The sequence below is a fragment of the Dendropsophus ebraccatus genome, chromosome 3 (genome assembly GCF_027789765.1).
Source record: "Dendropsophus ebraccatus isolate aDenEbr1 chromosome 3, aDenEbr1.pat, whole genome shotgun sequence".
Taxonomy (NCBI): domain Eukaryota; kingdom Metazoa; phylum Chordata; class Amphibia; order Anura; family Hylidae; genus Dendropsophus; species Dendropsophus ebraccatus.
Genome location: NC_091456.1, coordinates 63,200,384 through 63,261,331, shown reverse-complemented (window position 1 = coordinate 63,261,331; position 60,948 = coordinate 63,200,384). Strand labels below are relative to the sequence as shown.

Below are 60,948 nucleotides of genomic sequence, written 5' to 3'. Positions count from 1 at the left end.
CATAGAAATGGTGCAGCTCTGGTGAAGTCCTGGAGACGAAAGTGAGGCCAGATTAAAGTGGGGGTTATCCAGCGCTACAAAAACCTGGACACTCTCCCCCCCCCCCCTCTTGTCTCCAGTTCAGGTGTGGTTTGCAATTAAGCTCCATTTACCTCAATGGAACTGAGTCCCAAACCCCACCCAAACTAGAGACAAGAGAGGGGGAAAAGTTGCCATGTTTATGTAGCGCTGGATAACCACTTTAAGTCGTTAGAAGAGCGTAAGGCACGGGTAGGGCGGTAGACAGAGATGAGTGAGGAGATGTAGGGAGGTGCAGCACTGTGGAGAGCCTTGTGAGTGAGCAGGAGGAGTTTATAGGATACAGTGTATCCTGTGTTTAATAGGGAGCCAATGTAGTGACTGGCACAGGAGGGAGGCATCTGTATAGCGGCTGGACAGGGAGATTAGCCTGGCCGCTGCATGAAGAATGGACTGGAGAGGGGAGAGTTTAGAGGAAGGAAGACCGGCCGATTAGTAGGGAATTGCAGTAGTCTAGACGGGAATGAATCAGAGCGACAATGAGTGTTTTAGCAGATTAGACAGTAATGGTGCGTTTACACAGACAGATTTATCTGACAGATCTTTGAAGCCAAAACCAGGAACAGACTATAAACAGGGATCAGGTCATAAAGGAAAGACTGGGATCTATCCTCTTTTCAAATCCATTCCTGGCTTTGGCTTCCAAAATCTGTCGATAATCTTTCTAAGTAAACGCACCCTAAGAAAGGGACAGATAACCCCAACATAACCCCAAGGCAGTGGGCTTGTTGCACCACAGACAGATGAAGATGTCGGGTGAAGGGCGGTTAACAGAGCAGAGACTATTCATAAAGAAGAGGGAGGAGGAAGGAGTTGTGGTGAATAGAGTTGATAAAACCTCGAGAAATCCTAAGTTCGATCGAACTCAAACATTCACGAACCTGCCGCATTTGATTGCTGTAGCCTTACCAGTCCGTGGGGAAGGAGGAGACTGCCCAAGTACTGCCTGGAATTCTGGGTTTGTGAATGTTTGAGTTCGATCGAACCTAGGATTTCCCGAGGTTCAATCAACCAGGGTGGTGAGGCATGCCAGAGTGTGGCACAACCACTGAGACAACTCTTTTATTATTTATTACAGTAGAAGAACTGAGATGTGTATAATCCACTCCTCTGACAAATTACCAAAAGGCACCATGCTCACTAGGGGACTGCCAACTACAGCACATTGCCAGCACCTCAGGTAGGGCTCAATTGCTGACAGATTCCCTTTAATGGTGCGTTTACACAGGCAGATTTATCTCACCAATTTTGGAAGCCAAAGTCAGGAATGGACTTGAAAAGACAGGGAATCTCAGTCTTTCCTTTATGACCTGCACCCTGTTTATAGTCTGTTCCTGGCTTTGGCTTCAAAAATCTGTCAGATAAATCTGTGTAAACACACCATAAGCTATTACAGCATTACATTCTAAACCATCAGGCATTTGCAAACAGTTCTTTGTCTTCTGAAATTATGACACCCAACGATACCAGAAAAGGTTGTCTCTACTCCCCATTAATATTTATTTTATCCATAGACCCTTTTGCTCATATGTGCAAACCACCACTTTATACTCTATTATAAACTATATGGAATCTTTGTTTCCCTAAAAAGTTTAGCCACTAGCGTTCAGAGAACTTGCGTTTTTGTATGTTACGATTTTTACGGATTTTTCACAATAAATACCGGATTTTATTGGACTGCTGGAATATGTTTCGGTTATCTACATCAGCAGGTTAGGTAATCCTATTGGTGCATTTACACAGAGATCTGGCAGATCTTTGAAGCCAAAGCCCAGAACAGACTAAACAGAAACAGGTCATAAAGGAAAGCCTGAGATTTCTCTTTTCAAATCCATTCCAGGCTTTGGCGTGTAAATGCACTCTATGCTGCTCATATATCCTTATAGGGGACATTATAGCAGGTGTGGAGAGTCTCCAGCCCCCATGATCCTTTTGTGTGGCCCTCAGCCACACCTGCACTGGATTGCTGCCAGCTAGGTTGTCCCCTTGCAACAGTCAAACAGGCAATCCGAGATAAACTAAATGTAAGCAGTGAAAATAAAGTACAGCTATAAATATAAACTGGGTATTATTATAACATTAGAGATTAACGAATCTACAGGAGAGAAGCGAACCACTTCGTTCCTATCTGTATTCCGCTCATCAGTCTGCGGTCTTTGAAGTCTGCTCCACTCCACCTCAGTGCTGGGGGGGGGGGGGAATAGATCCAGTCCTGGAAAGCTTCTCCCCAGTTTCCCAGGACTGGATCCATCTTTTCCCAGCACCTGGGGAAGAGTGACAGGGAGCGGAGCACACTTTATAGCCCCACTTCGTTCCTATGGTAGATTCGCTTATCTGTAGTTTACATGCTTCATCTTTTGAAGCTGATAAGGTGAATTTTACCCTTTCATCCACCTTATTCCCAAGTGACTATGCCTGTCCAAATTGAATAGAGCTGAGTGCTAGCGATGAGTAGATAACACCAGACGCAGATAGTTGGTATAACCTCTCTCTCAGCCGAGATTTGAGTATATACTACTCTTTATTTAGTTTCACATTGATTATATGTTCCTTCATTATAGGCAGAGTTTCAAGTCACAAAGAGTATACATGTAATACTGTGATTGGTTATTCCATAAATGGTTAGCTATATCCTGTCTGGCGCAGTGAGCTGGTTAGTGGTTATTTATTGGACATCTTCTTTTGTGAGTTCAGGGTGGTGTCCTCTCGGGGGGGCTGCCAACATTCCAGCATGTCTCGTAGACCAGTCTTGTCCAGATAGAAGCGGTTCCAAAGCTGAAGGCATTTCAAGGAATACAATGTTTTTCCAAAAGTATTAACCCTTCATGGTCACCTTCACAGGCCCCCCTAAAAACATTGTAATATAACTATCCCTAAAGGTTCCCTAAGGACCTATGAATACCCGAGGCCTCTGAGCGGGAAGGGAGTATAGGAGACTTCACCAGTTTGAGACAAGTTCCTCCTAATGAGTAACCCTCCTTTGTACCTGGACTTCTTAGTACCCTCAGATATTCTTACTAGTTGTCCCTATGCCCTTAATTTGAGTCTTGGTAGTGCACCGTAGTCTTCAAGGGGGGCAAGTGCTCTTTGTTCATTGGCTTTTTTGGAATCGTCTGAGACTGGAACTCGGCATACATAGTTGGAGTTACTACTTTAACATCCGGATGTTCCTTGAAGGAGCTTCCAAGTGTTATCAGGCTGATGAATATGCTCTTGGCAGTAAAATAGTTCCCCACTTCTGACAGACACATAGGAGGAGATTTATGAAACAAGTGTAAAGTAGAATTGTCCTTTTACACACAGATTATCTGACAGATATTTGAAAGCCAGGCATGGATTTGAAAAGGAATCAGTCTTTCCTTTATAACCTGTTCTGTTTATAATCTGTTCCTGGTTTTGGCTTCAAATATGTTGGATGCCCCTACCAACCAATAGTATTCCACCTTTTATTTTTTTAAACAATCTAAGGAATGAAAAGTGGAATCTGATTGGTGTAAAGTAGAATCATCCTAGTTGCCCCTAGCAACCAGTTTGATAAATCTCCCCCATAGTGCCTTTAATATGGTGATCTGATGTGCAGTTTATAGAATCAAAGTTTTATTAATGTTAACAAGACTGTCTGGTGCACCGACACAGCTGCTTGCCCACCTTCTCACTGCCCTCTGCAGGCCTCCCCTATGCAGTATTCATTAGGGGCACAGCTAGAACAGTGTCCAGCAGCCGTACCATTGCACTGAGGTGTAAAGCACCGTCCCTGATGCACCAGACTACCTCATTAACTTAAATGCCCTTTCATTAAATCTGCACGCCAGAGTGCCATCTTAGGAGCTCTGTGTGCCCCTGGGTAAGGTCTCTAAAAAGGATCTATCAGCCGGTCAGAATGCCCCAACCTGCTGCTGTAAATATCTAAAATCTTTTTTTAGGCTGAAACTGCTTGGTATTCATGCAAGTGCCTCTGTACCAAACAACTTCTTAGAGGCATTGAAAATGCAGAGACAAAGTCCCCTTTAAAAAGCATGAAGTACCAGACATGCAAATTCGATATAGAACAATTACCAGCTAAAAGCAGTTACCATATTCCATGAGGATACCTTATACAATCATAATAGAGCACCAAGATACAGTACCTGGGGATCTTACCATACCTTCAAACTTCATCATACTATATGTATTCTGCCATAGGACCAATGCTACATTATACCTGACATATGTAGTCCACAAATTAAATGAATACGAGATAAAAGAGCCCAATCAGCTATTACACGTATGAACTTACATTGTGTATATAAATACATGTAGAATGTAATAGAACTTAGTACTACTCAGGTAGCATACTCCTACATTGTAGATGCACCATAAGGTTCTGTGTCCTTCCACTTAGGGTATCAGGTAAACCCACATGGTGCTCTGCTTCATGTAGACGATAGCAAACATTCAGAGTATATATAAAAAAAAAGCAGCACTCAAGTCTTTCTGGTATTTTTTATGCAAGTGACAAACCCCAATAGTCAGCAGGTTAAGGAGCAACAGCAGGTGTATTTCACTAGATAGACGGCTGTTTTGTGCATCTTGTGCACATCAATGGGCTGAGCAACACATCAGCATGCAGTGCTGTTACAATATATAACATAACAGCACTGCGTAATGACGCATTGTGCGCTAAACAGCAGTCACGACTAGATTTAAGGAGAAATCTCATTCCTGGCTATGGTTTGGGGGGGGACCCCAAAAACAATCTGTTAGATGCGTTTAAAAAAGGACCCTAACGTACCTCTCCACACTGTCCAGCGTCCTTCTGTCAGTTTCCCACTGACTGGAGCCGCCTCTAAAGCGACAGGCTGCTCAGCCAATTACTGACCAAGAATGGGACAACACCATGGCCAGTGATTGGCTGAACAGTCTACCACTTCAGTGACTGGTGTAGAGGCTTCAGAGGCTCTGGTCAGCTAGAAACAGGGAGGACACCAGGGAGAGGCAAGTTAAACTGTTTGCAACACATACTTTTTATAGAAAATAGTCAACGATGTCTGTGCAGCCCTTGGGGCACAATAATCAAGCCATATAAAAGGCTCTGTAAGTGCCTACCGATCTGCTAGTGCTGTCTAATATGGCCCTTAGTCTCTCTTTTAGAGTTTCAGAAATGCTTGTACATGTAATGTTGAATTTCACATGATGCAGTTTAGACCTAGTTTACAAAAGTATTATATACTTCAACCAGCTGCAGACCACATGCTTCCTATTACAGAGTGATGCATGGCTGATGGACTTACTTGCTGAAAGACATCAGCAATAATTTGCTCCTCAGCTATAGTGGTCTTTATTACACTGGGCAATATATGCCCCAATCTACCCGATTGGGCACATAATCACCCCATGTAATAGGACCCTTACTAATCCCCATGTGCCTGGTTGTTTGATAACCTGTCACCCTTGGTTATGTGCAGTGTAATGAAGTTTAGCTGATGTAGCTGCGCCAAGATTGGCATATGTTTGGCACAAAAGAATATAATACAATATAGCTAGTGTAGTTGGCAAGCTGAAGATGAGTTACAAACTGTCAAATCTACACCAGTTAGGCAGAAGTGCCACCAGGAGTCTAAGGGAAATGCTTCCAGCAAAGGCCGAAGCCAGGTTATCTCCCAATAGAAACAGAGCTGTGACAGGAAAGTCAGTTGGTGTGGAGTTTGAGTCAGACATCTACTTATATAGTCAGCAAATAGGACTTAAAACGCTCAAGAAAGGAAAACCCATGAGGCCTAGACTTGAGGTTGGTTAACAAAGGCATAGGAGGAGTCCCCGCCTAAGCATCCATTTTACCACCCAGGGAGAAGGTCATCAAAAGACTATCACTGGATTTAGCTGCACGAAATACACTGTAATAAAGTATGAATAAACCTGAAGCTGGGTTCACACACAGTATATATTTCAGCCAGTATTGTGGCCCTCATATTGCTACCTCAACCAGGAGTGGATTAAAAACACAAAGGCTATGTTCACACAATGATGAAATTGAGTGGATGGCCGTCATTTAACGGCAAATATTTGCTGTCCTTTTAAAATAATGCTGCTCTTTTATTTAAATAAATGGCAGTTATATGGTGTCCATCCAATTTCAACATTGTGTTAACATATCCTATCTGCAACCTCAACCAGGATCGTTTTGAAAACCATGTGAGGACCACAATACTGACTGAAATATACTGTGTGTGAACCCAGCCTAAGGGTACATTCACACAGGGCAACTCGCAAGCAATGGAAGTCTCGCTGCAAGACCGCTGCGAGTATGTATGCACCTGCCAGGATCACCTTGTAGCGGATCTCGCAGAGATATTTCCACTGCGAGTTGCCCTGTGTGAAGGTACCCTTAAGCTGGAAAACAGACAGGCACTTTACCATCTGTCACTTTATTCCTTAGGACGTAAATCCGAAAAAAAAAAAAAGTTCAATTAGGTCAGTGTCGGATGTATATATCACTATGCCTTGGTTTTCTATGCCTTGGTTTATAGTAAGTATTACATTTTCTGTGCTGTGATTTGGAAAAGATTTTGCCCGATAGTGACGAGAGCTGTGATTTTACTCATGTTTTCTTGTTGAATCTGCGACAGGGTCCTGAATAAAGCCTCTTACTCAGATGTAAACCGAGCCTTACTTTGCAGAATGGATTTCATAACTTAATGTACATGGGGAGCTGAAGGACATTCACATGGCTTACTGATCAATTTGTTACACTTGTCCCATCATAAAGAAATCCAATTAACTTGTCTTTATTTAGCATGAGGGCATGAGTAGACATTCACTGCAGCCTTTTCTGGTCATAGACGTCAGTAGTTAGCCTGAGCCATTCTGTAATGCCACAGTCACAAGTGATACAATTCCACACAAGTATATAGTAAATCATTTTTTCATTTAATTTTCAAAAGAATCTCCAGTAGTTCTGATAGGGAATTCACCCCCTGTATACCTCTACAAAAAAAGGTCACAGTCAATACACATTTACAGCTGCATTCACACATACAAAATTGTTTTAGGTTAAGAAGTTATTTGGCAATTTCGTATGAATAACCCGTTTTGTTTTTAGTCTATTGCCATTGCCCCAACCAGTCGGAAAAAACAAAAGCCAGTAGTGTACAGAAAAATATTTACAAATCAAAAAGATTTCAAGGTGCTTCAGAATAGTGTTTGTGTTCTTCAAGATATGTACAACTGCCTATACAAGTATGTACAGGTGAATTCACTATATATAGCACAGGGTTCATTGCTGGGATATGGCTTTTATGGAAAGTGCTTTATACAGTACTTGGCCTGTGTGGGAGTGAAGGATTGCGAACACTGAAAATAAATAAGGGATGAGGGGGCTATGGATGAAATGGTAACCTCTTCAAAAGCTGAACAAGCTTATTAAGAAATATATACAAAAAGGTTTCCATTGCAGGGTCCATTCGTAACAGCTGTTTCACACATACAAAATAGTCACTTCCATAACAAACAGGGCAGGACGCGTTCAGCTTCTGGACTGGCTACCATCTGGAACCAAAATATCCTGTTGAAGCAGTGTAGACTGAAGGAGGATGGTGAATGCCAACCATGTATAGCCGGGCTCATGACATGTCGTCTTCTGTATTTACAACAGATATCTGGAGAGGGGAAACAGTGTATAAAGTGACATTTAAAAAGCACACATTTTCCTACAAAATGTTATGATAAAAGTGCATACCAGTCCTGTTAGGGGAACTCCAGGTAAAAGGAAAAAAAAAAAAACAAAAAAAACTAGCTGTCGAAGCATATAGCATTGCTTACCTGCCTAATGCAGTATTGAAGCTACCAAAAATCCATTTGTTTTGGGTTTTTTGTTCTGTATTATGTGGCTGTACTTCCTGGTTGAGCAGTTGTACACAGTACTACAGGTTCCAGAATGCATTTCTTTCCCACAGCTGTTCATCAGTCCCCCACCCAAATCTGTTGCAGAACATCTAGGCTGTGTTCACACATTGCAGTTTCATTGTTACTGAATTATCTGAATTATTTGCAGTACTTTATCATTTAGTTTTGGTCCCACCTACACAGCACACTGTTTTCTCTACCTGTAGTACAACAGCACACTGCTACTACCTGTAACAGCACACTGTAGTCTCTACCTGTAACAGATATTGGAATAAAGCAAAGAACTTTTTAAATAAATTTTTCTTTATCTCCACAGACATATGATGAAGCATCTTTTGTCTTTGACCTTGAGCCCCACAATAAGGACTTTATATCCTATGTAAGATAATATTGGATACTGTTTATGCCTATTTGTCCAGGTGGGATTGGCAGTGCCGACTGAGCTGTTTAGCATCATTTAATTGTGTTACTACATTTTTGTAAAGATGCTGCAGCACTGCAATGAGATACCAACATGTGTGAACATAGCCCTAATTTCACTGCAAACTTTTGCATCAGTGAAGTTGCAGCAGCTGCTCCTGTCACTCCTGTCTGCTCAGATTTAGGGCCCTATTCCACAGTAACTAATCGGCCCCATTTGGCCAGATTCAGCCGATTGTCGTTCGGTGAAATGAAGAGAATGATCAGCCGATGATAGTGTATTCGGCTGATCGTTCATTTAGGGCCAGACCTAAAATAATCGTTCCCCCACCGTGCATCGCTGGGGTTGAATAGCTGTGCGCGGCAGGCGACTGACGATTTGACAAGCAGCAGCTGCCTACATTACTTGTCCAGGCTTCTTCTCCGCGCTGTCTTCATCCCCGGGTCCCGCGCGCTCTATCAGCCAATCACAGGCCGGGACCGCTGCAGCCTGTGATTGGCTGAGCGTGGCCTGTCAGCTGACAGGCCATTGTGAAGATAGAGCGCACGGGACCGAGGGATGAAGACCACGCCGAGAAGACCTGTAGGTAATGTATGATGCTGCAAGGACATCGGTAATGAGCCGTGGAATAGGCCCAGTAAACAAGCTGCGATCTAGCAGATCGCCGCTCGTTTACATCGTTGATCGGGCCCTCCTCAGCCCATGGAATAGGACCCTTAGACTAGAGGCTTGTCAGATTGTGAATCACTCAGGGGATCCAGCCGCACCTCCTGTGACATCACGCCCTGGCCTGTGTCTGTATCAGCCTGCGCTCAGCAAGCACACACAATGTAAGACAGGCATGGAATCTGTCTTGTGTTATGGAGGTATTGTAACCCAATATTAACTTTTGGTGCAGACTGGAAAAGGTCCAATGGTTGCTACAATTCAGACTTCCAGTATATGCTCAATCAGTAAAGGCAGGCAAGACAACTTATTTTAACTGGAAGAATGCCTGGGGTGGAGACTACTGGCCAAGTCACAGCCACTCAGCAGTTTACAGTAATTTAAAGTTCAAACCAAAGAATAAAGCATGGGGGTGGTAATAGGAGTTTATCCTGGATTTTGTCCAAGAGACAGCACCATGCCTGGTATTGCTGGTACTTAAATGAGAGATTCTTAACACTGTACCCCCCATGAGCAGAGAACAAAGGAGTATGTTATAATAGGGTGAACAATGCAGTCTAAATTTACAGAGGCAGACATCTAGAATTTCTGCCATTTATAGCCTCTCTGGTTTATGTGCAATAGCCATCTATTTGTTGTACAGGGACTTTCTTCTCTCAGAACTACATTCTAGCTCCTGCACCACATGGGGAAAGAGCTTTTCAGTTTTTTCACATTAACTAAAATCCTGTTTACATAAGGGCCTTAAGAGGACAAGTACCTAAGAAATCAAAGTGCTCATTTCTTAAGGCAGGGTCTCAAAGGGCAGGTTTATCAGGAATTTGAGCTTTCCCCAAGACCCCTAAGCAATTAGACCCACAGTGGCTTAAAAAGCAGTCACTGAAACCTCCGATACCATAAAGTTCTGTAGATTACCACATCACGTTAAAAGGTGGTCTTGTTTAGAAGACGCTCTGCCATAGTCCACTCGGAATTACTATAGGGAAGGTCCTCAGTAAGAACTGACCAGCGATAGTTGTGCAAGTAATTTCTTTAAAACCTAATCCCTGAAATGCTGTGGATTGGAGCTCCATGATAGCACAGGGGAGAGGCAGGCAAACACGATTCTTTATAACCTACCCAAGGGGGCACACCACCCAAACAGTACAAACTTGTTAGAAGTTAAGCTGATTAGCTGAGAACCCTTTTAACTAATGAAAACACAAGAGGTACAAAGCACTTACTGCTGGATATGTGTGTCCGACATTGGCACTGTGCCTTCCGATATCTATCGTGATGTCCTCTTCTGTGGTTTTTAAGTACACAGGGTTATCAAAATTCATGCTTTTCATGTTCTTCCGCTGCCAGTTCCGCCACATAAGGTAAGCTCCTGTTGCTGCCATTACTAGTAACACTACAGAAAGATACAAAAATAGTGTTTATTCTATACTCATCCCAAATTTAAGAGTAACAAGGACATTTCTATAAAAAAAAGGTATACTCCAAATGCTTAGTTTAATGCTCCACAGTGATACTTACAGATTGGAAGAATTGCCCAGGCCGCAGATGCACCCTTGGTGGCATTTCCCTCATATAAAGTGGTATTGCTATTGACGTCTACAATTAGGATACAGAAATATTGTAAGCGATACAAGTGTAAGAAGCACTTAATATATTGCAAAGCCCACCATCCATGTGCATGGGGTAAAGGAGAGACACAGCCGCTGACAAAACATATTTGGCTGATGGCTACTGAAAGTGTATGGGCACCTTTAGTTTTAATACACTAAAAGATTAGGCGATGTTTGACTTTCACAAAGTACAAATGCTGATAACATTTAAAGAACAAATTACTTGGAAAATGTCAGGCTATTGTGCAAAGTTACTTTGCATAGAACACAACATGTACATATACAGATGAAGACAAATTCCACAAAATGCCCCCCCCCCCCCACCACATAATGAAAATGAGACTTGAATTGAAACATGAGAACTGTGGGTCCTCCAACTGACAGCTCTACAGTCATTTAACAGTATTTTTCCATTACCGCATTACATATGAGAATTTGAAGAAAATTAAAGCTGCTGCTTGGGGTAAAGGTTGATGGACTAAGATAAGATTTGTTATAGAACAGCAGGCTTGAGAATTTGGAGGGAAGTTAGTGTACTAGTTACAAGACTTGTCCACTGCCTAGGAATGGACTATAGAACTAACACGTGGCAGATATATGTACCCAAACCATGCCTATAAACTTTATACTAAGCACTTACCCCCTGGAAGTGCTTTATGAGGATGTAATCCTGTAGGGATTGTAGTATAGTCTTCTTTACGGCCTTAAACAGATGAAAAATTTAATTTTTGTTTATAAAGCGCCATATCTGTTAGTTATCTGGGATAAACAAACCTCACAAGTAATAAAATAGAGGCTGCGGCCATATATCATATCAGTGCTAGTAAAATGGTATGGTACAACATGATGCCAATAGAACTTTAGTACTACAGCTAAATGCAGCCAGCCATAATGTACACTATATGACACCAACAGAACCAAGGACATGGTTTTCCCCCACAGTTTCGATAGACCTGATGCCAGACTGCAAGACACATTGAAAGACTTTGACAATGAATATATGTACACCAACATGAATGGGGTTTGAACACCAAAGCCGTTAAAGGAGTTATCCAGGTTTAAAAAAACATGGCTGCTTTCTTCCAGCAACAGCACTAGTCCTGCCCTCAGTTTGGGCACGTTTTGCAGTCAGGTTTTATTGAAGTTATTGTAGACAACCATCACCGCACAAACTGGGGACAGGGTGGTGTTTTTAGAAGCCGCTGTGCCTTTTCTAACCCTAGATAACCCCAAGTAATTTGGTTCTTAAAATTAGGTACACTTTAAAAAAAACACGTGGACCCACAAGAACATGACTACATGACTGTACAAGCTTTAATGCAGAAAAGTTTCAACTCTGGAAAACTGAGGCTTTATATCTCTATGAAATTCTTTACATCTTACAAATAAGGTTGTGTACACAAAAGTTACACTACAAAAATATCAAGACCAATGTTCAAAGTCTAGGATTTAAATTATGCCTTTAATCCGCAGTGAGCGGCGTTTGGAAAATCCCATTCACCAATACTGTAGTTTGCTGTGGATTCTGCAATATGTGAAGCCACTTATGCAGCCCTGAATACAGACTTAAGACACTCATTTTTTGAAACTAGACGTAATAGCACTAAGTCATTATAAAGACATAAGCTTCAAAACTGTAACTTTCAGATAATGTAGTGCACTTAACTGGCAGATTGAGTTTTCATAAGTTGACAAGCAACATGACTACTAGAGATGAGTGAACCCATGCCCTCTGCATTTGATTACTGGTGGCTGAAGTTGGATGGAGCGCTAAGGCTGCCTGGAACACATGGCTACAACCATAGTCTGTATCCATGTTTTCCAGAACTCCCTAGGGCAGCAGCCAACAGTAATCAAATGCAGAGCATGCTTTAGGTTAGCTCATCTCTAATGACTACCCATTACTGCTCTAAGGGTTGTAAAAGAGGGGTTCTACCATTTAAATAGCAACTTCTTAGGGTAAAAACTACATTGAGATCAGTTTGGTCAAAATTGAGTACAGTTTACTTCCACGGATGTGCTCCCGACATTCTGCACCCACAGCAGCCTCCGTGATAGCTGATAACCTACATGACATGTTCCTCCGACTGTAGAGCAGGGGCACCTGGGTGGCCCATAGCAGTGGTGCTGAACTCTACTGGAGTATAGGGTTTTGTTTTTCACACCACTAGCAGGCAGTCTTTTGAAAGAGTCAAGAACCCTTTTAAAACTGACCGCGTTTGCATAACGTACAATATTTTACCTTTTCTACAACTCCGGTCATCATACAGTTGAAAGCCATCAGGGCACATACAGGTATATTTTGGAGATCGATCATTTATCTGTGGCGCAGGCAAACACAGATACTCACATCCGCCATTATCAAGTCTCTCGTTACACCAATTTTTTCCTGTTAGCAAAAAGGACCTTAAATTACTATTCTACAAGATGAATTCAATATTACCATGCTTAAACTTTAATACAAAATTAACCAGGAATGGGAAGGAGCATATTACCAGGAGGCTGGATGAGTTCATGATAGACAATGATATCTTGAGCATCATTTAGGTTATTAACCAAGGTTTCCAATTCCTGTCCAGTAAACTTGTTGGCACCATAAATTGCTTTATTTTCACCATCTATCCAATAGACCTTATCCTAAATAAAAACAGATACAGGTATATATAGACACAGCTGATAAGTTTTATTTGTTGTATTGCCAAGTGGGTTCTCACCTCAAATATAGTAAGTGCTAGAGGATGGGCTAAAAACTCATAAGATTTCAGGATGATCCGTCGATCTTGTCCACTAAGGTCCACACTACAGAGTTGATGCAACTTCAAGTCAAGCCAGTAGAGACGACTTTTTACCAAATCTTAAAAAAAAAAAAAAAAAAGCCACCAAGTCAGATGAGCGTATATATATATATATATATATATATATATATATATATATATATATAAAAATATATATATATATATAAAAATATAATATAATGTGTTTTAACATTAGTAACACTTACCCAGCACAATGCCACTTGGTCGCTGGATGTCAGTGGTCACCAATTGTTGTCTGTCTATTCCATTCATTCCAGCCCTCTCAATTTTTGCCGGCTCTCCCCAGTCTGACCAATAAACAAACCTTAGAAAGGTAAAAATAAAATTTAAGTGGCACAAGTTATACAAGCCAAGTTGCCACAAATTGCACCAGAATTTTGGTATATTTCTAATAGTAGTTTGCTCCTGTGCTAAAGAACACTGTATGAAGGAGCTCTAGGGGTACTTCCACACGTGAAATTTCAGCCATTAACAATGGTGAAATCTCCAGCAAATTAAGGATGTGTAAACATAACCTTGGATAACCCTTCTAAGACCACCACCCATCTTTTGGCTAGAAACTAACTACTCCACCCCTTATTGAGGAGTGACATTCAGTCCACTATACATAATGCATAGAATTGAATGTTCGAGAAACCACGAAGACCACTTTAGTGCAATTTTGTCCTTGTTCCCCCATTTCCCCTTCTAATAGGGATAGGTTTGGAGCAATCCCTTTTGGTCAAACCCTAAACCACTTGTGGGGGGGTGAAATGTATTTAATAAGTGTTATTGTACCTACCCAGAAATTGGATCAACAGCAATAGAGGATGGATCCTTTAAGTCAGAGTTGAACAAAATCTTCTGTTTAGACCCATCAAAGTTTGAAACAGATATAGTCTTTGATCCAGTATCTGACCAATAAATATTCTTGTAGACCCAGTCAACAGCAATAGCAGCAGGACTATTGAGCCCATCTATAACTGTCATATGCCGTCCTATACTATCACGGCTATCCACTGACACGCTAAAAACAAAAAACACAAAAACTGATTTTGGAACAAAAGTGCAACAAAACACTTTAGTCTATATTTGCCACTACAGTCATTCAAAACTGTGGTCTAGAGCAGTGTTTCTCAAACTGAGGCAGGCCTCACCAGTAAGGCGCCCCCTAGATGTTGGTGAGGCCCAGCTGGGGAGGCAGTTTTCATAAAAGTGACTGATCTGCACAGTCCTTTTGCTGTTTGCAAAAATCTCTATTTTAGCAACATTAATTTATTTTGTACTTTCTTTAATAGTATATAGAGCTTTGGAGATGGTTGAAAGGTAGCCCTAGCATTATTTTCAGCTTTTAAATAGACTTTCACCACAGATGGTGAGGCCCAGCCACCCTCTTGGTCAGTCTGGTGAGGCCCAGGCATTGCCTTGGTCTGTTGGGTGAGGCTCCAGTAGAAAAAGTTTGAGAAGCACTGGTCTAGAGCATTGGAGTCTGCCTAGGAACAGTTGAACATTTTCTGCAATCACCACTCACGTGCTAGTGACTATCAAGTTTTACGGAGGTATCCCATCTCAGGATACTTTTTCTTTTTTAATTTAGAATAGTGCATGGTCAGTGCACCATTCATTTTTTGAGGCTGTTGAACATTCAAGAGTTAAATGTCCCCACAAAAAGTGGACTGCTTGCTGTATACCATTTATTTTGGGGCTATTGGCCCCTTGATTTTTGGATTGGTGGGGGGGGGGTCCTAACCATGGAACTGCGGATCAGGGACTACTTGAGTTGGGAACACTTTTAAAGACCACCAATATTTCAAAGGATGGTCATTTGACTGCTAAAACAGGATTACCAGATAGAATCTGTATGCAGTTTATACTACTGGTGACTGAACAATAGGAGGGACAACCCAATTCTTACCCTAAAATATTTAAATTGTGAGCTCAGGCAAATTTCATTTTCACTGTTACCCTCTATGAGGGGAAAATCTGAACATATTTCATCCATTCCAACTTACTGTGAGGGTTTTAATAGTTAAACAGAAGTCTGGGAAGGCAACTTATTACAATAGTATTTCTGCTAAAATGGTTGCCTTTACAGGTCAATATATACATATACACATATTACACACACACACACACACACACACTTGTGATAACCATTTAAATATTCCATTGTAATTAGCCCAGCCCAATTGGCCTGATATGGTTCCCTGGAGCAATGTATAAAGCTCCTGCAGCAGCCGCGGCACATACCGACCCGGCTGCAGCAGGAGCTTTATACCGGGAAAAAATGACCTATTCCCCTGGCTCATTACAGACACAGGTGGGGAAGTAGTTATCTGGGCCGCTCCCTGCCCATGTCTAGTCACAGCGCTCTGCCTGTCAGCACGCTTGGTGGAATAATTGACAGGCAGAGAGGCCAGTAACAAACCTCTGCCTGTCATTCATCCTCTCAGAGCGTGTTGGTAGGCAGAGTGCTGTGACTAGACACGAGCAGGGAGCCGTCCAGAAGACTACTCCCCCGCCCGTGTCTGTAACGAGCCAGGGGAATAAGGTATAAAGCTCCTGCTGCCGGTATGTGCCACGTCTGCTGCAGGAGTTTTAGACATTGCTCCGGGAACCATATCAGCCCAATTGGGCTGATTTGGTTCCCTTTAAGTCCCCATCAAAGTAGAGACATACCGAAATATTGATTTTTGAATGGTGTCAGCCCAGAAGAGATTCTGTCCAGAGATATCAGCATCAAGTGCTACTGGGTTCCGCAACTGCTCTACTATGTGGATGTACTCCTTCCTCTCAAGTCCAAGTTTACGGATATCCCTATGATTTGTGAAAATGAGGCAAGGTTCTCTTCCTACAGGGGAAAATATATTTTAAGCATAAAATGTAGAAAAACAAGCAACACATTTTTCTAGACACATGGAGAAAGTCAAAGGAATCCCAAAAAAACCCACAACTTAAATCACCAAATACCCACTGCAACATACTAATGGCAGTCTTCTAGGACTCACCTACTGCCTTGCAGACACCGGTTGAAAGATCCATTTGATAACCTTTGCTGCATTCACACTTATAACCTCCTTTTAGATTGACACATATCTGACTGCAAATCCCAGGATTTTGACACTCATCAATATCTGGAGAAAAATGAAATTGATCAAGAAATGAATTTACATTGCATCAAACTGATTGCTGGTGTGTCTAACAGAAATACCTTATATAGGAAGACTCCATCTGGTTAAACATTAAAGTCCCTCCATTTCTAGTGAACATCTAAAGACTAGAGATGAGCGAACCTCGAGCATGCGTGAGTCCATCCGAACCCGAACTTTAGGCATTTGATTAGCGGTGGCTGCTGAAGTTGGATAAAGCCTTAAGGCTATGTGGAAAACATGGATATAGTCATTGGCTGTATACATGTTTTCCAGACAACCTCAGCTTTATCCAAGTTCAGCAGCCCCAGCTAATCAAATGCCGATCGTTCAGGTTCGGATAGACTCTAACCCGGTTTGCACATGTGGGAAAACAGACTGCATATGGGTTATTAAAACAGTCCAAAACCAGAGTGCTGTATTTTCAAGCTATTTTTTTTGTAGTTCTTTGTTAGAACACCAGAGTTATTTTCTCACCGAGTTTTAAGCATCCACTTGAGGAACAATCTGGATGCACGTGTCAAACCCATAGTCTTGGCCACCATTAGCATATTTTTGCTGTGGCAGCATTTAGCTATTGTGGTATCTTACCATGGGTGTTCTTTCATGTGCACCTGTCACAAAAGCTCTTTACTCCAGGTTAAGTGGTGATGTTTTTTTCAGTTTTACCACAAGAGGTCAGTGTTTTATATGTATGCTCACATGGTACAGCTGAAGCTACAAAAGGGTTATTGTTTTGAGTACCATGTGCTTTTGTTGACCTATGGGAGATGCTCTTTTTCTTGCACACATTCCTTTCCACCACTCACAGGGTAGACAACATCCCCTGTAGGAAGTTACTTGGTGGGAGGAGGTGTAGCGTTAGTTCTACTTAGATTCTCGTGGGAGAAGGATGCACAGAGCAAAAGTCCCTGCTATAGCCAAGCCAGGGCCAGACTGCCAGGACCCTGGCAGTTCAGCCTACACAGTGTTCAGTGAGTTGGTGAAGACTTGTGTATGCAGAAGCAACCAGAGACTCAGTTCTTTTAGTCTATCTACTATATGTATTATGCAGTGCTAGACACTACCAAGGGAGAAGAGTCGGGGGAAGGGAAACCAGTGCAAGTAAACCGGGAAACCTCGGACACTTAGCTTCACCCAGGTAACCAAGGCTGGGGCTTGTATCACCCCAGTAGGATGAGCAGATTAACACTGTAGGGCAGAAGGTGGTCAAACTAGTCTGCACACTGGTACAAGTATTTCTCTCTCTCTAGTATTCTCCCAAAGTTACCATCTTCTACTCATTCAAGCATCTCCATAGCACAGCCAAAGTTTAGGCACTTTAAAGTGACACTCACCTTTTTGCATTCTGACATCTCTATACAGGTGTAAAGGGTAATTTAAGCGTTTTTCATACCTTATTTTATATCATACGTCATTGTGCTTGTTCAAGTAAAAAGTCATCTTTTATCAACTGCAGATTGTGTTTAGTGTGCGGGGCCTCGCGGCATTAGCACCACTTAGCCCCGCCCACACCACCACAGTTGGCCCCGCCCCCTCACCGGCCATTGGAACAATGGTGCAGTTGTGGGTGGGGCTAAGTGGCGCTAATGCCACAAAGCCACGCCCACTTAATACAATCTGCAGTTGATAAAAGGAGACTTTACTTGAACACACACCATGACATGATATAAAATAAGGTATGAAAAATGCTAAATTTACCCTTTACACCTGTGTAGAGATGTCAGAATGCACAAAGGGGGTGACAGTGTCACTTTAAGCCTGTACAAAGGTTTATCTATTTGCTGCCGAAGTGTTCTGTATTATCCAGAGACTGTACAGTAAAAAAATTCTCTTCATCACTGGGACTCCTGGGTCATCCTTTGCTCCGCACCAGCACCTAAACACTAACCGTATACCTTGGGTTAATTTTTCCATTTCTGTAGGTGGCGGTACTGATAGTCCAGGTGGGTCGATTGCCACTCAGGACTACCGTGACAAGAGCCCAAGGGACCCATCACAGCCCGGTAGGTCACATTGGTGGTGGATGCTGCTGAATCTACCACTTTAGTCCTGCCAGCCCAAAGTGAACTGGAGAACCAAAAGGAAATTGTACTACAAGACTGATAAATGCTTTGTCCTGTATCAAACTTCACAGGGTTAACTATAACAGCAAAAAGTATAATCGCCTAAGCTGCAATCACCTGTTATGTCTAGAACCCATCTTGAGATTTCCTTTATATGCCACCTTCTTCTGAAGCAATGACAAGCTATGTAAATTGGTCCTTGTCCCCTTTGGGGCTCAATCTTAAGTAACCTGTGTGTCTTTGGAGTGTGGGAGAAAATCCATGCAAACTCCTTGCAGATTTTGTCCTTGCTTTGATGTGAACCAAGAACCTCTGCAAGGCAATAGTGCTAACCACTGAACCACCTTCATAATCAGTTATCTTAACAAAGTCTTATATAAAAATACACTAAAAACATGTAGACTAAAACTTAACAAATTTTATTAGATATGCATTAAAAACGATTAAAAGCATGGTCCAAAGATGAAGGTCAATAATTTGTGTAGGATACAACACATAAAATAGTGTGTTTATCAATCTGTGCAATGACACTATACCACTCACAATAAATCTGTCCTAAATATAATATAGTGGCACCTATCTGCCTCCCCGGTCTCTACGCGTTTCTCCCCTCTGGGATCAGGAGATCCAACAAAAACAACCAGGTCAGCAACAGGGTTAATGCTGCCACTCTCCAATGTCACTAAAGACAATGCCGGACCAATGAGAAAAAGCACTGAAAAAGTAATAAGTCAACTCGCATGTGTAAAGGTACACATTCTGTCCAGTGCATTAATGAAAACAGGCTCAAACGAGCCACTCACGATCCCCTCAGACCGGTGTCTGATCTCATGCTGTGGTACCGAGATGAATTAAGATACCAAAATGTATTTAAAAAAAAAAAAGTGATTTGAACAGAACTGACTAACCACTACATTGGATTCCAGTGCAACCTTGTTGTTATGAGGCCCTCCTGCAAATCCAAAGACTTACCTCCACATGTTTTTCTGTCTATCAGTTCAAAGCCAGCTGGACAGTCACATTCATAGCCAACCACCAAGTCACGGCACAGGTGAGAACAGCCACCATTATTCACTAAACATTCATTTAAATCTAGGAGAAATAAAAAAAACACATTGTTTTACAATATGCAAGATAACCTGATCTAATAACTAGCCTACTAGTTATTATACCAACTACAAAAGTCAGTTTGACTGCATTCCGTAGAAGTACATTCAGAAAGATTCAGTGTGTCAAAAACAGCCAATATGACAGCGTAAAAAACATGACGAAACCTTAAAGATTCCCTTTTCATAGTAACTAGTATTCCCGGAACATGTGATACTTAAAGCAATTTTAACTACCACCATAGATGATTTGTGCCAGGAAAGCACAACTATGTTCCCAAGACCTTAATGGAATTGAGAATGATTGTGTACCTGAAGGCAGAGCACTAAGTCATGGCCAGCTACTGACGTTTTAGGCTATGTTCCCACAGTGTTTTGGTCAGTGTTTTGCAACCAAAACCAGGAGTGGATTACATACACAGAGAGGCTATGTTCTCACACTGAAATTGAGTGGATGCTGTCATTTAATGAGTGGATGCTGTCATTTAATGGCAAACTGCTATTTTAAGACAGCAGTATCGAAATCGCGGCCATTTGCCATTAAATGGCATCCATCCACTCAGTTTTGGCAGTGTGTAAACATAGCCTGTGGTTTCAAATCCACTCCTGTTTTGGTTGCAAGAATACTGTGTGGGAGAGTAGCCTTAAAGTGGCTGCACTAGTTTGTGGGCATATTGAAAGTGGTGCAGATTGTACTAAAACCATGTGTCCATGTAGTTATAGGCCTGATCACAGCAGCCACCCATGAACTCTTCCATGGTCTCTATAGCACATTTCATTATGAATTGCAATGTGATTAACTGGTTGAATAAAGGTGGTATTTTTAGCTTGGTTATCGAAAAACATAAGCTGCTTACTACACTCCTTTGCAGGTTCGTCACTCCAGTCTTTGCAGTCGTTTTTCTGGTTGCAGACCTTGTGTATATCAATACATTCCCCAGATTTGCACTTGAATTTTCCAGGTCCTGAACACTGATTGACTGAAGACACCAGTCAGTACAAGGGAAATGAGGAAGAACCATGAGATAGGCACAGATTGCTTTTTCTGGACAGACATAACACTGCAAATAAAGCCACTATTATGTGCCCACCATTTTTACAGCGAATTTCATCAGTGCCATCAAGGCAGTCTCTCACACCATCGCATTGCCTAGTACCATGAATGCAGTTTCCATCGTCACATTTAAATTGATCTGGCTGGCAGGTACGGGAAGCTAGAAGTGGAGCAATAAGTGGAAAAATAAAAGTAGTTACTCATGGTGTTCCAGTCATGAAATACATACAGCCAAATCACAGTAGCTATAGTAGCTAATAAGTATGGAAGTAATTGAATTTTTAATCAAAGTAAGTTACAAATCTATATAAAACTTTGACACCAGTTGATTTTTCACTGGACAACCCCTTTAATAGGTCAGTGAAGGGAGACAGGAGAAGTGATTTAAAACCAAACACTTACGACAGTTCATTTCATCACTCTTATCCTTGCAGTCTGCATCACCATCACAGCGCCATTTCTTGTGAATACACTCTCCAGATCCACATGGAATCTCATTGGGTGAGCACCTCTGAGGCGGGACTGGTTGACGCCCACACTGTTCCAGAGACTCATCTGAGTGGTCTGCACAGTCTGCATCATCATCACACACCCAATTCAGAGGTATACAGGAAGAGTTCTTGCACTGAAATTCATGAGAGCCGCATGTGGGAGGGGTGCAGTTTACTTCATCACTACCATCACTGCAATCTTTGTGACCATTGCAGTAAAAGCTACTGGAAATACAGCGACCATTGGAGCAAGTGAACTCAGCTGGACTACAGGTCACAGCCCCTAGGAGGGGGAAGAAGGGGGGAAAAAAAAAAAAAAAAGTTTAGCTCAATTGTGCTTTCACATAGTAAGTTATGCAGAAGTGACCCAGATCCCTTGGAGATTCTGCAAGCACATGCTAAATTACAGTCGCATCCTCCCCCAAACAGCAAGCAATTTAGGTAGGGTTAGTGAAGCTGGAAACTGAGGGGAGCAGAGGGGAGTGCACAACTTAATAACTAGCACATGTATTGTGTCAGTCTATATACACATGTACCTAGAGTTCAAATAGAAAGGGGGAAAAAAGGAAAGGGGGAAAAAAGGAAAGGGGGAAAAAAAATTAGCCTAAACACAAACTTATGAAATGAGCAAGCGTGGAAAGGCAGCTTAGAAAAGCTTGCAAATTCTTAATGAACACATTGCTGCATTTTGTGGTGCTGAACCAATGTGTTACTAAAATCGTCCTATTTAATAAGGGACTAGTGAGTGTCCTAATTTTAACCCCCAGCTAGATGCAATCCCAAGGGAACAGCTACATATTTCACATTGTCGCCAAGTCAGCTGAGTTGTCTAAGAATATTTAAAAAGCCATGTCAGCAAAATCATTTTCCACTTCACCGCCATGCTGTGACCCCGCTGGCAGGAAAGACAGCAAAATAAAGGTCTGGTTAAATTGCTCATTTTTTGCCTGCTTGTAAGACACTCACACCACCCCAAGTGCATTCACCTGGTTGGGTTTTGTTCATATGTTTAACACCTCATAAGTAAAATTAGTAAGTTAGGCGCATGCGGACCACCAATTCTAATGCTAACAGCTCAGTCATTCACTTACGACAGTTCTCTTCATCCTCTGCAGTGTCACAATCCGCTTCACCATCACAGAGCCAAGAGATAGGGATACATTGCACTGAGCGGACCCCACAACTGAATTCAGTCTCTTTGCACGTTCTCATATCTACAAGTAGTTTTATGTATTAATACCACATTATATAGGAAGGCTAAATATAAGGCACAGGAACAAAACTGGCAAGTTTGCAGTATATTGGTAAATGTTGACAAGTTGTAAAGTCACTAGCCAAATATAAACACTCAAATCCTTGGAAGGTTTCAATCACGTAAATGGATCTTTTACAATGAAGACTATTCTAGCACATAATAGTGCTACCTCTCACTATTTGTTTTATATGCACTTATAATCTATTATGAAAATACCCATGTGACTAAAGCCGTCCTTGCTTCAGATTTACTAAACTGTTGTAACTGGGCTACAGGAAAGCAGTGGACCCTTGACTAAAAGGGGATTTAAACAGATAGTACTGTAGCATAGACCATTCATTAGCTTAGTGCGAAATGAAAGTAAAGAACTCAAAGCCAGCAAGCAGCAAAACAGGATAGCAAGGAATCAAAAAAAAAAAAAAAAGTTGTCAGGCTTGAGAGTTGAAAGCTAAATATTTAAGAGCAAGCGGATTTATGAATGTTGCATTTGGGAAAAGGAAAAACAAAAAATAAATAAACTGACTAACAGATGCCGTACTTGTTACGGTTCTAATAGACTCCACTGACTTACAGGTATGTCGAATTTTTTTTAACTTACTATATAGAATAGTGCAACAAAGCCTTGATTTTTAGGATTGAATAGTCTGCTGCAATTCAAGTTGCAGGCTGCTAACACGGATAGCAGTTAGGTCAAGGAGATATGTTGTGCCTTTTATTCATCCGTATTTCGCCATTAAGTAGAAAACCGCTTTTATTCTCCTGTGCTGTGTCAAAGAGGCTTTCCAAAAGTCCTGAAATTTCTCCTCATGCCAAGCTTGACCCTGCATTGAGCTCAGCAACTCAACCAGTTGAAAGGAGTACTTAACTTAGTATGGTGCTGCCCTTATAAACCTCTTATCCTTCTCTTCACACTCCCATGCTAGACCGTACAGCAACACCAGGTCCCCGCTGATCGCAGCCACCTCCACTTCTCAGCAGTAACACACGCAGAGCCAATCACTGGCCGTAGTGCTGTCCAGTCTCACCCAGCGATTGGCTGAGAGCTGCCACTGCAGAGACAAGCATGGAGGTGGCTGCTGGAGACATCACAGAGACACTGTAAAAAGTTAAGATCTTTAATATTGTGTGCAGCACAAGATCAAGAGCTAAGAGTGCCAAGTAACTCTTAAAGCAGACTTAACTAAGCTGGGAAATGGGTGGGGGAGGGAGCAAAGAGGTATTCCAGCATGCAGCCCGCCAGGAGCTTTGGAAAGCCTGACACTTTGAACAGGAGAAAAAATACAAAACAACTATTTTTCTATGGTATGGAAGCACAATTATACGAAGGCATTATGTGTCTTTGACTTAACAGTGTCAGTAAGGAACATGAATTGCAGCTGTAAGATTCACTTTAAGTACATGTTATGCCAAGCAGTCACCTAACCTATTCCTGATATAAATAGCGGGCACCAGCCTTACACTTCAATCATTAATCTAATGTAATTTGCAGAGGTTTCATAGTAATTGTTAGGGCCGTTGTAACAGACATTCAGCACACAGCACCACTTACAGCACAGCTCCGCAGTTTCATCGGAACCATCCTCACAGTCTGGGTCCCCATCACACCGCCATCGCTCCGGAACACACTGGCCAGTGCTGCATGCATAATCCGCCTCCGCACAGGTTCTCTTTACTGAAAAAATTAAGGACAAGTTTATGGCTTAAAAGGTCATTCTTGTTTGGATCATGTAGCAGGATAAGCTTTCAGACTCCCAGGAGGTCTGTAGTCCAGTCCTAAAGCAATCTGTATATGGAACTGCAGTTCCGGACTACAAACCTGCTAAGAGTGGGGTCAAAGTACAAAAATGAAACAAATCTAACATGAGAGGTTACTTTCAGATACGCCTTTAAGGGAGAGTTTGGATATGGCATACTTCTGCAGCATGCTCAATAAGCTACAGAAAAGGTTCACTTAGGGATGACATCCAGTGAATCTGCTTGCAAGCCCTATAAAGGCACTGCAGACTCCGCAGCAGAAAATTCAGCTATATGGGGCTTTAACATACTTGTTTAAATATAATACAAGTTCAGTAGTAAGTAGTAAAGAATGCATTAGTGTAGGACAGAAAATCTTATTTGTAACCACTAAACCGCCTATATAGTTTACCATAGAATCTTCTGTTCCCTTAGGCTGGTTTCACACCGCTTTAAAGGGGTACTCCAGTAAAGTTTTTCTTTTTTCAAAGCAGCGGGGGTCAAGATGCCCAAGATTTGTAATCTATTTTTTTTAATAAAACACTCCAGTCTTCCAGTACTTCTTAGCTGCTGTATATCCTGCAGGAAGGGGTGTATTCTTTCAGGTCTGACAATTCTCTGCTGCCACCTCTATCTATGTCAGGAACTGTCTAGAGCAGTAGCAAATCCCCATAGAAAACCTCTCCTGGTCTCCAAACTGGAAAGAATACACCACTTACTGCAGGACATACATCAGCTGAAAAGTACTGGAAGACTGGATATTTTAATACAAGTAAATTTAAGTCTCTGGCACCAGTAAATTTGAAAGAACACTTTTGCTGCAGTCTGAGGAGTTAGCCTTTTAATTTTTTTCCCCAAGTCAGTCTTTGGCAGCTTTTCTGGAGGCCAAAAAACCACCACACAAAACCAGTGTCTGGGAGCATCTTTAAAATTGCACCACTTGTCAATATAACAGAAGTTCTCAGATTAACTGAGTAAAACAATCGCTATTACACAGTTAAACTTACTACATGAACTTTCATCACTCCCATCTGAACAGTCTTCATCACCATCACACTGCCACAATGAAGTAATACAACGTCCATTCCCGCACTGAAACTGAGATTCTTCGCACAGTGTTTTTGCCCCTAAAAAAAAAAAAAAAAAGCAAAAAAAAAAAACAAACACATTTGTAACCTCTAAAGCAGGGATTTTCAACCTTTGAGCCGCGGCACACTTTTTATACTTAAAAAATCCCGGGGCACACCACCAACCAAAATGACACTAAAACAGTACATTATACATATAGTTAATATAGATTCTAAATGTATTTATACTAACTCAGTGTGAAACCTGGGGCTGTTTTCTTCTCCCCCCTGCTTCTCTCCACAATACTTCTCCCCCCTGTGCTTCTCTCCACAATACTTCTCCCCCCTGCTTCTCTCCCCCAAACTTCTCCCCTCTGGTTCTCTCCCCCATCCCCATGTTTCTCTCCCCCATTGTTTCCTCCTGTTTCACAGGGGTGCCATAGTTTGGGGAACTTTCCCCACGGCACACCCGGCCATGTGTTGCGGCACACTAGTTGAAAATCACTGCTCTAAAGAGTGTTATAAACAGTTGTACCATATTGATAGCTTTCCTTATGGCTCATGCACAGACCACTATGCTATCTATGGGAAGCTGGCAGCACAATCTCTGGTGTACAAGCAAATCCAAAAGTGGTGGAACTTCTGAGAACGTTACTGCATATGTTTTATGGTGAACATAGATGTTAACCACCAGAGATGGGTAATCTGGTATACAGCATGTGTGAACATTTTGATTGTGACTCAAGTCCATTGCAACAAGATACCAAAAACAGAATTATGGGTACAAGTTTTCCCAGGAAAAATTTACTGATGAGCCATAACGTTACACATCACAACCACTACACGATGAAAGGAGACCAGTTCTGTTCACTAGTGGGATGCTGACTGAAGATCTGACCAGCATGGATGCCACCTATTGGCACCCCACCAATTAATTACTGTGGATAGCTCTGCAATAAACTCTACCCAGAATACCCCTTTAGGGTACATTCACACTTACCGGATCCGCAGCTGATTTAATTTAAAACTGAACACCGCATCAAATCTGCTGCGGATCCTGTAGGTGTGAACGCACCCTTAAAGCTAATGCACAGCCAGCTAGTGACGTTTTATGAATGTTTTGTACATTGAGGGCTGCCATTGAGGCTGAGGCATTTTAACAGCAAGCCCCATGGACTATAGGCACAAGAGACAGTACCTGTCCCAAACAGATCTTCATTCTGTAGTCTTATGCAACAAGTGATATGGGCAGCATTAAGATCAAGCAAAACCTGAAACTAGTTTAATGAGCGTTTAACTTCACATGTTCTTATTTTGATTCTAATATCAGATTCTATTTTCTGACTGACCATTCTTGCCAGTTAATTTTATTTTATTTTTTTACATTATGAGACGTTTTACCAGCATTTACCAATCTTAGAGCAAGCCTTATAAACGAATAGTAAAATGTTTCACATTCATCTCAAGGGAACAGCTCCTGAGTGTACTGTGACCTTCGAAGAAGTCATTCCACAGGAAGCTGCTATTGTCTTATACTGCCGCCATCTACTGGTGTTGCCCGTCACTAACAGGTCACATTATAGCTCCCTCCACTTACAGAACATTATAGCTCCCTCCTCTTACAGAACAGTCTAAATACACTTAAGACTTGATGGCCGTACCGCCATCAGTATACCATGTATGAAGCTCTTCCAATGGTCCACTACCAAGGGGTGGGGGGAGACTGCCCAACCACTTAGCCACAGCCAGGGATATTTGGGTGATGTCGGCAGAGATGCAAGATTGAAGGTGTATGGCCAGCTTTAGATATAGTGATGAAATTGCAACATTTCATGATTTTATGATAAGTAAAACCACACTTGTTTTAAGTCAGTATTTTTCTAATGACCCATTTCCTTTAAGAAACAGTAGCTAGGGCGAAACATTTGCTTATATATGGCTTCATGGCCACAATTTCCACTGGAAACCCTACTTTCCGTGTATTGGCCATTATGGTACTTATGCAGTTTTGGTTGTTTGTCTACCCTCCTAATGGGTAGGCATCGATACCTCCATATCTCACACTGTACTTGCCTTAAAGTGATTATTATACAGTCTAAATATTTCTCCAACTCATACTTGAAGTGTCAAAATCCTATTGAGAAAATAAGCTGGCTTTATTTTAAGCTGTCAGAGGATTTCTCAAGATATTTCAGTGTGTTCTACGTATTCAATTATCGAGTCATTAGAGTAGCTGGGTAACTTTGTATTTTTTTTATTTTTGTGCCACAGTTTGGCTTATACTACCAGAGATTAAATTGTTTTATTTTTTTGTCTTGTTAAACATACATCCATCTTAGATTTTTTTTACAGCGATCAAAGGACTATGAATTTACCACCAATTGGAACACATCCTGACCAGGTAACATGCACAGTCCCAGGGAGCCCCTCCTTATGTATATTGAAATAAATCTAGCTTAGCAGGGCCAGCGTAATCGGCAAGTGTTTTACCCACACAAGTTTGCCAGGATTATTGACCCACAAGTAGAAAAAAAAAAGTGTTAGTCTTAAATTATGTAAACCTGCAACAAGACTGCGGATGTGGGAACACAGCCTTATAGTGAGATTAGTGGCATGATGACCTTGCAGCTTCCATATATTCAAAAGCACAATGAAGTACAGCAAACAATATACTGGGCTGTAGTCACTCGTTATAGGCCTGTACTTCAGCTATGCACACTAACCCATATGTCTGAAATTGTACTGCTGGCACCAGTTAATGCTGGTGATATTTCAAACTAATTAGTGGGGTCAACCATTAATGGGTAGGCTAGCAAAGTCTGGGAGAGAGTCCACACAGTGCAATACCTTTCTGTGTGAGTCATCTCATCAAATAGAAAACTGGCACCATTTGTCAATGGTTTAGCACATACTTTAAAAACACTGCTTGTGGATGACATTCTTAGGCCTTATTCCCAAATCCAATATACGGATCCGTATTTCCGTATTCGAGTTAGTGCACATTGTCGTCTTTTGGGCTATTCACATGATCAATAGATTACAAGGATGCAAACCAATGCTAAAAAATAAAATAAAAATATGTTCTCGTGCTCACCTATTTTTTTTTTTTTTAAAAAAAGCTTAGAAATCAATGGATCCGCTATTATATATATTTTTTTCTTTATTATTTTTTTTAAGGATGCACACAACTACTAACGAATACAACGATCAGTCGACATAGTTCATGTTGGCTGATCGTTGTGTTCTATTACACAGGACGATTATCGGCCATAACTGCCGATCCATTCCGTGCAATAGGGCCCTAAGATGCTGGCTGTCCCATCTAATCTGCTAGGTGACTGGGGCGACTTTGGAGCTCAGCATTCCCAGCCAAATGCTTTTGAGCTCACACGCTGAACAGCGATACCACTGACCAGACGCCCTTGTTGCAGAGGAGCAAAATGCTATAAGCAATACAAAGCATTTAGAGCCATCAACTTTATATGGAATCTGTCAGCTGCAATTCACATGACATTGTTATAGCAAAGAGACATAAGGTACTTCTAAATCCATCCGTGCTTTTTATTCTCCAGGGCAGTGTGAAAGGCTTTATTAAGCTCCTGAAAGGCTGCATACTGAAATGCCTCATTGGCTGCCCAAAGGTTAGATGTTATATACAAGTCAGGCTACAGACCACGGCCAAAATATGAAAATGATAGAATGCTTTACCCGCCTATACATTGTGCTTTGCGCTAGGAATAGAAAGACGTAGACTCTCCTGAAGGTGGCTCAGGTAATACCCAGTTTTACCTATAGGCTAAAATATAACTTATTGTTCAATTTAAAACAGAAAAAGAATTCACCTTAATGTGCAATTTTAAAATATTGCTGCCTCTTATGCCACTGTACAATGGTGCATGGTAGAATTAGAAGGGAGGGGAGAGCGTACATACAAAATCGCTCAGGGCACAGCAGTACAGGAGCATACAGGAATCACACTCGTCACACACAATACCCCGGCTGGGGAAGTGTCCGAGTCTGACAATACTGGAGACCAACCATTAACAGGGAGAGTCGGCCGACACCGTTGTACAGCGGCATAAGAGGCAGCAAAAGAGGCAGCAATATTTTAAAATTGCACATTAAGGTGAATTCTTTTTCTGTTTTAAATTGAATAAAAGTTATATTTTAGCCTATAGGTAAAACTGGGTATTACCTGAGCCACCCTCAGGATAGAGTCTACAATATAGTGTACCCCCTATTAGGTTGGGATCGATTGCCTGAGGAATAGAAAGAAGCGCAGCAATGTTTTTTGGACTTAAAGTAGCAGTATGCTGAACATTCTTAGCCTCAACCATAATACTTCTAGAAAATGTAGATTTTCCTGAACTGTTTAGCAATACCTGAACTTGCACTGACAGACTAGTTTAATCATGGCTTTACCTTACCAGCAAAGCTGTGGAGTCCAGAAGCCACAGCTCAGACTAAAATGTTATCAGACCGACTCCAGCATAAATGGCCAATCCGACACCAGGAAAGTTATTATCACACTGGTGTAAAGTAGAACTGGCTTAGAGGCTTCTCCCTAATGTCCTACATGATCCTGGGGTGACATCTGAGTGAATAACACAAAGATACAGTATAAAGCAGATTCTCCTGTGCGCAGTGGATGCAGCCAGTCTCCAGCCTCTATGTCCTGAACAACTCAGAAGTAGACTAGATGGAGCAGGTGATTTTTTCCAGCTGACAAGGTTTCTAAATATAGTCACCATACACAAAGAAACACTGCTAACAATTGCAGATACCTGTAATATAGAGGTCAGACATAGGCCCAGATTTATCAGCTCTGTCAGCATCTGTGCTCCTGAATCATTGCAGCCCCACAGTAACTGTCAGTCAGTGACTACAGCTGTGTCCCACCTCACTGATTGGCCGAGTGGGGCAGTGACATCACAGGAGCCCGCCAGGGACCATAAGCCATGACTGCACTGCAGGGGCATGAGGACAGGTAAACAGGACTTTCTTTAAGATCCTACCACTCAGTCCCCCCGGATTTCACAGTTTCTTAAGAGTACCCCTTGAATTTCTGCTTCTTTAAACACATGCAGCCTGCTGCTGCCATAGCACACACACTGACATTTACACCAGTCTAAGATTAGGCCCAGTCCCCTCTTCCCCAGCCAGATTCACCAAGAGGCACATGCTTCTTTGTAAACCCAGATGGCCCAGTGCAACAAATCCAGCACATTTACATCTGTATCGATTTACACCTGCCTAATTGAGGTTCATGTGGAGGCCATGCCCCCCACTAGGTGAGCGGGACATACAACAGGGAGGGGTATCTGCACCTCCTCCCTGGCATAAGGTTACTGCTACATTACTTATGTCTTCTCCTTCTCTATATTACACAGGATATTTTCATATTACTTTTGCTGCTCAGCTAGCATCCAGGAAAGGATTAGAACAGGCTCCCCGACACAATGACTCTTCCAGCTCAGAAACAGACTGCCAAGTAGTCACTGACAACCTCTCCCCGACCACCCTCATCTAAAAGGGTCAGTGCTTTATTAATATATGGGGGAATAGTTCACCTTTGTAACTAAATGTATGTGAGAAAGGGTTTTTCTAGTTTAGATAAAAGGTCCTTACAGTGATAGAACATACAAAATTTTGAGGAACATTTAAAAAATTTAATCGGAACTAAACTCCTGCCTGGCAGGCAAACGGAGCCAGCTCAGCAGTACAGACAGGGCTACAGTACTCCTGAGCAGAAGTTTTCAGCTCTTAACAGGAAACCCTGTTTACAGCTGGGATTGCCCACTCCTGTACTAGTGGAGCAGTGTGCAATGCACTGCTACCAACTATGCCCAGAGGAGGACTTTATACTCCAGGGGGCAGACTCTCTGCACCTGACCCATGGAGTGTAAAAAACAATTAAATGTATTTCTATAATTTCCTAAGGAAAAACTCTGCTCGGTTCTAGAAAAGCCTTCCAGAACAGATAAGTTCAAGAACAGAGGTAAGACTATTTAAAGGGGTACTCCAGCGTGGGGGCACTTTTTTGCTGGGACCAGGGAGGAGGAGGCCGAGGGAAAAGACGTCCACTCACCTCCCTGGTTCCAGCGGCGGGTCCCGCATCACAGCGCTCTGGTGCCCAGCCGCTTCCGGGTGTCTGACGCGGCCCCGAGACTATACATCTCAGGTCCGCTCAACCACTCAGTGAGAGGCGGGATCTAACCAGACTTGAAACTGATCCCGCCTCCTTTACTGAGTGGCTGAGCAGACCTGAGAAGTCACGTCTCTGGAACTGGGGAGGAGAGTGGATGTCTTTTCCCTTGGCCACCTCCTCCCTGGTCCAAGCAACCAAAGTGCCCCACCTTGCTGGAGTACCCCTTTAACGACGCATGACTGGTGAGCCCTCTCTGCAGCCCGCAGTCCCCGGTTGCCATGTGTAGCCAGGGACCGCGAGTATTAGCCGCCGGGGCTGGCTAATTAACTATACAAATGCAGCTGTCAAAGCTGTAGGCTGCATTTGAATAGTGGTGGTGGCCCCTGTCCCTGGTGTCCAGTGGGGGGTGGGGGGGGAGAGGGGGAATCTACCCTAAGGATGGAAAGAGTGATTTTAAACACATTTACTTTTTATTTTTAAAAGCCATCAAATATAAAAGTTATACAAGTTACATATCTCTGTAATCATACTGACTTGAGGAAGATTGATAACATGTCAGTTTTACTATAGGACGAACGGCGTAAATACAAAACCCCTTGAAATAAAGGAATTGCACCTTTTTCAGATTTCACTGCACATAATTTGTTTTTTTCAGCATATTTTACAGAAAAATCAAGTCTGTATTTGCAAAGTATAGTTTGTGTCGCAAAAATTTAGGGCTCATGTGGGTCTGTAGGGGGAAATATGCAAGCGCAGTGGCCTTTTTAACATTGAGGAAAAAACAAAAGCGCAAAAATAAAAACTGGCTCGGTCCTTAAAGGGTTAGGCATTCCCTTTATTTTTTTTTAATTTATAATTTTTTTTTTAGAGTTGTGTAAATACACAGAACATATATGCACTCTAGAGCAATATTGCAATATGCGCAGTTTAGTTGCAATTCCCCAGCTGTTGGCAAGTGCAGAAGTCCTAGAACACTTAGGCTGCTGGAATGGCTGTTCTATGCATTCCCTGAAGACATAAATATGATATATTGTTTGCACATGAAATATATGAACACTCACTACAGTGATATCATAAAAGTGGGGCATTTATGCAAAACATGCAATGGTGATTTCCTAATCTCTAAATATTAGAACAAAAGCCAAAAGTTGTGGGGTATTTAAAAAAATACCTCTATATGGTGACTCAGGTGATCACACACCTCCTTTTGAGGTCCCCCAGTCTCCAGCAGCCATTCCCTAATGATGTTACCCTCGATTAGCTAGAGCATTGTCATCAATGAAGATAGGCCTGTGTTGTTCCAGCACAGGTACAGTGACTGGACTAAAGGGGTACACGCAGAGAACAAAGAAAATTACTATTGTGGAATAAGAAAATAAAAAGAAAGTCCCTGGAGTAACCCTTTAAAATTTATCTACTGTAGTATAGGCTTGTTACTGTACCACTCAGTGTAGGGCAGTTCTGTATTGACTAGCCACCACCACAGGCTCATCTGGTAACAGGCCGATGCATAGTGCTCTTCATGGCCACCAATAATGAAGTCATCGCACTACAAGCTTAATGGAGCTAGAGGTAAAGGACTCTAGATCATGTACATATGCCTGAGGCAGGCAATCATGGGACCCAAATGTTATGGGTAACAAAAATCAAACCTGTAACAAGGAAGAGAATGAAGGGGAAGGCAGTGAGAAGAGGAAAGGCTGGGGGTACGGAGGGATAAAGGTGAGTAGGTTATAAGTACTGATAGCGCTCAGATACCCAATACCCTACACAGCATAGGGAGTGGACCCCATAGTTGGATCCTTACCAGCTACCCACTTCACCCATGCAGGTGTTGGCTGGCACATAACCCACACATCCCACCTGGAGATACATTTCTCGTGCATGTTATGCTTTTCTGCCCTGCTCCTCCATCTGTATTAAGAGATTAAATGCGTCTAACCACATTAATCTACAGGGTGAGGTAGAGGATTTCCATTACCTAGGAATAATCTGGCCAGTGGCTAGCAGAAAGACCAACAAGCCTTTCATTTTAGATAGTGCCTGAAAGGACAGCCATTTCTGCAGCCAGAACAACCTGCCAAGTTGGAAGGGCAGGACCACTAGATGTGGAGCACTGACCCCACCTCATACAGATATTAGGCTGAGGGATTTTAGAGTGAAGATCGGCCGATAAGCGTCTTGTGTAATAGAACGATCAGCAGAAATGAACGATGTCAGCTGATTGTCGCCCGTTTTGTCTTTCAACATGATGAAAGACAGACAACTAATATAGCAGCGATCTGATGCAGTCACTCCACGGAACAGGAGGGGCGGCAGCAGACTGCTGCTCACTGCTATGGGCTGTGCTGGCCGATCACCCGGGCAACATCCCCCCCCTGCTTGCCTCGAATGCGCAAGCGAGTGGGGAATGAGGAGCACATGAGCGCTGACAGGGCTCATTTGCTCCTCTTAGTCAACCCCATGTAATAGGGGCTTGAGGGGCACATGCACTCTGTAGATCACAGATACTACACAGCTGCAGGCCGGCATTAGGAACTCCCAGCATCATGTATCATAATGAAGCCAGGAGTGTCCCCTTGCTGAGAGCAGCCACCGTCCAACTCGCTCAGTAAGCCACCAGCATTGGCGCTGTCCCGTTTCAAATGTGGCAGCAGCTGCAGTCAGCGAGCGGCACTGGAGACACCAGGCCATTCTTTCTGTGACATGGTTGGGTCACAGAACGGCTGGTGACAGTGAAGATCATCCCGGCACTGGCTGGATGATCTTTATTTGTGCCGAATTAGGATGTCGGCACACCCGTGTGTCCCCGCATCCCAATTAGCCATAGCCGCACTCTCCATTGGGAGTCTCCACGGAAACGTTATAAAAGCGGCTATACTTTCACTTAAGGCTTGTTTACACTATCACATAAGTAGACGTCCTGTCAAATAGAGATGCTGACATACAGACATGTGCCGACATCAACCCCATGGATTTTGTTGGGCAAAATGTAGTCAGTGACCAAGTTTTGGCAATTTCCCTTTACAGTGGCCCCTCAAGTTACATGGGGGGGGGGGAGAAATAGGATTTAAAGTGTCACTGTCGTGAATTTTTTTTTTGCAGAAATCAATAGTCCAGGCGATTTTAAGAAACTTTGTAATTGGGTTTATTATCCGAAAAATGCATTTTTATCATGAAAAAGCAGTTTGAAGCTCTCCCCCCTGTCTTCATTGTTCTCCTATGGAGAGAGCTAAAGAAAAGACCAAAACAGGACAACAAAGAGTTAATCTACAAATCCCTCACGGGATATCTCCTGTGACCATCACCAGTGACCTGTCTGAGCTCAGATTACAGCTGTCACCCAGCTCCGTGCCTGTAATCCTCTGTTATCTGCTTTCTGCTGCCGGCTAACTCCCTCCTTCCTCCTCCCCCCTCCCCTCTCCCTAGAACAGACAGGGGACGTCTCCTGCAACAAGTCACAATTTTCAGATTTTTCAGAGTGGATGAAAAAGAGGAAGGAGGGGGGACCTGGGAAAAGGCTTTTTACATGCAGATAATGGCAGATTTGGCTAATAAACCCAATTACAAAGTTTCTTAAAATCGCCTGGATTATTGATTTCTGCAAAAAAAAAAATACGACAGTGACTCTTTAAAGAATAAGCAGATAATACAGATAAAGCAAGTCCTTACATACAGGCAGAGGTAGCTACCGGAAGCTGTAAATTACTTTCTATGTAGAGGACTGGAGCATTTTCAGGCTCTTGTACAGATCACACAGGGTCCCAGAAATATAAAATGAGGCTGCTCTCACCTGGTGCCCAAAGGAGCAACTCATCCTGACCCAGGTAAAGAGCAGTACAGGACATGTAGTATCACACTGTACTGTAGAGAGGAGATACTAGACACACAGCAGTACAGGACATGTAGTATCACACTGTCTGGTATCTCCTACCTACAGTACAGTGTGATACTAGACACAGCAGTACAGGACATGTAGTATCACACTGTACTGCAGAGAGGAGATACTAGACCCAGCAGTACAGGACATGTAGTATCACACTGTACTGTAGAGAGGCGATACTAGACAGCCAACCAGTGCATACAGTTCAGTAATACTGAGGTTTTATCAGTAAAATGAACACTTCTTGGTTGATCTAGTTACACATGTTCCACAGATCCTGACTATCAATAGTATTGTATGTTGAGTCTGGTCTCAAGTTATGGTAGTTGAGAAAGAACCATAGTATATTGAAAATACTGTAATCTGAGGACATTGTAAGTTGTGGGACCACTGTATATGGTTACACTGTAGGGTTCAAAGTCTTGGTAGGTTATGTTTTATTCCCACAAAGAAAACCTTCATGTACAAGGTCACCATTTTTAGTCCATTAAAGGGGTATTCTCATTTCAACTAATATAAACATGGATATAGTATAGATTTAACCAATTTAGAGCATGCTCGAGCTGTGCTCATTTCTTCTCATGGTAGGGAAGAGCAAACTTACAGTGCTACTGAAGTGCTTCACTAGGCTCGGCCGTCAGCCGACTGCCTTTGAATTCAGTGCTGTGAAAAGCTGGATCCACGTTTCCAAGCACTGGATCCAGCTTTTCTAGGCACCTGGAGCAGAATGGCAAGGAGTTCAAGGGTAGCCGGCTGATAAACCAATTGCAGAGCCTAGAGAAGCACTGGTAGTACTGTAAATTTGCTCATCCCTACTTTAAGGGTCTTTTACATGGGCTGATCATTTAAGCAATATTCTGGTGTAAACGCGACAATGATCAAATGACAAAAGTCATTCAAATATCATTGACCGCATCTCGTGAAGGCCTCAAAAATCATCATTGTTAACCATTTCGGGGTAAACACTCGTTCGGAGGGATCACTAATAGATTATGATTACCTGTTAGACAAGGTTTTTTTTTTTTATTTATAAATAGGTGACAAGACTAACGCTAAATGAGCATTTAAGCAGTGTACCTGTAGGTGTAGAATTACTAACTAAATCCGTACTCCTACAATAAAACAGCTACAACACTAGCGAATACTACAATAGTTTGTCCGTTGCTGTCAAAGCTAAAATTCACAGCTACATATAGTAACAGCACAATGTATTTAGACCAGCTAAACCAGTCTGTAACCTTGTTCACAAAAGTGATCAAGGAGATTGACCAGTGATTAAGGAAACCTTGGAGGTTACGCTGGTATCTACAATGTCTTATGACTGGAGATGAGGTTCCAACCTTTTCTTAGTTACCATTTTCCTACATATAAATACATAACATTCAATGTAACTAAACACTACGGAATACTAACAAATAATAATGGAGTCCTCCTAATAAACATGCTAGGGATTCTCCACTTTGGTCAACATTTGTATGTTAGAAGTTTGTAGACAATAGGTCTGGCTGCAAGGACCCTTCAGTGATCGGCTGTAGTCTGGGGATTTGGCCTAGAAAACCGGAAGCAATACAAAGTGATATTTTTAGTCAATGGCCACATAGTGCTTGGACACCAATATACCCTATGTAGCCTCCCATTGTAATAAATAAGGGCCCTGAATGGGGAGACCAGTACGGATTTCTCACCCGGGGAACCCATGAGGCTTGCTGGCCTGCACCAAGAGGATTAATAAGGCCTAACAGGAGGAACAAGTGACCAGGAGGAGGTTTCCATATGGCACAATAGCATGTAATGGGCATGTGAGCAGCCTACCGGCCAGCACCTAGCAAGTGGGGGAATCAGCCACCTGGCCAGCACCTAGCAAGTGGGGGAATCAGCCACCTGGCCAGCACCTAGCAAGGGGGGGAATCAGCCACCTGGCCAGCACCTAGCAAGTGGGGGAATCAGCCACCTGGCCAGCACCTAGCAAGTGGGGGAATCAGCCACCTGGCCAGCACCTAGCAAGTGGGGGAATCAGCCACCTGGCCAGCACCTAGCAAGTGGGGGAATCAGCCACCTGGCCAGCACCTAGCAAGTGGGGGAATCAGCCACCTGGCCAGCACCTAGCAAGTGGGGGAATCAGCCACCTGGCCAGCACCTAGCAAGTGGGGGAATCAGCCACCTGGCCAGCACCTAGCAAGTGGGGGAATCAGCCACCTGGCCAGCACCTAGCAAGTGGGGGAATCAGCCACCTGGCCAGCACCTAGCAAGTGGGGGAATCAGCCACCTGGCCAGCACCTAGCAAGTGGGGGAATCAGCCACCTGGCCAGCACCTAGCAAGTGGGGGAATCAGCCACCTGGCCAGCACCTAGCAAGTGGGGGAATCAGCCACCTGGCCAGCACCTAGCAAGTGGGGGAATCAGCCCCAATCATCTAAATGGCCGCTCATTGAGGAAGGCTAAATGATCTATTAAAGGGAAAGGCAATCTATCAGTGTCAGCCTCCTGGAAGTGACAGCACAGACTGCAAGGATGGGGACACAAAGGAAGAGATAGGGCTTAGGCTTCCCTGGGAGGCACAGGGTTAACCCATTGGTAGAACTTTGTGTAGGATTAGAGGGTCTTCCCTGCCCCCACCACTGGCCAAGTTCATTAAACCCTATAGCCCTGTGGTCCCTTAGTAACTGAGGGCAAGGGGCAGCCACAGAAAGAGGGTCAGGTAGAAGCAAACCAAGGCTGGCATCACTGCTGGCACATCCCCCATGTCAACACAACAGGCCAGGAGAGAGTGTGGCATACAGAGGTGCAGTGTGAGTGGAGGGCACCCTCACAGCATGGCAGTGCCCCCATCTCCAGGCTGGGACTGTGCCCCATGGAGAGAGATGGAGGCTCCAGTCTATGGGAAGCAATAATATGCCAACCGGGTGCGGGGAGAGCAGCACGCTACCGGGTGAGGGGAGGGCAGCACGCTACCGGGTGAGGGGAGGGCAGCACGCTACCGGGTGAGGGGAGGGCAGCACGCTACCGGGTGAGGGGAGGGCAGCACGCTACCGGGTGAGGGGAGGGCAGCACGCTACCGGGTGCCCATGGCACAATGCACGAGAATATTAACCCGTGCATCACCGCGGCAGACACAATGCATTGTATGAGGAGACAGTACCGGCAGCTGGCCCCGTGCCCCATCCCTCCCTGCAGCAGCAGTGACAGCAGCACCGGAGCCCGGCTCTGCCCGCAGCACTCACCGTGTACGTAGCCGGCACCGAGCAGCAGCACCGACAGCAGCAGCACCGGCCCCGAGCAGGAGGCGCTCATCTCGCAGCACCCCGCAGCAGCAGCCCCCCGGAGAGCCGGCAGGAGGGGGAGGACACGCACGGAAACACCACCCTCTCTTTGTGATCCCGGAGAGCTGGTCGCTGCCCCCGTTTCCTCCGCTCCAGGTTCCAGGCAGAAGGCTCAGCGCAGTGACCCCCGGGCAGGAGAGGCGGAGGAGACGTGCGCTTACGAGGCGCTCTATGGACGCTCCCTTATAAGAGCGGCGGCAGCTGGAGGTGCAGCGGGCGGCGTGAAGATGAGGAGCTGGAGCGGCAGGCGGCGCCCCCGAGCACGCTGCTGCTCACACTGGACCTGCTCCAAACGGCGCGGGGATCCGGCTCGGCCGCGGATTGCATGATCCGGGAAAACGTGCAGCCCGCACTGGTGCCGGGGATGGACGATCACCTGACGGGGGAGGGCACGGCCAGGGAGGCGAGCACATGGCGGCGGCGGGGACTGTCAGCCTGCCGGGCGGGGGGTGTGTGTGCGGGGAGTGACATGTGTCAGGGGGGAGGGGAGCCGCCACTACAGCGCATGGTGGCCGTGTCCTTCAGGTGACATGTGCGCTGCTGTCACTGCTGCCAGGCGTGCCTGCCCCCTCCTGTATACTGCTGTCACTGCTGCCTGCCCCCTCCTGTATACTGCTGTCACTACTGCCTGCCCCTTCTGTATACTGCTGTCACTGCTGTCTGCCCCCTCCTGTATACTGCTGTCACTGCTGCCTGCCCCTTCTGTATACTGCTGTCACTGCTGTCTGCCCCCTCCTGTATACTGCTGCCTGGCATGCCTGCCCCCTCCTGTATACTGCTGCCTGGCATGCCTGCCCCCTCCTGTATACTGCTGTCACTGCTGCCTGCCCCTCCTGTATACTGCTGTCACTGCTGCCTGCCCCTTCTGTATACTGCTGTCACTGCTGCCTGCCCCCTCCTGTATACTGCTGCCTGGCATGCCTGCCCCCTCCTGTATACTGCTGCCTGGCGTGCCTGCCCCTTCTGTATACTGCTGCCTGGCGTGCCTGCCCCTCCTGTATACTGCTGTCACTACTGCCTGCCCCCTCCTGTATACTGCTGTCACTGCTGCCTGCCCCCTTCTGTATACTGCTGTCACTGCTGCCTGCCCCCTCCTGTATACTGCTGTCACTTCTGCCTGGCGTCCCTGCCCCTTCTGTATACTGCTGCCTGGCGTGCCTGCCCCTTCTGTATACTGCTGTCACTGCTGCCTGGCGTCCCTGCCCCTTCTGTATACTGCTGCCTGGCGTCCCTGCCCCTTCTGTATACTGCTGCCTGGTGTGCCTGCCCCTTCTGTATACTGCTGTCACTACTGCCTGCCCCCTCCTGTATACTGCTGTCACTGCTGCCTGCCCCCTTCTGTATACTGCTGTCACTGCTGCCTGCCCCCTCCTGTATACTGCTGTCACTGCTGCCTGCCCCCTCCTATATACTCTCTGCTGTCACTGCTGCCTGCCCCCTCCTGTATACTCACTTCTGCATGCTCCCTCCTGTATACTCTCTGCTGTCACTGCTGCCTGCCCCCTCCTGTATACTCTGCTGTCACTGCTGCCTGCCCCTCCTGTATACTGCTGTCACTGCTGCCTGCCCCCTCCTGTATACTGCTGTCACTGCTGCCTGCCCCCTCCTGTATACTGCTGTCACTGCGGCCTGCCCCCTCCTGTATACTGCTGTCACTGCTTCCTTTCCCCCTCCTGTATACTGCTGTCACTGCTGCCTGCCCCCTCCTGTATACTGCTGTCACTGCTGCCTGCCCCTCCTGTATACTGCTGCCTGCCCCCTCCAGTATACTGCTGTCACTGCTGCCTGCCCCCTCCAGTATACTGCTGTCACTGCTGCCTGCCCCCTCCTGTATACTGCTGCCACTGCTGCCTGCCCCCTCCTGTATACTGCTGTCACTGCTGCCTGCCCCCTCCTGTATACTGCTGTCACTGCTGCCTGCCCCTCCTGTATACTGCTGCCTGGCATGCCTGCCCCCTCCTGTATACTGCTGTCACTGCTGCCTGCCCCCTCCTGTATACTGCTGTCACTGCTGCCTGCCCCTCCTGTATACTGCTGCCTGGCATGCCTGCCCCCTCCTGTATACTGCTGCCACTGCTGCCTGCCCCCTCCTGTATACTGCTGTCACTGCTGCCTGCCCCCTCCTGTATACTGCTGTCACTGCTGCCTGCCCCCTCCTGTATACTGCTGCCTGGCGTGCCTGCCCCCTCCTGTATACTGCTGTCACTGCTGCCTGGCGTGCCTGCCCCTCCTGTATACTGCTGTCACTGCTGCCTGCCCCCTCCTGTATACTGCTGTCACTGCTGCCTGCCCCCTCCTGTATACTGCTGTCACTGCTGCCTGCCCCCTCCTGTATACTGCTGTCACTGCTGCCTGCCCCCTCCTGTATACTGCTGTCACTGCTGCCTGCCCCTCCTGTATACTGCTGCCTGCCCCCTCCAGTATACTGCTGTTACTGCTGCCTGCCCCCTCCAGTATACTGCTGTCACTGCTGCCTGCCCCCTCCTGTATACTGCTGTCACTGCTGCCTGCCCCCTCCTGTATACTGCTGCCTGGCGTGCCTGCCCCCTCCTGTATACTGCTGTCACTGCTGCCTGCCCCCTCCTGTATACTGCTGTCACTGCTGCCTGCCCCTCCTGTATACTGCTGTCACTGCTCCCTGCCCCTCCTGTATACTGCTGTCACTGCTGCCTGCCCCCTCCTGTATACTGCTGTCACTGCTGCCTGGCGTGCCTGCCCCCTCCTGTATACTGCTGCCTGGCGTGCCTGCCCCTTCTGTATACTGCTGCCTGGCGTGCCTGCCCCTCCTGTATACTGCTGTCACTACTGCCTGTCCCCTTCTGTATACTGCTGTCACTGCTGCCTGCCCCCTCCTGTATACTGCGTCACTGCTGCCTGCCCCCTCCTGTATACTGCTGTCACTGCTGCCTGCCCCCTCCTGTATGCTCACTGCTGCCTGCCCCCCTCCTGTATACTCACTGCTGCCTGCCCCCCTCCTGTATATTCACTGCTGCCTGCCCCCCTCCTGTATACTCACTGCTGCCTGCCCCCTCCTGTATACTCTCTGCTGTCACTGCTGCCTGCCCATGCCCCCTCCTATATACTCACTGCTGCCTGTCCCCTCCTATATACTCTCTGCTGTCACTGCTGCCTGCCCCCTTCTGTATACTCACTTCTGCATGCCCCCTCCTCTTGTATACTCACTGCTGCCTGCCCCCCTCCTGTATACTCTCTGCTGTCACTGCTGCCTGCCCCCTCCTGTATACTCTCTGCTGTCACTGCTGCCTGCCCCTCCTATATACTCACTGCTGCCTGCCCCCTCCTGTATACTCACTGCTGCCTGCCCCCTACTATATACTGACTGCTCACCCTTCTCACACCAGCGGCCTTCAATGGAAAACTACCCTGACAACGTGTTACAGTATATGGGAAAGGTTATGTAACCAGTAAATACATTGCATCAGGTCACCATGTGCTGATCCCCATTCTGCTGCTGGAAACAGTCAGCATGCTTGTCTCCAGGCAAACCCCAGCTACTTATGCTCTGGGGCAGCTTTCCCTCCATCAGATTAATGTATTACATCTGCTATAACCTAATGCTCAAAATGAGAATATCAAGAGAACAAGCACTGTGAAGGGTCTATGTTCAGAAATGTTTGCTCTGCAGTAGTGTGAATGCAGCTCTGGGGCATAATACAACAATAGCTGTCCACAGGAGCCTTCATTTATGACTGACAATAACATTATGCCAGACACATTGGAATCACCCTACAGCTTTGACGGCACAAAATTAATGTAAAATTTAATAGGCAAAAGTTAGCAAATTTACAATTTTATGTGTTTTTTTTACATTTATTTGACATTTTATGTCTGAATTTTAAGTGGCTATTGAAAGGGCTGGTTACCTCTGCTGTTGCAAAACTATACCCCCCATCGTGTCCAAAAATTGTTAGGTTATGATGGTAATTGTAGGTTTGCAACAGCTGGAGGGCCACAGGTTGGGGGACACTGCTGTAAGAAAATATTCATATGCACTAGATTGGTTTCTAACATTTGTATTGATGATAAATACGTAGCACAGATGTGAATGGGATATTTCTGCATGTATGTAAAAAAAAAAAATCACAATTAAAATGCCCTCAATCAGGGGCGTAGCTAATGTCTCCTGGGCCCTGGTGCGAGAGGCCAACTTGGGCCCCCCCCCCTCCTTTCAGGACCAAGTGATGCTATTGTTGTGTGTGTGTGTGTATATATATATATATATATATATACACACAGTGGTGCCTTGGATTATGAGCATAATTCGTTCCAGGACCGTGCTTGTAATCCAAATCCACTCTTAAACCAAAGCAAATTTTCCTATAAGAAATCATGTAAATGCAGACAATTGGTTCCGCACCCCAAATATATTTATTATTCTGTACTGTACAGTAATGGAGAGGATGGGAAACACAAGGGCTGACAGAGACTGCAGGGAGCATGAAGGAATGAGCAGGGCAGATGTGGGCACATACATGCAGCACTCTCTGTCCGGGGAGAGAGGGGTTACAGCTATGGAGAGATTACCCCCCCACAGTCCTGTCCCCTGATGTAAGCCCCAGCCTGAAGGGGATCTGCTATGATTTGGAAGGTGTTTAGAGTACAGTGCTGTAGACCCCGCTATGCAGGCCATGCCCCTTCTCCACTCGCGCTCCCACCCAATACAGGAAGTTCTTAAACCAAAGCAATGTTCTTAAACCAAGTCCAAGTTAAACCAAAACGCTCTTAAACGAAGTTACTCTTAAACCAAGGTACCACTGTATGTATATATATATATATATATATATATATATATATATATACACACACACACACACCAAGACAGATATTACCTATTACCGCCATACTGTTACCGACCAAATCCTGTATACTGAGACCAATATTACCAGTAATACCAGTATATAGGGAGGAAACATTACCGCCACACCACAACCACTACCATCACCACCATATTGTTACTGACCAAATCCAGTATACTAAATCACCTCATCCAGTCATATAGAGGTGGCCCCAGCTCTACACAGGCTCTATACACCATATACATTACAGTGCAGTTATATCAGGTGACTCACAGGAGACGTCTTTTCTGATCAGAGTTCTTCCCTTTTCATCTTCTTCTCCATCTGCCCTGTGCCGTTATGAGAACTTCTCCGAGCCACGAATCCACAGAATCTGCCAGACAGACATATTAGGCTCCACACTCTGACACCATCTCCATCTCTCTACACACTGCACATCTGTACTGTCCCCTTTACACCCTCATTTAGTGGGTAGCCCTGACTCTGTGACCTCCTAATAATATATGCCCCCCTCTGTGTATTCCCTCTCCCCCTATGTTGCCCCCCCAAATAGATGGCCCCCTCCCTTATAGATGGCCCCCTCTACCCCCTCCCTTATAGATGGCCCCCTATACCCCCTCCCTTATAGATGGCCCCCTCTCTCCTCACCCTCCCTTATGGATGGTCTCCTCTCCCCCCACCCTCCCTTATAGATGGCCCTCTCTCCCCCCACCCTACCTTATAGATGGCCCCCTCTCCCCCCACCCTCCCTTATAGATGGTCCCCTTCCCCCCCCCCCCTCCCTTATAGATGGTCCCCTTCCCCCCCCCCCTCCCTTATAGATGGTCCCCTTCCCCCCCCCCTCCCTTATAGATGGTCCCCTTCCCCCCCTCCCTTATAGATGGTCCCCTTCCCCCCCCTCCCTTATAGATGGTCCCCTTCCCCCCCTCCCTTATAGATGGTCCCCTTTCCCACCCTTTATAGATGGTCCCCTTCCTCCCTCCCTTATAGATGGTCCCCTTCCCCCCCCACCCTCATAGATGGCCCCCCTCTTTCCCCCCACCCTCATAGATGGCCCCTCTTTCCCCCCACCCTCATAGATGGCCCCTCTTTCCCCCCACCCTCATAGATGGCCCCTCTTTCCCCCCACCCTCAGATTGCTCCTCTTTCCCCCCACCCTCATAGATGGCCCCCTCCTTCCCCCCACCCTCATAGATGGCCCCCCTCCTTCCCCCCACCCTCATAGATGGCCCCCCTCCTTCCCCCCACCCTCATAGATGGCCCCCTCCTTTCCCCCCACCCTCATAGATGCCCCCCTCCTTTCCCCCCACCCTCATAGATGCCCCCCTCCTTTCCCCCCACCCGTACAGGCTGATAAAAAAAAAAAAAACTTAACTCACCTGACATCGCGCTCCCACGTTGATTCTCACTCCTCCTGGTCTGTCCCCGGCTGCTGCGCGGCTGCCGGGGGTGTCGCGTCTTATCCCCGGCAGCGCGCGCATCCCAGAACTCCCTGCGCGCCGGAAACCGGAAGTCAGGGCCCAAGGCGCGCAGGGAGTTCTGGGATGCGCGCGCTGCCGGGGGTAAGACGCGACACGCCCGGCAGCCGCGCAGCAGTCGGGGAAAGACGGAGCCAGACTCTTGTGACCGCAAGCAAAACAATGCTTGCGGTCACAAGAGTGATTGATCGGGGGGCCCCGCGGGCCCCCCTTGTGGCGGGCCCGGTCGCGGCGGCGACCCCCGCGACCACGGTGGCTACGCCACTGCCCTCAATACATCCTCAGTCTTTATAATTGGGAAATAAGTGACATAGGGGGAGATTTATCAGACATGGTATAAAGTAAAACTGGCTCAGTTGCCCCTAGCAACCAATCAGATTCCACCTTTCATTTTCCAAAGAGTCTGTGAGGAATGAAAGGTGGAATCTGATTGGTTGCTAGGGGCAACTGGGCCAGTGTCACTGTACACCATGTTTGATAAATCTCCCCCATGTGTTTGTGTTTTGTGCACTCAGAACCACGAAGTATGCCGTCCCCTGTCCATACATAGCTAGGACCAAATAATAATAATATTTATTTGTATAGTGCTAACAGGTTCCAATAGTCCATCCAACACTTGCTGGGAAATCACCAACTGTAATTTGCACAGAATGTTCTACAAACTGGTGACCAAAATATCTTCTCAATCTTGTTTTCTACCCAATTCACCATCAATATGAGCTGCATACAGGACCCCTATTATGTTTATGACTAAAAGCCATATTACACGGCACAATAATCAGGGGGAAGCAAGCGCCCACCTGTCACTTTAGCACATGATTCCCCTTCATTCTTCCTCAGTAGGTTGGCGTGGGGAGCTGCAGGAGGTGCTCCTTAGATCATTCAAAGGGCTCATTGAAGAGAGTGGCGGCCTGCTGCCGCCTCTCCTGTTACACGGACCATCGCTATTGCAATCGTGATTTTTGAACATGTTGAAAGACAGCGATCAGCTGATATGCGCTATTACACTAAACGATTATCAGCTAGAACGGCCGGTAATTGGACAAGTACAGTGTAACACGGCCTTAAGTCTGCTGTAGAAAGTTCTAGCCCTAATACAACAAGTTTATACAATATATGCAAGTATACATGCTGGCAGTCACTAGATACTTATTAAACAAGCGTTCTATTGCAAATATCATGCAACGAGGATCAGTATACAGGTAGAAATAGAATGCTTGCTTAAAGGGGTAGGTGTAAGTTTAAAAATTATTCACTAAATAACACACATTACAAAGTTATGCGAGGATCGCTAGATCCTCCGGGCAGCCCATAGGATATAGAAGCGTCTGCTGCCGACGCTCCTATTCAACGGAGCGACGGCAGCAGATCGCTGCTATATCAGTCGCTTGTTTTTCAACGATCAGCCGACATGAACGATATCGGCCGAATACGGACGATAATCGTTCCGTGGAATAGGGCCTTTAGAATGGAGCTGCCTGGACCAAGATGGAGAGTAAAGTGCTCTACTGCTACAGCTTGTTCTCCTGATCAGTTGGGATCTCAGCAGTCATTCAAAACTTTTGAATTGTCCCTGGGACCTGTCAACAGTTTTGATTAACAACAGTGCACATTTAAATGTTCACTGTAGTTATAAAAAAACTTTTGACATGTCAGAGAAAAGTCAAAAGTTATGATCGGTCTGGGTCTGAGTTGTCAGACCCTGACTGATCGTGTCTGCTTTATCTGCAATTTACTTGAGTAAATTGAAGTCAATGTGAAATGTACGCAATAGAACAGCAGCATACTCACAATATAAATTGTCATGTTGCAGATTTCAAACCGACAGGATAATTTTTTTTATAATTTTGGACACATGTTCTATGTGCAGGAGTGAGCCTGAGAAAGCTTGGGCTGTGTACCTGCAAGTTGGGCAAGTCCTCCTCCTGAAGATTGAAGATGACCCACAGCATTCCTAAAGATAAATCAAGGCTTCCCCTTTGTCTCTAACCACACATCGAATCCGCCGTTCCTTGTGTAAATAACAGTGTCCCTACTGTTGTATGGCCAGTTTGTTCTCCCCCTACCCAGCAGTTGGGTGCTTAGTGTAACCCACTCTTTGCTGTGCTGTTGCTGTTCTTTCATTTCTGCTCACATGGCCTCTTGCAAAGCCAGTGCGTCAGTAACTTCTTTGCCCTACATGTCAAGTAAGTCACGACCCAGCTGACAGATGCTGCTTAGTCAGTCAGTGACTGGGACGGGACACTGCTGTAGACATTGATTGGCTGAGCAGGCTAAATCACACCTGTCTGTTACGTCGAACCTGGGTTGTGGCGTACCCGGAAACTGGGAGAAGATGACAGCCGCCCCCCCCCCCCCCCCCCAATTGGATTTCTTCTTTAAAAGAAATGTGTTCCTTTAAACATCTAGGAAAAGATATAGCCAATAGTGGCTTTAGTAGTAAAAGCATATGGCCACCTGTACATGTCATTAAGACTTGAGTTTGAATTCTGGTGACATCTTCTGATCTCATTGTTATGTCAGAGGATACCTCGCAGGGCACTTAACCTTCAATGTATGCGACTATGACACGGCATCATAACAGAAAGAAGGCAGATATGTATGTTAATGATCAGGTACAAGGTGATGTTGCTATGTCAACATTGTGATCACTCGATACATCGTAATTATGGGAGCGCGCTGAATATAATTTTGTCTGTCAGAAAAGAACGGATTTCTTCTTGCAATCACTGCTATTGTCTATATAGTGAATGATGAATCAGTTGGCACTGTCATGTGACCACCTCCCTGTGAGGTAGTGCCCTATATTTTATGCAGAGTAATACTATGACCAGGCCTATTTTTTTGGCATGTGACATGATGTGCACGCTTCTGTGTGAATGGCTATTCATGGTGGAGGACTGTTTGTATATACAGCGCTGCGTGTTGACAGGCTGCTTGTATGGGGAGTATTGTGTGAGGGCTGGGCTTTTTACACTGGTTTGCATAGTAATGAAAGGCTGTTTCCCTATTGGGCATTGAAAGGTGACAGGGCCTCTTTGTATGCACATAGTTACAAGAGGCAAGGGGCTGCTGCTGAGCACAGTGGTGCCTGACGGGGATCACGTCCTACGGATATCAATAGCTGGAAATGGCGTACATACTCCCAGGGTACCATACACATCTTTCTTCTATAGAATTAGAATTTCACATTCATTTATTATTTCATATAGCAATTTTACATTAGTTTACTATTATATATATATTCAAATGATTGCATTGGAATGCTGACAATCGTATAAATCAGCTCAAGAGTTTGGGCTTCACGATACATTACAAACTAACAGGCTAACTGTATTTCTGATAAATACCAAGAGGGTGACAGATCCATTCCCCCATACAGGATCTGCTGCAGATATGAATGTATCACTAAATGATGGAAGAGAGCATCAAATCTGCTGCAGATCCTGTGCGTGTGAAGAGTAGCAGACACATTAAATACAGTTAGGATGCCTCCATATGCATTGGGTTGTTGGTGGATCCCATTGAGAATGGCAATTGTCTAATGTGTTTGGAAGCTATAGTCCCTTACTAAAGGGAGGGTGTTAAAATGATGAAAGGGGATGTCCGTCAGCTTTCCCCTAAGACAAAGGGACCTGTTAATAGCTATTTATGGGCAATATATCACCTACATTCTTCTATACCGATTAGAGCCAGATCAATTTTTGTACATTATTATGCAGGAAACCATCTTTTACTTTTACTGGGCTCTGTCTATTGCATTTCTAATATGCAAAGAAGAGCCCATGGAAACTCATTTAAGAGTCTCGAAACACAGGACTAGTGGCTCTGGCTAGTTTTGTGATTCGAGACTCTTAAATGAGGCTCCACAGGCTCTTTTTTGCATGTTTGAATTTCCCAGGGAGCAATGCACCTAGGATTTCACTGCATTGAGCCCTTTAATCAGCAGCCGGCAGTGTTGTCGTTTGGCTGGTCTCCCTGAGATCAGTGATCTGTTTCCTGTATGGTTCTACTAGGCATTGCACCCACCTAGACAGAATCCTGCTCCACAATGATGAGGGGAAACACCCTGAAACAGCTGTCTGTGGATGGATACCTGGTCTTGGTTTTTCCCTTGTCATTACATTGACTTATAGGGCCACTTAATGTGGTGGTTTCCCTACAGAAGCCACCCCTTGGCTGGGTCCTTCTCAGTGGAATATCTGGCTAGTCCTGTGTTTCAAGACTCTTAAAGCGACTCTGTACCCACAATCTGCCCCCCCCCCAAACTGCTTGTACCTTTGGATAGCTGCTTTTAATCCAAGAACTGTCCTGGGGTCTGTTCAGCAGATGATGCAGTTATTGTCCTAAAAAAAACTACTTTTAAACTTGCAGCTCCGTGCCCAACGGCCGGGGCTTAGATTGTGTGTGCATTAGGCTGGCACCACCTCTCTGTCCCTCCTCCCCACCCTCCTCATCCTTAGGAATGCCACTGGAACATTTTCTCCTGTCTGAACATTGCACAGGTGCCCTAATGATCCAGCCCATGTTCAGTATTCACACAGCTGACGAATAGTAGGCAATCTGCCTGGAGAATTCCTAATGATGAGGAGGGAGGGGAGGAGGGACGGAGGGGTTGTGCCAGCCTAATGCATACACAATCTAAGCCCCGGCCATTGGGTACGGAACTACTATTTTAAAAGTTGTTTTTTAGGACAATAACTGCATCACCTGCTGAACAGCCCCCAGGACAGATATTGGACTAAAAGCAGCTATCCGAAGGTACAAGCAGTTTGGGGGGGTCAGATTGTGGGTACAAAGTCACTTTAAATGAGTTCCTAGGATTTCACTGTATTGAGTGCCTCAAGCAGCAGCTGACAGTGTTCCAGTCTTATCTTTGTCTGGTCTCCTTGAGATCTGTGATCTGTTTCCTGTATTGCATTTCTAGAAATAGTTTGCAGCAGCTTTATGGTCTATAGGAAACAATAGACTGGAAGGGACTCCTATTATAGCATACACTAACCTATGCAGAGGTCATTGGGAGGAGGGGAACTATGACCATTGCTTGTTGATGACCTGATCCTGTCTTATCGATATATATAGATGTCAACTTTCACTGTAAACCTTTTCTCTAGTGTCAGTTTTATTATTAGGTTTAGGGCCTTTTTTGTCATCAGTCCCATGCCCAATATTAGCACCAAGCTAGCAGACCAGTGCTTGTTTAATAAGCTTTGTACATAGCTTGTGAAGCTCTGGCCGCACAATCTCTGGATTGTTTGCACAGTCCTTCACTTACATCATTGTCGGCCGTACCATTTCTGTGCTGCTCACTAACCATTATTTTTAGGGCTGTGCCATCCTGGCGATCAGACGACCAACATACTCCAGCTTGCTGGGCAGAAGATCGCTGGGTTGTTTACACAGAGCAATAATCATTGCAATAGACTTCGGGCAACTGATGTGCGCTCTGCCAATTCATCTCCACTCTAAACTTCTATTACAAGCAGTCAACAGAATTGTTATGGAAGTCTATGGGACTGTCAATTCCATATACCAGAAGTCCCATACACTCTACCTAGGCTGCTTGCATTTGCTGTTTAGAGCAGAGAAAAGGGGGCACATTTGCCCCTTCATTCTAGTCATCGGTGATAGAAATTTCTAACATGTTGCTATGACGTGTCAGACGTCTATTGATTATTGCTGTGTCTAAATGACCCAGCCAGGGCCGTTTTAATACATTGGTGGGCCCAGTGCACAGCCCACAAGAGTGGGCCCCCCCAACCCAGCGTTATCAGAATCAGAGCTCCACACACAGTATAATGCCCTGAAAATGCCCCCACACTGTATTAGGAGCCCCAATACATACAGTAGTTACCTTATAACCTTATAAAGATATCACCAATGATACCATTACACAATACCGCCAGACCATGACCACTATCACTACAGACCCTATAACAGTTACATCCATTTACTCACAAGGGGCGTCTTCTCTGATCAGAGTCTTTCACCTTTTCTTTCACTCCTTCCAGCCTGGGCCACCTTTAAGCCTTCCCCCAGCTGTGAATCTTCTCTTCAGAATCTGCCAGAGAAACATTTTAGGCTCCAACACATACAGTAGTAAGGTCCCCTGTACCCCTATACAGTAGTCACCCCCCTCTGTGCCCCTATATAGTAGTTACACCCCTCTGTGCCCCTATATAGTAGTTACACCCCTCTGTGCTCCTATATAGTAGTTACACCCCTCTGTGCTCCTATATAGTAGTTACACCCCTCTGTGCCCCTATATAATAGTTACACCCCTCTGTACCTCTATATAGTAGTTACCCCCCTATGTACCCCTATATAGTAGTTACCCCCCTCTGTGTCCCTATTTAGTAGTTACACCCCTCTGTGCTCCCACTTAATAATTAGGTATGCTCTTTGCCCCAATATAGTAGTAAGGTCCCTATATAGTATAGGCCCCTCTGTGCAGCCCAATGTTAGTATAGACCCGTGTGCTGCCCCCAGTAGTATAGAAAGCTGTGTGCTGCCCCCAGTAGTATAGAAAGCTGTGTGCTGCCCCCAGTAGTATAGAAAGCTGTGTGCTGCCCCCAGTAGTATATAGAGCTGTGTGCTGCCCCCAGTAGTATATAGAGCTGTGTGCTACCCCCAGTAGTATATAGACCCCATTGTACTGCCCCCAGTAGTATATAGACCCCTTGTGCACTGCCCCCAGTAGTATATAGACCACTAGGTGCTGCCCCCAGTAGTATATAGACCCCTTGTGTGCTGCCCCTAGTACTATAGACCACTAGGTGCTGCCCCCATTAGTATATAGCCCCCTCTGTGCATCCCCCAGTAGTATATAGACCACTAGGTGCTGCCCCCAGTAGTATATAGACCCCTTGTGTGCTGCCCCTAGTACTATAGACCACTAGGTGCTGCTCCCATTAGTATATAGCCCCCTCTGTGCTCCCCCAGTTATATATACCCGCAACTGTGCATCCCCCAGTAGTATATATACCCCCCCATGCTCCCCCAAGTAGTATATAGTCCCACTGTGCACCACACAGTAGTTTATATATCCCCTGTGCTCCCCCAAGTAGTATATAGTCCCCCTGTGCACCCCACAGTAGTATATATCCCCTGTGCTCCCCCAAATAGTATATAGTCCCCCTGTGCACCCCACAGTAGTATTAATATCCCCTGTGCGCCCCTATATAGCCCCCTTTGTGCTCCCTGACTTATATATACCCCCCTGTGCACCCCCCTTTTATATAATCCCCTGTGCACCCCCATTATATATATCCCCTGTGTGGCCCCAGTTATATATATACCCCCTGTGTGCCCCCAGTTATATATATACCCCCTGTGTGCCCCCAGTTATATATATATGTACCCCCTGTGTGCCCCCAGTTATATATATACCCCCTGTGTGCCCCAGTTATATATATATATATATATATATATATACCCCCTGTGTGCTCCTCAAGTTATATATACCCTTGTATATAATCCCCCTGTGCAACCCCCAGTTACATATATATATCCCCTGTGTGCCCCCAGTTATATATATATATATATATATATATATATACACCCCCTGTGTGCCATCCAAGTTATATATACCCCCTGTGCACCCCCCAGTTATATATATACACCCCCTGTGTGCCCCCAGATATATATATATATACACCCCCTGTGTGCCCCCAGATATATATATACCACCTTTGTGCCCCCAGATATACATATACCCCCTGTGTGCCCCCAGATATATATATATATACTCCCTGTGTTCCCCCAGTTATATATATACCCCCTGTGTGCCCCCAGATATATATATACCCTGTGTGCCCCCAGTTATATTTACCCCCCTGTGCACCCCCTTTTATATAATCCCCCGTCACTGTGCGCTCCCCCAGTTTAAATATACCCCCTGTGTGGCCCCCCAATTATATATACCCCCCTGTGCACCCCATCTCCCCAGTAGTATATAGGCCCCCCCTGTGTGCTGCCCCCCGTTATATATAGCACCCCTTTGTGCTTCCCCCTCCCATATAGCAAGTAACAAAAAAAAAAACTTTATACTCACCTGGGTCCGCGCGTTCCTCTTCCCTTCACCTCACCTCACTCTTATGGCCACAGGCAGTGCTTTACCTGCGGTCACAAGAGGCCGCTCTCCCCCCTCGCGGTGTCGGCGCTGAGTGACGTCACTCAGCGCCGATACCACTGCGGGAGAGCGGCCTCTTGTGACCGCAGGCAAAGCACTGCCTGCGGCCACAAGGATGACTGACAGGGAGGGAGCCAATGGCTCCCGACCTGTCAGTGATGCTGCTGCTGCCCGTACCTATGAGCGCTCGTTTGAGCGCTCATAGCTACAGTACAGAGCGCCGCAGGGGGGGCCCTGCAGGGGGCGCCATGGATGGGTAACCTTACCCATCCCGATGGCGCCCTCCTGGCAGGCTGGTGGCCGGAGCCCTGTGCGACCGCAATGGTCGGACAGAGCAAAGGCCGGCCCTGCTGAGGGTGGGCCCCTTTAACCAGTGGGCCCGGTGCACGTGCACCATGTGCCCTCTGGTTAAAGCGGCCCTGGACCCAGCGATCAGCTGCCCAGCAAGCTTTAATGTGTTTGTTGTCTGATCGCTAGGATTGCACAGATCTGTGCTCGATTACTAAGCTTGATAATTGTGGGTTCATAGCTGCACTTAGCGATGTCTGTGCAGCCCTTGCAGCCCTTGCCCTTGCTTTAACAATTATCTTTATTTCTCAGTGCTTCTCCAGTGTCCTCCTGCCATGTCTCTGCATCCACCACTGACTGCAGCCAATGCTAATACCTATGCCATCACCTATGACACGGAGCGATGCGTGGTCAGCGGACGATTATTGCTTTCTCATTGGCAGATTGTCTTTAATACACAGAGTGATATCTGCCTGATTCCTTAGAAGTCATTAAGTCATACTTATATATACTTATATACGTATAGTGTATATTACTAAAACACCAATAGCGATGAGTACACCCTCGCAATATCATACAAATAATAAAAAGTGGGAGAGGGGTATGTGTGAAACCAAAATGAATTTATTGTGCAAAAATAAAGACAGCCCCACGGTGGCACACAGGTCTCCGATAACCAGAAGGCGCTGTGAGTATTATCAGAGTCAGATACATGCTGACATCTCCCCTAAGTTATGATTGCAGCACTTACACTTTGCTGTTATACTTTTAGGCCGGGACACTACCGGACACAAATAGCGTACATGCTCACAAAGAAAAGGGGTTGCTAGGACATGAGTAAGTTACACTATGGGAAATATTATATCACTCTTATAGATATTTAGAGTTACCCGTCATCGCCAATCTGTATAACTTGTTCTTTTAGGATCGGCAATAGCCACTGCTATGCTGAATCTGTATGGTCCCACCCCGCCCACCGAGGATTTGTACGGTTATGAGTGGTATTTTTTGGAAAAACCTACAGCCTGGAAATATATTTTATGCTACCTGATGATTGTCACAGATTCTGTTGCCCCTGATGATGTCACACTAACTTGTTGAATGAAACGCGTAGGACTTAAGTGACTTATATGACCTTGCAGTGTATGATGGAATGAGTTACACGGGTCTGAACTATAGTTGCATGAATTGTGTATAAACTAACTGACCACACTGGGTCGTGCTGCATGGATCAACAGGGATCCAATATATAGTACTTTGTTGACTGTAGTACATTACTGACTACTACTATTTAGCACTGCTACTAAATACTGAGACAGGACCGTGACTGGACCTAACACGGATCGGGACTTATTGTCTAAATGTGGATCTGTACTAGCAGATCATTGTATATATGTACAGGAGACTTTAAGGCTATGCACTAGCAGTGATTGTATAGTATAACAGCTAGGGGCTGTCTTTATTTTTGCACAATAAATTCATTTTGGTTTCACGCATACCCCTCTCCCACTTTTTATTATTTGTAAGTCATTAAGTCATTTTCTGGTGATGCATTCCCTTTAAATTTACCACCCCCTGTTCTTGCTGCACTGTCTGTATAGTAGTACACATCCCACAGGACGTGGAGTCGCAGACATTCCATGTGCGAGTGCATTGTACCACATTGCAATGATCTGATTATATGCAGTATACAAGGATGTATGGTTTACACATTATATATAATGTGCCTGTTATACCGACTGAAAGTCATTAAGGACTAAATTATTTTATAATTACTGTATTATGTTGAATAATTAATCATCTGCAGGATTTAGGAAGATTAAAGAATTAGAAGAACTAACATTTATATTTGGATTTCATTTGCTAGAACACTATGTATGTGCTTATTATACACAAGAGATGTGACGCTTTGCTGGGAACTTATATAAAAAATTTGTAACATACTGATAGTATTTCATTCTCAAAATACAGATTTGACATCGGCAGTATATGCATGATGTTGTATAGAAAGTGCTACTGTATAGTGGTTCCTTAAAGTGAATATACCGTCAGGCCCAGGCTGAAGCACTGGAGGCGGGCTGACCCACCCCCAGTGGGAGGAAACCCCCGCCCCTCTATGACGTGGCTTCATTAGAATCAATGGAGCTGTATCATAGAGGGGCAGGGGTTTCCTCCCACTAGGGGTGTGTTAGCCCGCCTCCAGTGCTTCAGCCTGGGAATCTGTCAGATCTGTACCAAGAACAGAGTTGCAGACACAGGCAGATAGGTCATAGGGAGATAAAACAAGTGATGCTTTTGTCTTCTCTAAAGGCCATTTGCAAAGTTATAAAATTGCGTTTTTCCTAAGAAGTGCCCCAGCTATCTGTTAGTATCATTTTCCTTGGAATCTGAAGTGCCACACCTGTCTGCAGCTCTACCTGGTAGCGACCTGACAAATTCCCTTTAAGTAATAATGACATCAGGTTACAATATTTCCAACATAGTGTTTCAACACACAGTGCCACAGGCAGTATGGATCTGCTGCAGATCCAGCAATTTATTCCAGTTATTTCACTAATAAAACCCCAGTATGACTGAAGTGCATGCACTGGTTGACTCTACGAAATGAGTGGTTCCTTTGTATCTCTCTAGATGAGTGTAATCATCATAGAAGCTACTTTACAAATCCCAACAGCTAATCTTGTCTTTAAAGTGTACCAGTCATTTGTAAAAACTTTTGACAAGTCAAAAGTTTTGATCGGTCCAGGTCTGAGTGTTCAGACCCATCGCGAGAGAGAGAGAGAGAGAGAGAGTGGGGAATGTCGGGATTTTTTTATGTAAACACAGCGGGAGTGGACAGTGCTGCAGAGCGTCTCATCTTCTCTTGGCTCTTTCTCCTGATCGGTAGAGGTGTGAATGCTCAGACCCGAACCAATCAAAACTTTTGACATTTCTCTATAACATGTCAAAAGATTTTACAAACAACAGTGAGACTTTAAAGGAGAAGTTATTAAAGTATTAAATTGCCCCCAAAAGTTATGCAAATCCCCAATATACACTTATTATGGGAAATGCACATAAAGTGCTTTTTTCCCTGCACTTACTACTGCATCAAGGCTTCACTTCCTGGATAAAATGGTGATGTCATGACCCGACTCCCAGAGCTGTGCGGGCTGTGGCTGCTGGAGAGGATGGTGGCAGGGGGACACTGAGGGACACAGGGCACTGGAGGGACACTGAGCATCCCTCTGCCATCATCCTCTCCAGCAGCCTGTCAGAATGTCAGTTGTTTGCGGCGCCGTATGGGATCCTACGTGTATACGCTCCGGCCGGGATCCTATAGAAGAGCATGCGTCGTTCCTAGACGTACAAAGTAGGGCCGTTGTTGCTGATTGCAGCAACAGCCGTACTTTTACGCTGTGTGAACTTAGCCTCAGACTGCGAGGGCATCTCATGTGTAGAGCATCTCTTCACCTTCAGCTTTTTGAACCTGAAGGTTTTGTGTCAAAATGGACTGATATTGAACTGTTCATAATTCCCACCAACTAAAGCTCCCATTCACAGCCCTAAAGCATAATGTTGTCGCCACCATGCATCACTGTGGGTATAGGGGTTTTTTGGTGACTCTGTGCCAAACATACCTTTTGAAAATATGGCCAAAAAGTTCATTCTTGGTCTCATCAGCCATAACACATTTCCACATTCCACGTGCATATGTAGGTTTTGGCAAAACATCTGTTCAGTCCATCCTAATGCATCCTCCTTACCAGCCGTTACACTGATGCCTCCTTACCAGCCGTTACACTGATGCCTCCTTACCAGCCGTTACACTGATGCCTCCCCCTGTGTGCCAGCGACTACACTTGTTACCCATCACATTCAGAATACAGTAAAAGGGCAGTTTTGCAAAGTGGGATGTGCGACCACAATTTTATACTAAGAAAACCTCCGGTTGATTTGGGTCTATTTATACTAGACTGCGACTGGCCACATTGGATGATGAAAGTGCATATGCACAATCAAACAGCTTAGTGAGAAGAAATACTGTTTTTAGTGGAGTAGCAGTGCTTTATAATATTTAATTGACCAGATTAGCACAGAACTACGAAGAAGATGTAGGAAGGGGCAAAAAGACAATATTAAGGGTAGCTTCACACGTACCGTATAGCAGCTGATTTTCTGCTGCGGATACGCAGCAGATTTGACTAAATGAATGAACACAGCATTAAATCCGCACTGTAAAATCCGCTGCGGATCCGTGAATAAGAAATGATAGAAATAGGAATATTAGAGATGAGTGAACTTAAAGCAGGAATCTGAGCATGCAGCATTTAAAGGAAAAGTCCAGCCAAAATTTTTATTAAAGTATTGTATTGCCCCCAAAAGTTATTCAAATCCCCAATATACACTTATTTCGGGAAATGCACATAAAGTGCTTTTTTCCCTGCACTTACTACTGCATCAAGGCTTTACTTCCTGCATAAAATGGTGATGTCACGACCCAACTCCCAGAGCTGTGCGGGCTGTGGCTGCTGGAGAGGATGATGGCAGGGGGATACTGAGGGACACGGGGCACTGGAGGGACACTGAGCAATCCCTCTGCCATCATTCTCTCCAGCAGCCACAGCCCGCACAGCTCTGGGAGTCGGGTCGTGACATCACCATTTTATCAAGGAAGTGAAGGCTTGATGCAGTAGTAAGTGCAGGGAAAAAAGCACTTTATAAGCATTTCCCGTAATAAGTGTATATTGGTGAGTTGTATAACTTTTGGGGGCAATACAATACTTTAATAAAAATTTTCGGCGGACTTTAAATACTGGTGGCTGAAGAAGTTGGATGTAGGCCTCTAGGTCGACCCATTCTTATAATGCAGTGGAGAGGCAGGGTCTAGGCTGCGATGACATCACAGAGGGGCAGGGCCTACAGTGGCAATGTGGGTGGGGATATGGGGGCACTATGCCTTTGAAGTCCCGCCCAAACGGCACTGTCCATTAACAATAACATACCACCAAGAAATCCTTTATACTGTAAGATATGAAATGTCCAGAATATAAGCTTAATAATGAGGCTGAGAACTCCTTATATGGGAAGGAAGTGACAATATCACTTTAATTTGTTTTAGCTGGGAAATTTTGGGAAATATGAAAAAATTTACCTGGATCCATTTACTAATCCTGAATTTTATTTAATAAAGCTATTTAATAGACTTTAATAGAAGTTAGAATCATGAAAAAGATATTTTGTTGTGGGTAACTGCTACATGGGAGGACACTCATAGGTCACTTTCACACGGCATTATTTAGGTCACTGTCTGTAAGCCAAAGCCAGGACTGGGTCCAAAAATAGAAGAGGAACTAATGTTTTAACTTTAACTTTTCTCAGTGTAGGCACCATTCCTGTTTTTGGAGGACAAATGCTGATGCAGAATACTGACCAAAATATACAGGTGTGAAAGCTTCCTTAAGGTATATTCACAAACAGCAGACATGTTGCAAAAAATTATGCCACTAAAAATCAGTTCCATTCATCTAAATATGGTTCTTTTAGTAGAGATACTTGTGTTCCTGTGTTTTAGTAGAAATACTTACTGTGCACAGTACTGCCTTATGAATGTAATCCCCTCTCCCCTTCCCAGTAGTCACAATCGGTGCAGGAGCAGCAGCTTGCTGATCAGGCCAGAGCTGCTATTGTGATGTAACCCATTACTTGCTTTGATGTTGTTGCTGTTTTCCTTTCTGCTCACATAGCACCATGCAAAGCCAGTGCATCAGTAATAACAACGCTGGGTTCATACAGCCTCACACAAAGTATATACAACGGCCATTATTTGGAACCCAAAACAACAACCATTGTTCTGAGTGTGGAACAGTGGCTGTTGTTTTAAATGAAAATTGCATTGAAGTCTATGGACAACAGCTGGAAATAATTGACATGATCATTATCCCTTATAGTAGATGGCCCTCTGTATAGGACCCCATTTATAAGATAGCCCTGCCTCGCGACACAGTCAACGTGTGTTGCGCCCTTTCGGTGTTCCATCAATTGTATCTTTGCCTTAACCCCTTAATGACACAGGGCGTATATTTATGCCATGTGGTCGTTAAGGGATTTTACAGCGGGGCCGCGCGGCGACCCCGCTCTGAACTGCCGCTGTCCCGGGTGCCGCATGTAGCCCGAGACTGCAGCTATTAGCGGGCACAGTCCGATCGCCGCGCCCGCTAAACAAGTAATCAGGTGCAGCTGTCAAAGTTGACAACCGCGTCTGATTACTAGTTGCAGCCAATCCCTGGTGTCTAGTGGGGTGAATTGCCCCCCCCCCCGGGACGTTGTCCCGGAGGAGCGATCCACACGTCTGTACCGGCCAGGTGTCTGCGCCGTAATGGCACTGATCCTGGCTCGGCACTCGATTGCTTTCGGCTGCAGCAGCCGGAAGCAATCCAGTGCCTATCTCATTGATCTATGTAGTATTACTATATTGCATAGATCTCAATGAGAAATCAGTGTACTTATACTAGAAGTCCCCCAGGGGGAAAGAAGTGTTGTTAATAAAAAGCCTCCTCCCCTAATAAAAGTTTGAAACACCCCCCTTTTCCCATGTTATAAATAAAAATAAATAAACATTTTTGGTATCGCCGCGTGTGTAAGCGCCCGAACTATTAATTTATCACATTCCTGATCTTGCACGGTAAACGGCGTAAGCGCAAAAAAATCCCAAAGTGCAAAATTGCACATTTTTGGTTGCATCACATCAAGAAAAATTGTAATAAAAAGTGATCAAAAAGTTGCATATGCGCAATCAAGGTACCGATAGAAAGAACACATCATGGCGCAAAAAATGGCACCTCACACAGCCCCATAGACCAAAGGATAAAAGTGCTATAAGCCTGGGAATGGAGCGATTTTAAGGAACATATATTTGTTAACAATAGTTTGAATTTTTTACAAGCCATCTCATAATATAAAAGTTATACAAGTCAGTTTTACCAAATGGAGTAAAAACAAAAAAAAACCAAATAAACAAAATGCGTTGTGTTTTTTTTTCAATTTCACCACACATTTAATTTTTTTCTGGTTATGCAGTGTACTTTATGAAAAAATTCAGCCTGTCATTGCAAATTACAATTAGTGGCGCAAAAAATAAGGGCTCATGTGGGTTTCTAGGTGAAAAATTGCAACTGCTATGGCCTTTTAAGAACAAGGAGGGAAAAACAAAAATGCAAAAATCAAAATTGGCTCTGTCCTTAAGGGGTTAAAGGCACATAAACAATAGAACGGTGCATTCGGGACAGGTGTCCCAGATTCCTAGGATGGCCAACATCACTCAGAGGCCCACCAAAGGAATGAGTGACAAGACTAGATGTGGGTGGTTTGGATGGCTGTAGACCCCTCACTAGAAGCCTAGATTCATACAGCCGAAGTGTCTGGGCCCCCCCATTAACAAAAAATCTGTGACATATCTTTGACTGATGTCTCTGGTGCGGCGTGCAGACACAGCTGTCTGTAGGAGATTGGGTTGCTTTGGATACGTCCCA

General features: G+C 44.8%; 1 protein-coding gene across 2 annotated transcripts; it reads right to left on the bottom strand.

Annotated features, from left to right (window-relative positions):
- Positions 1 to 6,963: 6,963 nt before the first annotated feature.
- VLDLR (very low density lipoprotein receptor) lies at positions 6,964 to 39,134 on the bottom strand. Of its 2 annotated transcripts, XM_069961902.1 has the most exons (19): positions 38,625 to 39,134; positions 25,314 to 25,433; positions 24,122 to 24,244; positions 22,409 to 22,531; positions 21,229 to 21,600; positions 20,864 to 20,986; positions 20,630 to 20,752; positions 19,639 to 19,758; positions 16,460 to 16,585; positions 16,131 to 16,302; positions 14,254 to 14,478; positions 13,658 to 13,776; positions 13,371 to 13,510; positions 13,152 to 13,293; positions 12,899 to 13,045; positions 11,297 to 11,359; positions 10,565 to 10,642; positions 10,270 to 10,439; positions 6,964 to 7,712 (listed from the first exon to the last, which is right to left on the bottom strand). In XM_069961902.1, the coding sequence occupies exons 1-19, from the start codon at positions 38,692 to 38,694 to the stop codon at positions 7,677 to 7,679; spliced, it is 2,592 nt and encodes an 863-aa protein (XP_069818003.1). In that variant the 5' UTR covers positions 38,695 to 39,134; the 3' UTR covers positions 6,964 to 7,676. The 2 variants fall into 2 exon arrangements, with proteins under 2 accessions (XP_069818003.1, XP_069818004.1); XM_069961903.1 differs by lacking the exon at positions 11,297 to 11,359.
- Positions 39,135 to 60,948: the final 21,814 nt, after the last annotated feature.

Coding starts and splice junctions, on each gene's coding strand:
- VLDLR (XM_069961902.1), bottom strand. CDS start 38,694: ATGAGCGCCTCCTGCTCGGGGCCGGTGCTGCTGCTGTCGGTGCTGCTG. Junction 13,511..13,657: donor ACCAAGTGGCATTGTGCTGG/GTAAGTGTTACT, acceptor TTTTTTTTTAAG/ATTTGGTAAAAAGTCGTCTC. Junction 11,360..12,898: donor TGACCGGAGTTGTAGAAAAG/GTAAAATATTGT, acceptor CATCTGTTTAAG/GCCGTAAAGAAGACTATACT.